Source organism: Pyrus communis, chromosome 12, assembly GCF_963583255.1.
Source record: "Pyrus communis chromosome 12, drPyrComm1.1, whole genome shotgun sequence".
Lineage (NCBI taxonomy): Eukaryota > Viridiplantae > Streptophyta > Magnoliopsida > Rosales > Rosaceae > Pyrus > Pyrus communis.
Genome location: NC_084814.1, coordinates 14,002,364 through 14,074,452, shown reverse-complemented (window position 1 = coordinate 14,074,452; position 72,089 = coordinate 14,002,364). Strand labels below are relative to the sequence as shown.

General features: G+C 38.4%; 4 protein-coding genes across 4 annotated transcripts; 1 reads left to right on the top strand and 3 right to left on the bottom strand.

Annotated features, from left to right (window-relative positions):
• Positions 1–25,225: 25,225 nt before the first annotated feature.
• On the bottom strand, positions 25,226–26,457 carry LOC137710035 (uncharacterized). Its single transcript, XM_068448997.1, has 4 exons — positions 26,308–26,457; positions 25,813–25,899; positions 25,480–25,698; positions 25,226–25,381 (listed from the first exon to the last, which is right to left on the bottom strand). Exons 1-4 carry the CDS (start codon positions 26,455–26,457, stop codon positions 25,226–25,228), a joined length of 612 nt encoding a protein of 203 aa, XP_068305098.1.
• An 838-nt stretch (positions 26,458–27,295) lies between these two features.
• On the bottom strand, positions 27,296–27,697 carry LOC137710034 (uncharacterized). The gene has a single exon (XM_068448996.1). It carries the CDS (start codon positions 27,695–27,697, stop codon positions 27,296–27,298), a length of 402 nt encoding a protein of 133 aa, XP_068305097.1.
• A 32,807-nt stretch (positions 27,698–60,504) lies between these two features.
• Positions 60,505–63,119, top strand: LOC137710779 (F-box protein PP2-A12-like). Its single transcript, XM_068449903.1, has 3 exons — positions 60,505–60,952; positions 61,325–61,443; positions 62,435–63,119. The coding sequence occupies exons 1-3, from the start codon at positions 60,626–60,628 to the stop codon at positions 62,856–62,858; spliced, it is 870 nt and encodes a 289-aa protein (XP_068306004.1). The 5' UTR covers positions 60,505–60,625; the 3' UTR covers positions 62,859–63,119.
• A 2,052-nt stretch (positions 63,120–65,171) lies between these two features.
• LOC137711422 (uncharacterized) lies at positions 65,172–69,087 on the bottom strand. The gene is made up of 4 exons (XM_068450660.1): positions 68,973–69,087; positions 67,059–67,113; positions 66,060–66,411; positions 65,172–65,971 (listed from the first exon to the last, which is right to left on the bottom strand). Exons 2-4 carry the CDS (start codon positions 67,079–67,081, stop codon positions 65,354–65,356), a joined length of 993 nt encoding a protein of 330 aa, XP_068306761.1. The 5' UTR covers positions 67,082–67,113; positions 68,973–69,087; the 3' UTR covers positions 65,172–65,353.
• Positions 69,088–72,089: the final 3,002 nt, after the last annotated feature.

Below are 72,089 nucleotides of genomic sequence, written 5' to 3'. Positions count from 1 at the left end.
CATGAGGAAGGAAAGTAGCTCATCTCTAATCCCATTTTGATTGAATCCTCACAGGCGGTGGAGCACCCAGTGCATGGGCTTAAGTCTTATGTCGAATAGTCGGGAGGAAAGAAAGGGCGGCAGATGATAATGATAAGGGGCATCATGTTCGGACGGGTGGGCAGAATGGATGCATGAAAGTTAACATGGAGTGAGGAATATCTCGAGTCTCATGTAAGACAACTAAATGCACCTCGAGGTGCTGCCGAGGAACTATGGTTGAGCACATGATAGGTAATTGAGCTAGCCTATTCGTGATGGGGTTTTCTAATGATAATAATACAAATATTAATTACTAAAATAATAATAATAATAATAATAATAATAATAATAATAATAATAATAATAATAATAATAATAATAATAATAATAATACAAACATTAATTACTAAAATAATAACAACAACAACAACAACAACAACAACAACAACAACAACAACAACAACAACATATTTGATTCTACTTATTCTTCCTTATTAGGACTTGTATTCCTTGGAGGAGAAGGATTCTTCCTTCCCTTATTATTATAAATAAAGGCATTGTGTAAGGGAAATAAAACATCCTCTATACAACCCTACAAACACATCTCTCTCTGTGCTGTCGGTCTTCTCTCCCTTGTCAGTTAAATATAGGCCACAACACGTTATTAGCACGCTCCTACTGCTGCGCTTAGGAATCTGACGTTGAAGTTTTCTGCATCAAACCAGTTCATCAATATCATCATGCAATTAGGTTATTTCAAAACAACAGTTTTTATCTCGATATTTTTGTAGTCCTGATAGCATGAACATTCATCATAATGCATGACCCTAACTTTACATTTTTTGAATATTAGATTCTACATAAATTGTGTATACATTATATCCATAATTTTTATGCCATGAATTGCATCAAATATCTGCTCATGCATTGAATTATATCTTGAATATGCATGCAATTGAATTAAATTATAATCTGAAAAACTTTAAATTAGGGTTTATCTCTAAACTCATCCTAACACCACCATGCCGCAAGCCATGGAGCCTCGAGCCGTGAGCTATGAGCCAAAAAGCCTGAATCCCTCCATTGAACCCATCACGTGACGCCTATGGCATCGTCCTTGTCCTATTGGGCTCAGACATGTGCACCACCGCCACGGCCACTAATTTGGTGTAGCCAAGGCTAACCTTGATGACCTGTAGTCATTGTTGATTACGGATCTGGCCGAGATTTCTTTGAAATCTTACTGGATTTTTCTTCTTCGAAAATTTTCGTTTCGATTCCATGGTGTTCATCGTTCATTGACGTCGAAGATACCCCCTCCGCCACACGATGATGGTTTTTCGATGCACCATCAACTCACAGACTCATCCTCGAGGACTCTTCACCAAGACATTACCGTTAGAAGTGACGGCGCCAGTCTCCTTCTCCAGTATGCACACCTAGCTAGGCTAGGGCATTTCTTTTGGTCTCGAAGCCCAGTGGGCTTCACTTTTCTCTCGGCTCGCAACCCTGTTCCTTTTTCTCTACTGGGCTCCCCTACAGCGGCCCAACGCTGCGTTTCCAGCTGTGTCATACCAGCCCAATCGGGTTTTGGTGTTCCCATGTTCGAAGCTACAGTGGATCCAGCCTGCACGGCTGTTGTGTTTTCCATGCACTTGCACTATACTAGATCTCAGCTCTTATGCTGGTGCATCAGTGTACACGATGCACACAATTGGCACCCTCTTTTAGGCCTCTACCATTTGGGCATGTGCTTGCAACCCAACTCTTTGCATATGGGCTTATTGCACTGGCTCGACCCGCCTCATATCCAGCCTAGATTTGGGGTTGGACCTCATGACACCAATTTTTCTTAGCCCACCCGTGGGCTTTGACCTATTATTTTAGGCCTCGAGTTTAAATGCCTATTTTTTTTAGGCCTTATGGGATTTATAATTTTTCACCCGCACTTTAATTTTTGGCCCAAAGTCCAAATAATTAATTCAATTATAATTCTAGACCTGAAGTTATATTTGCATATTTTCTTGTTGCATATTTCTGTATATATATTTGTGTTTGTCTGCAAGAACATATGAACTTGAAGTTCATAATTATTTCAAAACCTAAAGTTTCTAGAAACATGCCTTGTTTGAAAACCTGAAGTTTTCTATAAAAGCATCACCCATGAAAACCTGAAGTTTTATTCATGAAAATTTAAACCCATACATGTCTATTAGAACCTGAATGTTCTACTCCTACGTGAATGGATTTATTTTTCCTTCATTACACTAACCACATCTTGTCCATTTATTTTGTGATAGGAACAAGTTGAATTTGAACAAACTTGACTTCACTGCTTTATAGGTCTCTGGAAGAAACTACCTCAAGTGGGTCCAAGATGTGAAGCTCCACCTCACTGCAAAGAAATTGCGTCCCACCATTGAAGATAATTTGGACAACCCAGCTGGCAAAGCTAAGAAAGCCACTGCCGTGATCTTCATACGAAGACATATTCATAACGCACTGCAAACTGAGTACCTTGATAAGGAAGATCCACGAGCATTTTGGGTCGCTTTGGTTGAACGTTTTGATCACCAAAAGGACATCTTTTTGCCTAAAGCAAGACATGATTGGTAGCATTTGCGCTTCCAAGACTTTAAGTCTGTGAATGAATATAATTCTGAAGTTTGTTGAATCCGACCACTTCTCAAGTTATGTAACTAGACTTTGACCGAATATGATCTACTGGAGAAGACTTATTCGACCTTCTCTGTTACTACTATTGTCCTACAACCAATGCTCTAAAAGACGTTAGGCGGCTAGGTGGGGTCTAGCTGGGCGCTTAGGCGAACTAGGCAGATTTAAGTAAATTCATTATATTTCGTGTAAATAAGTGTCTGTTTATACTTAAAATATATATAATTTCATCATAAACTACAAAATAGAATGATATATGTATTATGAAGTATTAGAGCGTAATGAAAATATGGGGAACAAGCATAAAATGTGTGCTCATTTAAGTATTCAACAAGTCTCTTACAATTTATTGAAAAAAAATTAAATGCAAAATGAAAGTTATCTATTTTCTGTCTAAGTGAGTTGTAACCTAGGGGGTGCCTAGGCGGACGCCTCAGCTGATCTAGGCACCCTTTCTTAATTTTCAGACGCCTAGGCATTAATTAGGATGATGGCTAGCCGCCTAGCACCTAGGTAGGGCCTAGGCAGTGCTAGGTGGGGATTTTTAGAACAGTGCCTGTAGCAATAATATAGGGCTTAGAAGTTATCTAAGTTTTTAGATTTAATCTCTGTTTTACTTCTTGCTGAAAAGAAGAATTAACTGTTGATGAAAAATCATCAAGCTCGACCTACTGGGGCGACTGTGGTGCTTGAAGCACATTATAGCATAAACCAATGCCCAAAACGCCAACATAGGCATGGTAAGGGCGGCCAGAAGCCATCCTGTCAAGGTCAACAGAGCCAAGGCCCATCTAAAGGAGAAAACCGAGCCCAGAAGCACCTTAACCTCGCTCCCAAGGCCCCAAACTTGAAGAATAAGACCAAAGTACTTGAAACCATGGATGCAGACATGTGCTACTACTGTGGTTCAAATGACCATTAGTCTCATGTTTGCCGTGCTCCGCAGAAGGTTGTAGCTGAATATCTTTCTCGTCATAAGAAGTTTGAATTAAACTTTATGCAAGTGGATGAACTGGAGAGTACCAAGATGGAGGTTTCTGACTTTCAAGAGGTTGTTACCCCTATGGAAGATTAGAATCTTAGAGATAAACTATTTTCAGTTACATTTAGAAATAATGGGGCCAAATTCCACTATGTGGCCGAACCTCCCCTGTTTTTTGGTTTAATTTTGAACATTTTTCCTTTATGTTTGGATTATTTGTTGGTGATTTGTTTTTGGATATTAAGTTTTTAATTAATTACTACCCTTAAATACTTAAATTATTTTGAATGGATATTTGTTTTAAGAACTTTTATGCATGTAACTGATTCAAATTAATTTTTATGTCAAGGTATGACTAGTGGAAAAGTTAGTTGTCTGGTGGATAATGCAACCACGCACACCATTTTGCGTGAGCGCATCTATTTCACTAACTTCATACCTAAGAATGCACCTTTGACAACCCTCTTAGGCACATCCAACTTGTCCAATGGTAAAATCTTGTCAATGGATGAGACACTTTATTCTCCGTGTTCCAGAAGAACGTTGTTGAGTTTCAAGGACATTAGAGATAATAATTACCACGTTGAAACCTATGTAGAAAATAGAGTTGAATTTTTGTGCATAACATTCTACGAATATGCCCATAAGTGTATTATAAAGAAGATGGAGCTTATCTCAAGTGGTCTGTATACTACGACTGTACGCCCTAGAGAAAGCCACTATGTAACCGCCCCTACCTTTAGGACATCGCATGAAATTACACTTTGGCGTGATCGTTTGGGACACCCTAGACAAACAGTGATGCGCCATATCCTCAAATCATCACACAGACATCCACTAACCTGAAGTTTAGGTTCGAATCAAGGAATCGAATGTCAAACCTGCTTTATGGGAAAACTCATTATTAAGCCTTCTTATGACAAAATTCGTTTGAATCCTCCTATTTTTTTTTACAAAGGATTCAAGGGGACATTTGTCCTGCAGACCATTTACATATTTTATGGTTTCGGTTGATGCCCCTACATTTTGGTCACACATGTGCTTGTTATTCATAAGGAATGCTGCATTCTCCAAACTGTTGGCTCAGGTTATCAAGCTCAGGGCTAACCACCCTGATTATCCGATTAAATTTATTCTATTGGATAATGCTGGAGAATTCACATTTAAAACTTTTGATGACTATTGCATGTTAGTTAGGGTTGAAGTTGAACATCCAGTACCCCATGTTCACACCCAGAACTGCTTGGTAGAGGCATTCATTATGCGTTTACAAATGATTGCTTGATCGTTGATCATATGTACCAAGCTTCTGGTTGCCGCTTGGGGCCATGCAATATTGCACATGATAACATTCATCCAAGGATTCACAGATGAATGTATGTAGGAAAATCTAAGTGTAGTATTCGAAGAAATAGAGAGAGAGAGAGTGAGAGAGAGAGAGAGAGAGAGAGAGAGAGAGAAAGAGAAAGAAAGAGAAAGGAATGAAAGCTTTACTTTTAGAGAGATGAAAGTTATTACACTCTAAGTAATACTTGCTTATATAGTTTCCAAATGTAGCTTATCAGCTAAGCAATCTATGTAACTAACTTTTAACAAACTAACTAACTCTAATAGCTGATGTGGCATTCACCATATATCTTCAACATCCCCCCGCAATCTCAACTGGGATTGTCGAGTTTAAGATTGTAAAAGTGCTTGACAAAAGAAGGCCTATGAAGACCCTTTGTGAGAACATTTGCAGTTTGTTCCTCGATTGGAATGTACAAAACCTCCAAATCGCCTTACTGCACTCGCTCTCTCACAAAATGATAGTCTGTGTCAAGGTGTTTGATCCTTAACAGCCTTCAATTGAAGTAAGTACTTGTCAACAGAATCTGCACCTTTTTTTGCAGTATGAAACTTAGTCTTCAGTTGATTAACCTTGACAACAGAGATAGACGCATATCTTTCCTATAAAAATGTCCAAGCTTCTTAAGAGGTTTTACACCCAATGACATAATCTATAGCTTCATCCGAAAGTGTAACAATTAACAAGCTCAATAGGGATAAAATCTCAACTTTTTGAAGCAAATCACAGCAAGAATTCTACACACATTTCTGACTACTTAAGAAACCAACTACTCAAGTAATCTTTAAGAATTACAACAATTCCAAGAATACACTCTACTGGTTATCGGCCTTGTTCGTGTGAAAAACTCAACAGATACTCAAACAAAAAGCAATGGTTATCGGCCTTTATGCTTTAACAGAAATACTTCACCAATCATACAATCAAGAAACGGTTATTGGCCTTCAACATCATACTTCAAACATCAAGAAACAGCTATCGGCCTTCAACATTATACTTCAAACAACAATAAATGGCTATTGGCCTTCAATTTTCAATCTTTCATAGAAAATTCTTCATTGCAGCAATTACACAAACACTTAGAATGCAAAAAGAAAAGTAACACCTGCTAAACTCGAATTCTGATCTCCCAGAAGCCAGAAACTCATTAATCCACCAAAAATCTGCACAACAACCAAATCAACACAACACAGTCTTGAATCTCCAAGAAATCATCCTCATCAAAAGTTTCAGCATCGGTCCAAGCAACCATTTCATCTTCATCATCATCATCATCAATTTCATTATCTTTATCGAATGTCGTATCTTCCTTCTCCCCTCCATCAGCATCCCTTATCTTACATTCTTCCATTTCACCACCCTCATCGTTCTTCTCCAGTTCTTTAATCTTCAGCGGAAGAAATGTGCTCAACAATGGCTATTGGTATTTTCAATCATCTAACAATGGCTATTGGCCTTCAAACTTTTAGAAAAATAGCAGACATTTTTTTACTAGAACATAACATAAACAGATAGTGTGCACTATGGAATAAAAAAGAAAGAACCTAATACGAATGGAAATATGGACCTTTAAGCAGAAAAACCCTAAGAAAGTTCAACCACCATCAAACTTCAACCGATCTCAAGGAGTCGCACATCGGAATGATACCATGATAACATTCATCCAAGGATTCACAGATGAATGTATACAGGAAAATCTAAGTGTAGTATTCGAAGAAATAGAGAGAGAAAGAGAAGGGAATGAAAGCTTTATTTCTAGAGAGATGAAAGTTATTACACTCTAACCAATACTTGCTCATATAGTTTCCAAATGTAGCTTATCAGCTAAGCAATCTATGTAACTAACTTTTAACAAACTAACTAACTCTAACAGCTGATGTGGCATTCACCATATATCTTCAATAGCATGCAGCCATGTTGGTCCACCTGAGGCATGTTGCAACCCAACCATATAACGCCCTTTAGTTGGTTACCGGATAAGAACCCGACGTATCATTTCTATGCGTTTTTTGTTATGCGGCCTATGTGCCGATTTCGCCGCCCTTACGTACAAAAATAGGGCCTCAGCAAAGGATGAAAATCTATGTCGGATATGATTCTCCTTCAATTATTCATTACTTAGAAACCTTTGATAGACAATATGTTTACTGCTCATTTTGCGGATTGTCACTTTTATGAGACAATCTTTTTGTCGTTAGGGGGAGATAAGAACGTCAACATTCCTAAAGAACGAAGCGAATTATCATGGACGACTTCCACTTCATCTCATTTAGATCCCCGCATCGTTTAATCTGAAACTGAAGTGCAATGCATATTTGATCTCTAGAGCATAGCTTAGAGCATATCAGATGCTTTCACCTATCTAGCGCAAGTGACAAGATCACATATTCTAGCTACCGAATGTGCCTGCGAAGATGGATGTACCAAATATATGACGGACTTCCTTCTTGAAGGCCAGGGACGCCACTTTGGTCGATCCACGTACATTATTGGCTAGCCAATCACCTACACAGAAGCGTGGCAGACCACTTGGTTCAAGGGATTCACAACCCCGGAAGAGGAAACCTATGACACAAGCCCTTGAAGAAGCTACCGTGAATCCGATTGTTGCCTACTCATTCTATCCAATTCATGAGGAAATTCTATATTACAAAAGTGTTTTTGAATAGACGAATCCACCTCTCAAGAATCATGAGTTTTCGGTCCATTATGCTAGCTTGGATGATGTTTGGTGTATAAATTAGATGATCATCGACGATGCATTAGCATATGTAGTAGCTACTGAGATCATGTTGAGCAATGACATTAAACCATGTTCCGTTGATGATTGTCGACGGAGAATTGATTGGACAAACTAGAAAAAAACAATCCAAGTCGAACTTGATTCGCTTGCGAAGCATAAGGTGTTTAGACTTGTAGCTCCTACTTCTCCACATGTGAAGACCATTAGCTACAAGTGGGTTTTCATTCAGAAGCGTAATGTGAACTATGAAATTATGCGTTAGAAAGCTCGTCTTGCTGCGCAAGTCTTCTCACAATGCCCCGGGATTGACTATGACAAAACTTATTCACTCGTTGTGGATGTGATCACTTTTCACTACCTTATCAATTTGGTAGTTTCTGAAAAACTGAGTATGTCGTTGATGGACGTAGTAACTACGTATCTCTATGGGGATCTTGATACAAAAATTTATATGAAAGTCCCTGAAGGACTTACATTGACTAGATCAAATATTTCTAAACCCTGGAACATGCTCTCAATTCGGCTGAGACATTCATTCTACAGTTTGAAGCAATCCAGAAGAATGTGGTATAATTGTCAGAGTGAGTATTTGACTAGTCAAGGATATGTGAACAATGAACTATGCCCTTGCGTGTTCATTAAGAAGTCATATTCCGGTTTTACGATTGTTACAGTGTATATCGATGACATGAACCTCATCGAAACTTCTAAAAAGCTCGAGAGAACTGTCGTGCACATGAAGTCAAAATTTGAGATGAAAAGATCTAGGAAAGACTCGATAGTGTCACGGTCTCGAGATAGAGCACCGTTCGGATGAAAACTTAATACATCAATCAAACTACGCCCAGAAGGTGTTGCATCATTTTAATGAGGATAAAGCAAAGCCTTTGAGTACTCCTATGGTCGTTTGATCGCTAGATGCAAAACAAGATCCCTTTCATCTGAAGAATGATGATGAAGAGATTTTGGAGCTTGAATTTCCTTATCTAAGTGCAATAGGCCCTTTATTCACTCGATCTAACATCTTCTTCATTGTTAATCTTTTGGCAAGATACAATAATACACCAACAAACAGATACTGGACTGGTGTTAAAGACATATTCTGCTACCTTAAGGGTACAACGAATATAGGCTCGTTTTATCCCTACGAATCCTCAAGTGATGCCCTACCCCTTTATCTCAAGTCGATTCTTGCCTTGTTGGTCATGCCAACGCATAATACTTATTTGATCCGCACAAGGTGGGTTCTCAGACGAGTTATGTCTTTACCATTGGAGGCACCGCAATCTCTTAAAGGTCAACTAAATAGAGCTTAGTTGCCACTTCGTCTAACCATGTTGAAATTCTCGACTTACACGAAACAACTCGGGAAAGTTTTTGGTTGAGAGCAGTTATGGGCCATATTCTAAGCTCATCCGATCTTTACCCCGTCATTGACGTCCCGACAATGGTCTATGAAGACAATGCAACATGCATTGAATAACTTAAGAAATGTTACATCAAAGGAGACAATACCAAGCACATTGCGCCGAAGTTCTTCTTTTCACATCAACAGCAAGAGCATCAGAAGATTGAAGTCATGCAAATCTGTTCACAAGACAATCTAGCCAACGTTTTCACCAAATCATTATCGAATGCGACGTTTCAGAAGCTTGTTTAAGGATTGGTATGCATCAACTTTCTAAGTTGTAACATTGTTAGTTATCTCTGGAATTATGTCAAACTTAGGGAAAGTATCCTGAAGTATACTTGTTTGATCTTAATGTACTCATTTTCCCTACGATTAGGAGCATTTTTCCCACTGGATTTTTGCTTGGGGCACATGTTCCCCGCTCCTATTGGGATGTTGCTCTTCAAACGACCACTTACCTTATTAACTGTATGTTATTCAAAGTATTGGATTTTCTTACACCTTTACAAGTTCTTGCTAACTTCATGTTTCTACCATCAGTTTTGGTGCTCCCACCGCGAGTTTTTGGATGTGTTGCATTTGTTCATCTACATAAAAAGCAATAGATGAAACTTGACCCGTGTGCTCTCCGTTGTAGTTTTATGGGATATGGATTACATCAAAAAGGGTACCATTACTACCACCCTTATTTCCGTCAAATGTATACTACCATGGATGTTACTTTTTTCGAGTCTGAGATGTATTACTCTTCGGCTTCTTAGAACCTTACTCTTTAAGGGGGAAACACTGCAGGATGAGCAGGTTTGGACCAAGGCTGCTACGACTAATCTTCCACTACCACTATTAGCCGAGCCTACAGTGGTTGCGCTGCCAGCCCAGCCAACAAAAGCAGCATTGCTGCCCATGGAACCATTGGCAGGCATGGCAGTACCATCTTGACCCATGACAACAATGTTTCCACTTGCCAATCTTGAGACTTCTACTAATACTACTCCCCATTCGCCTCAAAATATAGTATCATCGGATGACCATACTCTTGAGAATATTCCTGAGGTAAGCTCTACCATCCCTATTGATGTATCCGATGTTCCGACTTATCAGTTACCTTTCAGGCACAACAGAGGAAAGCCACCCAATCGGTATTCACCGGAAACAACGAAAGACTCTAAATACCCAATTGCCAACTATATGTCATCACATAAATTATCAGAACCTGGCAAAGTATTTGTACAACAAATATCCAATGATAGCACACCTAGTTCATTGAAGGAGGCACTATCTGACGATTGATGGACCGCAATGGAGGAAGAAATAAATGCACTTCAGAATAATCAAACATGGGATTTAGTTCTACTATCCCGAGGAAAAAAGAGAGTTGGATGTCGATGGGTGTATACCATCAAGTACAAAGCTGATGGGTCCATTGAACGATACAAAGTACGATTGGTGGCAAAGGGATACACTTAGACGTATGGTGTTGATTATACAGAAACATTTTCCTTGATAGTAGAGATTAATACAGTAAGAGTATTACTTTCATTGGCAGCTAACTTGGATTGGCTATTACAGCAATTTGATGTGAAAAATGCTTTCTTACATGGTAATCTTAAATAAGAAGTGTATATGGATATTCCACTTGGTTATGCATCGGTTTCACAACCTAGAGTGGTGTGCAAGTTGAATAAAGCATTGTATGGATTGAAACAATCAACTCGGGCATGGTTTTGTAGGTTCTAAAGAGCTATGAGGAAGTATGGGTTCAGGTAGAGCAATTTCGATCATACACTTTTCTTGAAACGTCAAATAGGTAAATTGACGGCACTTATTATTTATGTGGATGATATGATTGTTACGAGTGATGATAAAGAGGAAATCTCAAGGCTAAAAGATTACCTAGCAACCAAGTTCGAGATGAAGGATCTTGGTGGATTGAAATATTTCTTGGGGATAGAAGTAGCTTAATCTAAACAGGGCATATTTTTATCTCAAAGAAAATATGTTCTAGACTTGTTAGCCGAAATAGGAATGCTTGATTGTAAACCGACTGACACTCCTATAGTCCAAAATCACCAGCTTGCCATGCACCCTAATCAAGTTCCCATTAACATCGTTATCAAAGGTTAGTTGGGAGGTTAATTTATTTATCTCACACTAGGCCTAATATTGCATATACAATAAGTGTCATTAGTCAGTTTATGCATTCTCCCAGTGATACATATATAGGTGCGGTTGAACACATCCTAGGATACCTAAAATCCTCCTCGAGTAAAGGCATCATGTTTTCCAAGAATGATCATTGCCGGATAGAAGGTTATACTGATGTAGATTGGGCAGGAAACATTACTGATCGACGGTCCACATCGGGATACTTTACATTTTTAGGGGAAATTTAGTGACTTAGCGGAGTAAGAAACAGAAAGTGGTTGCTTTATCAAGTGTAGAGGCGGAATACAGGGGCATGACAAAAGGAGTATGTGAACTATTATGGATTCGGAGGTTACTCGCTAAGCTTGAGTGTCCTTCAAAGTCGGCCTCGAATTTGTTTTGTGATAATAAAGCAACTATTGATATCTTACACAACCCAATCCAGCATGATCGTACAAAACATGTGGAAGTTGACAGACACTTCATTAAGGAGAAGTTGGATGAGAATATCATGCAATTCCTGTTCGTAAAGTCAAAGAATCAATTGGCCCTAACTAAAGCTATTGCGAGTCAAGAGTTCTATAACTCTCTCGTCAAGTTAGGCATGAATGACATTTATGCACCAACTTGAAGGGGAGTGTTAGAGAGTTGACCTTTTGTAATTAGTTTAGTTACCTGTTTGGGTCCTTGTAATCAAGATGTAATTAGGGTAGTTATTTGATGTTTCTTTCCTTGTAAATCATCCTTGTACAAGATATATTTTCCTCCTTGGTGAGAAGAATAATATCAGTGAATTAAACCCAAGATAAGCCCTAATTAGCAGGCAGCTTGTCATCATTTTCAGAACTAAGTTAAATAGCCGCAGATTTTAGTTTCTTCTTCATACACAATGTAGTCACTTTTGATTCCATTGTTGCATAGAGAAAAAAAGGATACATAATTCTTTCTAGGTAGGGGAAATCTCATTAGTATTCAATTCATTCATTCTTTTGTTGCAGATAAATCATTGGTTCGATAGTGTTAGAATAATTTGTTATGTAAGAATTACAGCAGTTGTAAAGTGATATTTGATTTCAATTCTTTGCAGTCCTTGTTGTTGTCAGTATTCAGAGTCAATTCAATTTCTGTTTATTCTTTGATTCTTTATGTGATGTTGAAATTCTTTATTGAACCAGTCAAGTAAAGTGAAGTCATATTATCTGTTTGGTTGATCATTTGTTCTGTTTTGTATTAATGGATCATTGAAAATTCCATTGTTACATATGATATATATGGCTCTTCTTCTTCTTCTTCTTCTTCTTCTTCTTCTTCTTTTCTCTCTCTCTCTACATTGTTAGTCTGTAAATTTCATTGAACAATTTCATGTGTAATAATAAAAGGCTGAGTCCGCCAGTAAGCAGCACATACTAAAGGAGTGACAATGTCACGTATACAAAGAGTATCAACGTACCAAAAAGATGCTTGAAAGCACCTTGTTTTGATGTGAAAATTTGGTAATAAGAATGGGCAAGTGGCTTAATAAATCAATTGGATTAGGTTTTCCTTGCTTAAGCATGCATGGAGCTTTCATATTTGGTCTCCTAAAATGTTTTCCTTGGTTTAAGTTTTAAGTCATCTTTAAATGTTACCTCAACATATCATTCGAGTACTTCCACCAATTGATGGATGGCAAAAAAATCACCTTTAACAGGCCAAAAAAATCACCTTCAGCAGGCTAATGGAAGTAGGTAAGTGGTGGACCATGTGAAGCCCACCTAAAAGGCTGATCAAGTAAAGTAATGCCTGGCCTTGTACCAACAGGCAAGGTTGATTTCAGCATGACGCCAACTATGTTTTTCCTTTTTATTATGTCTGGTGTGTGTGATACACTCGCATCTTAAGCGAATGGGCCGACAACTTTTGATGTTGTGGGCCTCGCTGCTTTAGCTCTAAAAGAAAGCACAACGGTTGCCTGAATTGGTGTGATGAGAGCCGTCAGACTTCTAATGACCTAAAGATTTGGGCCGTTCGAATCCCAACATTAAAAAAAAAAATCTGAAAAAGTTATTGTTGTGCCATGTGGCATTTCTGTAGCGTCAAGAAGAAAAATCAATTGATCATGATTAATCTAATCGTTAAAAATGGAAAGAAAAAAAAAAGGAGGAGAAATGGGTGTTAATGCAGGGTACTTTTAGGCTTATATAGTGATGTAGGTCGGGAAGGAAACCATGAAAAGCCCAAAGAAGTTCAAGACACCCAAGGCCCAATGGACTTAGAAAAAATGGTGCCAAGCTAAAGCTGACCGTTTATAATGCCACTCCGACTAGGATATTTGAACTTTTCGACCGCTAAGGGCACATGGCAGGTTGATAGCTTTATAGCACAAGTCTTTAGGGACAGGTCTACCATAGGACAATAAGGCCACGTGGCGAACCAAAGAAAATGAGATCCAAGATGGGATGTAAAGGTGCTCAGAGTGGCACTTAAAGGGACATGTTGAGATAATCGAGACTGAACAAGATGCTTGGCTCACACCATTCTGAAAAGGTGTGCCTTCTCGACAGAACGCCTGTCACTTTGCCATCGAATGTTTGTTTGATAGGCAAAAGGTTGTCAGTATACTAGTCTATATAGGTGGCATATTAAATGTCAAGTTGGGAAGATCCAAGGATGGGGTGTTCATTGAAGGCCTATATAAAGGGGTGAGAGCCTCCTGTATTGGGGTCAAACTACAGAGAGAGAGTTCATGTATTAGCCGAGTGCTATTTTTAGTCTTGCAATCAATAGAATTCGAGTAACATAGTAGATGTAGTCCATTTTAAAGGGTGAACCACTTAAATCTTTTTGTCTATCTCATTTTAGCCATATCACAAGCCCACCAACGGCCTTATATTTTAATTAGTTAACCTGCAAATTTTGAAAGTTAACAATTAGAAAGAAAAAAAAGGAAAAAAAAAAAAAAAGGAAAAAAGGGGAAAAAGTTTTAATTTTTTTCTATAAATATCCAACCATCTACTTCATTCACCTTTTATTTTTAATTAATTATACTTGTTGTAGTGCTATGCTTTGCTTGATATTTGAAATTAAATTATTTGAGTTCAAAAGTGAGTTTTATTTTCAAAGAACAAACTTACGAAGTTCACACTTAACAAATTCACAAAGCATAAAAAAAATTACTTACAAATAGAAATTGCTCTTGTACTTGCCTTTGCCCTTGCCCTTGACCAACGAGTAGAGTTGCATAAAGGCCATCACTTTTCAAAGAGCAATTCCAAAGCTCTTGTCCTTGCCTTGCCCTTACCCTTCTCCAACAGGTAAAATTGCTCATGTGTGTGTATATATGTATGTATGTATGTATGTATGTATTTTACTATTGGAGTCACCCGACACTTCATCAATTTTTACTTTATACAATATCATGATGTCATGATGTTAGAATAGTTAGTTCAATTCCTGTATTGAATCTTTATATCTAGTTGTATTACCTCACAGTCACATCATTATAATTAAGATCGTTCTTAAAATATTTCACTCTCACATAATTTTGTTTGTTTTCTCTCAAAAAGAAATGTCATTTCATTGTTGTCCTATATTCCTAATCAGTTTCAGTTTGCCAGCTGGCTAGTGATAATCTAACATGTACAATAATATCTCCATACTGTCGTTTTGTCATGTGAAATAGTTTCATAGTTTTCATCATCACATAATCAGCATATTACAAGTTGCTGCGTGATCTTACATACATATTCCACAATGTAGGGTTAAAATAAGTTATCTTGGATTAGTATCTAATTACAATTTGATCTGAGTCTCCTCCTTCATTGTCTATGGTGGACCATGCTATATTGATATGAAACCAAAGGCTAAAGCCAATTTTGTAGCCTACTAGGATAAGCTTGAAACGTGTTTTCCCGTGACGCAAAATGTGTCGCTTACGACCACCTGGTGGAGCAATAACAAGGAAAAGTTTATAGGAAAATTAATGAAAATGGTTTGAAAACTTTGAGTTTTAATGATAAGGACAAAATAAAGTGTAAAGTAAATAGTACCAGGATTAACTTTTTAGTGTAAAAATGTGGTTTTTTGAAAGTGAATAGTATTATGGGTTTTTCATTAAAATTCCCAAAGTTTATTCATAATAAGCTAAAATAAGCATAATTTGCCTCCTATCACCTAGTGGAACAAAAAATCTCACTTAGGTAAAGTTTTGATGCTTACATTAGTCATAGTTAATTAACTTAACTGACTTTCATTGTGAGACTAAGTTCCTCCCCTTTCTCTTTAGTGTATATATATTATTTGTTCAACAAACAAAGAAAAATCTCTCCCAGGTAAAGTTTTGATGCTTACTTTAGTCGTAGTTAATTAACTTAACTATCTCCATTTACTTCAGTCTGATACTCGTTTGTTGAGTTCAATTCCTTTTTGTGACTGGCTGTAATTTTATGGCGTGACTTTGTTATGAACGAGTTGTTCCATTCTAGATGAATTACCCTGTAGATTTTTATTGTTTGTATTTATGAATGAAACATTTGATGCTGACAACCTCCAAATGCAGAAAGGAAACCTAAATTTGAGCCACAAGGTTGTCGATTTGGAGAAATTTTTAATTGTGATGGGAACACAAGTGGTACAACACGTGTTTAAATAGCAGTGGTGAGACGTTTTATTTTTTAAGTTATTAACTTTTTAGCACATATATCCCACCATTTGTATAATATCACTTGATATACCAACCCGTGTACCGATCACACTGAAAAATCTCTTGTCAATTTGATCTTCTACATGACAGAGTGGTATGACACCTGATGAGTCAATTTCATATTGTATATTTTACCCTATTCTTAGTATGTTTTGGTAATTATTTTGAAAGAAGTTTGATACTTTAATTTATATTTTCAATATAAGACATCCGAATATAAGACATCCGACTTCCTCTGGAGGAAAATAGAACCAAATGGACGAATTTTGGAGTAATTCTAGTTGGAGGACGTTCGTGAGTTACTTAGCTTGATGGTATCAAAATATCATATTTTTCCACCAAGCGGTTATTTTCTGGCGATAAAATAAAGGAGCAATGCACTGTACTGGAATAATGACGTTTTCGGCTTGACTTGCATTCTTGGAGCCCAAGATGACCTTGGATGGTCTTTTGGCCTTCTAGAGATGTGTTCAGAACGTCTTGATCTTTAAAAAAGCTATCTTGGGCCAGATTGGGAGTAGATTTGAGGCTAAAACATGGCTGGATAGTTTCTGTGCAGTTTATCCTAACTTAATTAGGATTTTGTGTTTTAATATATTTTATTATTAGATGGCTTCCTAGTGGAAATAAGAGACTTGATTGCTAGATTTGTGCGATAGATAGAGGGGATTTTAAGGCTTTGCCATCTACAGTTTTTCTCTACGCTTTCTTTTAAGCAACTTTGGAGACAGAGAGTAATTGCTAGGGTTCTTGGAGATTTTCTATTTTAAGGTGTTTTCAATCATTTTCTTAATAATATTTTCTATGATTTTAATTATGAATAAGCGTAACTACTTCATTTTGTTAGAGTGAAGCCTTGAGCCTTAACATGAATATGTGATTTTTATTTAATTGCTTATGATCGATTGTGTGCACACTTTGAATTATTAAACACCGTGATTAAATTAAGGGGCTTTTAGATTCAGGTCCAAAAATGTAGAGTGTTTTTAGGAATGAGTCCAGTTATCTAATTATATGTTTTTATTTCTTTTATATTCATTTTATATTTTCTAAAAATATTAAAAATCAATTAAAATCTTCTAATATTATGCATTTTCCAACTCCAAAAGAATATATTTAATATCTTATAACAAAAATACTAATATACTAACATAAATTTATCTACAAAACATTCTACCCTAACTCAAGTAACAAATATATGAATGTATATAATACCTATACGTGAGATATGAAACCTAATTAAAATGTAGAAAAAACATAACATACGTACAAGTAAGACACATTAATCTGTGACAGGTTGATTATAAAAAAAGAATCTGTCATATAGGTAGATAAATATAATTAACCTGTGATATAGGTTGATTATAAAAATTAAAAATAAAATCTATAAATGGGGTTTAAAGTAGGAGGAAGAACGAGAAATAACAAAAAGATAAATAAAAAGAAATAAGCAAAGAGATAATTGGGAAGAAATTTGATTTTTATAATAAATCTTATCATTGAACAGATAACTATTGATAATTAAATAATTAAATATAACAAATTGGACTTATTTTAATAAACTAGACTATTCCTACTATTGGCTCAAAAAATTGGACTTATATCAAGTTTCCCCTTAAATTAATGCTTGATCTGTGACATCCCACATCGCCTAGGGGAGTGATCCTTAAATGTATATTCCCATCCTTACCTAGCACGAGGCCTTTTGGGAGCTCACTGGCTTCGGGTTCTGTAGGAACTCCGAAGTTAAGCGAGAAGGAGGCTAGAGCACTCCCAGGATGGGTGACCCACTGGGAAGTTGCTCGTGAGTTCCCAAAAACAAGACCGTGAGGGAATGGTAAGCCCAAAGCGGACAATATCGTGCTACGGTAGTGGAGCGGGCCCGGGAAGTGATATGCCCCGGGCCGGGATGTGACAATTGGTATCAGAGCCAATCCCTGGCCGGAATTGTGCCGACGAGGACGTCGGGCCCCTAAGGGGGTGGATTGTGACATCCCACATCGCCCAGGGGAGTGATCCTTAAATGTATATTCCCATCCTTACCTAGCACGAGGCCTTTTGGGAGCTCACTGGCTTCGAGTTCCGTAGGAACTCCGAAGTTAAGCGAGAAGGAGGCTAGAGCACTCCAAGGATGGGTGACCCACTGGGAAGTTGCTCGTGAGTTCCCAAAAACAAAACCGTGAGGGAATGGTAAGCCCAAAGCGGACAATATCGTGCTACGGTAGTGGAGCGGGCCCGGGAAGTGATCCGCCCCGGGCCGGGATGTGACATGATCACCATTAGGATCTTTAGAAAAGTAATTTGATGCAATTGTGGTCGGAAGCAGGCCTGGCAATTCTTGACACGACCCGATAACCCGACATGACACGATACGAAATTAACAGGTGTTCGGGTCGACACAATAACGAATCGGGTAACCCGATAAGCACTTGTTAAGATAACGGGTTGGTTCAGGTATACTCATAGGTAACACAATACACGATAAGCAAAATATTAATTTTATAATTTTATAACCCTAAAAAAATACTATAATAATTATATATATATTAAATATTAAAAATTCGTGACCGTTGGATTGTCTTAAATATACGTACCATTCAATTTCTTAAGTGTTATACGTACAAAATAAATAAATTTAAATCTACTTAATAAATAAATAAATAAATAAATATATATATATATATATACACACACACACATATACCATTGAACTTTTTGACGGGACAAAACTTTTCGACGATGATTATCAACGAACAATCACGATTTAACGATTATTTTAACTCCGATTTTGATGATTTTTTTATAGCTATACTCCTTGACCCTATATGAATACAATGAATGAACTCGATCTTTAATTTAAAATACTTACACTATACCACAAAATGTTATGTTATACTTAATGAAAGTATGAATAAACTCTTAAGTGTTAGTGAATCTATTGTTTTGATGGGATACGCATTCTACGAAACTAGTTTCAACGATCCAACCGTCAAACATGTTTGTGTATGCTTCGAGATTGCATACGCCAAAAATTGCAAAAAACAAACATTCATAGATCAAGTAATGGGACAAAACTTTTCAACGGTTATCGACGAAAAATCACGATTTAACGGTTATTTTAACTCTGATTTTGATGATTTTTTACAGCTACACTCCTTGACCCTATATTAATATAATCAATGAATTCGATCTTCAATTTAAAATATTTACACTAGTGGATATCACAAAATCTTATGTTTTACTTAATGAAAGTATAAATAAACTCTAAGTGTTAGTGAATCTATCGTTTTGATGGAATACGCATTCTACGAAACTCATTTCAACAATCCAACAGTCAAACTTGTTTGTATATTCTTCAAGATCACATACGCCAAAAATCACAAAAAAAAAAAAATCATTTAGAGATCAAGTAACGGGAGAAAACTTTTCAATGGTTATCAACGAAAAATCACGATTTAACGGTTATTTTAACTCTAATTTTGATGATTTTTTACAGCTATACTCCTTGACCCTATATGGATACAATGAATGAACTCGATCTTTAATTTAAAATATTTACACTATACCACAACATGTTATGTTATACTTAATAAAAGTATGAATAAATTCTCAAGTGTTAGTGAATCTATTGTTTTGATGGGATACGCATTCTACGAAACTAGTTTCAACGATCAAACCGTCAAACATGTTTTTCTATACTTCGAGATTGCATACGCCAAAACATGCAAAAAACAAACATTCATAGATCAAGTAACAGGACAAAACTTTTCAACAGTTATCAACAAAAAATCACGATTTAACGGTTATTTTAACTCTGATTTTGATGATTTTTTACAGCTACACTCCTTGACGCTATATGAATACAATGAATGAATTCTATCTCCCTATATGAATACAATGAATGAATTCTATCTTCAATTTAAAATATTTACACTAGTGGATATCACAAAATCTTATGTTATACTTAATGAAAGTATAAATAAACTCTTAAGTGTTAGTGAATCTATCATTTTGATGGGATACGTATTCTACGAAACTAATTTCAACGATCCAATGGTCAAACTTGTTTGATATTCTTCAAGATCGCATACGCCAAAGATCGCAAAAAACAAACATTCAGAGATCAAGTAACAAGACAAAACTTTTCAATGATTATCAATGAAAAATTACGATTTAACGATTATTTTAACTCTGATCTTGATGATTTTTTACAGCTACACTCCTTGAATACAATGAATGAATTCGATCTTCAATTTAAAATATTTACACTAGTGGATACCACAAAATCTTATGTCATGATGATCGATGAAAATTGAGGATTTTGTAAAAGGAATAATGTAACATCCCATATTGCCCAGGGGAATGGATCATGTAAGCCTTATATGTATATTCATATCTCTACCTAGCACGTGGCCTTTTTGGGAGCTCACTGGCTTCAGGTTCCATTGGAACTCCGAAGTTAAGCGAGTTCGGACGAGAGCATTCCTAGAATGGGTGACCCATTGGGAAGTTCTCGTGTGAGTTCCCAGAAACAAAACTGTGAAGGTGTGGTTGGGGTCCAAAGCGGACAATATCGTGCTACAGTGGAGTCGAGCCCGGGATGTGACAATTTGGTATCAGAGCCAATCCCTGGCGAATGTGTGCCGACGAGGACGTTGGGCCCTCAAGGGGGTGGATTGTAACATCCCACATCGCCCAGGGGAGTGGGTCCTATAAGCTTTATATGTATATTCCTATTTCTACCTAGCACGAGGCCTTTTGGGAGCTCTCTGGCTTCAGGTTCCATTGGAACTCCGAAGTTAAGCGAGTTCGGGCGAGAGCATTCCCATGATGGGTGATCCACTAGGAAGTTCTCATGTGAGTTCCCAAAAATAAAACCGTGAGGGCATGACTGGGGCCCAAAGTGGACAATATTGTGCTATAGTGGAGTTGAGCTCGGGATGTGATGGGGGTCCGAGCCGGGATGTGACAAATAACATGCAGGCTTTGAGTTCCATTGACAAGGTTTAAACTTTTGAGAAAGGCTTCACAACCTTGAAAACAAAAACTCTTTCATTTTGCATATCCTTGCACATTTAATATTTTGTAATAAAGTAGTAGTGTATGGATGTTTGTTTATTAGGCTCATATTTTCTAGTGTAGATGTAGTACTTAAACGACAAATGTGTTTTAATGTTTTGAAGTAATATTTATGTGGCAATGTGTGGTATGTGCAAATTTAAGAAAAAGAAATATTTTTCTTAACGGGTCATAATGGGTCGGGTCACTTTACCCGTTGGGTAAACTGACCTGACTTGTTAATGACTCATTAAGATAACGGGTGTGACACGACATGACCCGTTAAGATAACAGGTGTTACATGAAAATGACACGAACACAATAGACACGACCCGTTTGCTAAGCCTAGTAGAAAGGTTCCCTGAAATTGGCGCTGGCTTCTTGTGATTAATAATTGTAATTTCACTTAAGATAAACACCACGTCTGAAGGGTTGCATGGTTTTTCAAAGGGTTTGCATAAAGTATAATGAGTCTCTCATGTTCAGATCTGATCTAAACGTTCGGATATGTTGCATATTAGATATACATTCTATGTTGGAGGTTCCAAGTAGAATATAAATTAGGAAAACCTAACCTTCAAAGTGGCATGTGTAGATCATAAGTAATTGGTAAAAAGTTCATAGAATTGCTAGGTGATGGTGGAACATGTGGATGCAAATTTCTTCCTCTTTGATCTTGGACAAAATTGTACCTACAAAACAAATAACACCTTTGGTCAAGGCCAATAGCTTTACGCGCCCACGATGAATTGGGGAAGGGGGCTTTGGCCGAAGAACCTCCGATGCCAAAGTTAAAATTTTGAGAGAAAAGTGTTTGGGGAATTTTTGAGTGTTTAGCAAGAGTCAAGACCTAGGTTTTTAGAGGAAATGAGGTTGAATGTATGTGCATGGCTAGTCCCCCTCTTGAGAAAAGGTGGCTGGCCCTTTGGTAATTAATGGATTCATTAGGAATAAATCCATTAATTAGCCAATTAACTCAATTTATATGGAATGTTTTGAAGGTTATGAAATAATTACCTTGTGGAAAATATAGGATATAGGATGAGGATAGATGAAATAACTTTGAATTTGTTACCTATTTTGGGCACTTTTGACTTGATTGTGGGATGTTTGTCTATTGCTTGCGCGTAGGAATTCCGGTGCTCCTCAAGCATAATTTTATCCTTTTTGCCCAAAAATCCACGTGTCACCTCTTGATTATTTTTAGCTCCACAAATGCCCCCACACCTGTTGGGTTGCTCGTAGGAAAGGGCAGCAGGTGTAGAGATCTTCTTGCTTTAGGAAACGTAGGATTGTTTCCTATTTTGATATTGATTCTCTCTGTAATAGGAAATTAAATCCTTCTAGGAAAGGAAAATAAATTTCTCTCAAAGCCTATTTAAGTCCACCTTAAGTGGGTTATTAAATCAACTTTGGAGGGCGATTTATTCTACCCTACAAGAGAGAGAAAGCTTAGAGGATATTTGTTCCCCCTCTTCTAGCAATCTTCTACATCTTGCCCGTGCAAAGGATTGTCTTTCGTTGCTTTCTTCGTTTTCTCTGCGCTACACCGAGGTAAGAAAAAATTAATTTTCCTTGTCTTTTTCTTGGATAGTGCTGTCCCAGGGTAGCCGTCGGGGTGGTGCGGGACGTTAGCTGACAGGGGCCAAGAACCGGTTCGGTATGGGCCTAGAAGGTGTTGTGGCAGGGATCACTGCTTGGGTTGCTCGGCTTGGTTAGAGCCAAGGGAAACTTACATGTCATAGGCTTCTGGAATGCTGGGCATGCAGGCCTCCTGCCTGTTGGTCTGAGAGAAAAAATAAGGAAAAAACTAGTATGGGTTGAGTTCCCTTGCTGAGTACCGTGAATAGCGTTGGTTGCTTAGTTCTCTTCATTAGGAGAAATGTGGGTTATTCCCGAGAGAAAAAGTAAAAAGGACCAAGGCAGATACTTTGGCTCGTCTGATCACTATTGTGGAGGCTACTGTGAATGAAGGTGGAAAGAAGAGATCTTCCCTGTCTATTCAAGAGATGTTGGTTAAGAAAACACTGAAGACTTCTTCCGTTATGCGTGAGGGTCCACTTATTGTCGAGAGGCCTATGATTGACATGACTTCTTCCAATTGGAAGAAAAATGAGGCTGCTAGATTTGAGCCTGTGGTGCCTGCTATGTTAAGAATGGCTAATTCGGTTATTGATAGTATTGCTCAGTATAGAGGTCTTGTTATGCCCCTAGTGCCGAAGTTTGTGCCAAGACGTCTGTTGGGAGCTAAGTACAGTTCTCATTCGGAAAGACTTGCTATTATGAAGAGCGATGAGGTGGACTTTGCTGCTAAAGTGGTGTTAAGGCTCACTCCCTCTACTGTTGAGACTGATTCGCCTGTTGGGAAGAAGGAGACTGCTAGCATGGGCAGTTGTAAGAAATCCACTAAGCTTGCTTCTGAGGAAGCTGCTGAGATCTGTGTGCTCTTGAAACCATATCTGCTTGAAGATATGGACGTTTGTGCCAAGTTTGTTGATGGCATTAAAAAGGTTTGTTTGCACAAGTTCCTTTGTGAAGCATACGACCCAATATAGAAGGACTGCTCTGCTTGCTATGATGCATATATAGCAAGGATGCCAAAGAGGTGGTGAAGACTATAGCAGTTGAAGTTTATTTCTTGACCGTGGAGATCAAGAGGTTGGACTTTGAGCTTGTTGCTTTGAAAGGGTATAATATTTCTGCCCCCACTTCTCTATAGCTTGAGATCGCTCGCCAAAAGATCGTTAACTTGAAGAGTAGGCTTGATGCGATCCAAGTTAAGTATGAAAATGCAGAGAAGGATATTGGATGTTACATACCTCAGATTCAAGATCTCGAGTTTGCAATTTCTGAGCTTCGTTTTGCTGTTTAGCCTTTAGGATTTTCTTTGTTTTTCCTTGTAGCTCTTGTTTTTCTTGAACTCTTTCGGCCTTTACAAGTTGTTTATAAACATGCTTCCTTCGCTTTTCTTCATATTCGCTTCTTTTGTTCATACCCTAACCTTTAGACTTTATAGACCAGTGGCAAGCGTGCTACTTTTCTATAAGAAGCTAGGCCTAAATAGCTTATGCAGCTGTAAGTGTTGATGTAGAACTTTGCAAAGTTGTTAGCCATGGGTTGACAGCCGGATGCCTTACATACAGAAGTAGACAAGTCCGCGTAACCACTAGACTGTTAACCTTAGCTTTCTCTAATTCTGTAGGTTGTGTAGTAAGTATCATAACACTTTAGGATTTGGTGTAAGTTGTTTCGCACTTGGCAGAGGTGAAGCTTATTGACTACGTAGCATGTCGGCAGTAGATAAAGCTTCGTATATGCACGTTAACTTGTTTAACCTTTCACAAGAATGTGTGGTTATATAAGTCTAACGTGGCTTTATTGCTCGAAGGGCAAGCCTTAGGCAGTCTTCTGGAAACCATATGCTACCTTAGTGCACTTGGTAACAACTTTAGGGTTCCAGGGCAGCCGTCCATCAGATGTACTGCATAATATGCCCCCTCCGTCTCTAGGGCTTGGTTCCCCATAGATTAGGCCAAGAGACACAAATTCCTTCAGTTAGCTAAGCCTTGATAAAGACCATTGTGGCTACTTCTAGGAATCCTGGCACAAGCTATCGTGCATCTAGTTATACTAGGGCAGCGAAGCTCATCCACGTTTGGATATTCGAAGTGTAGAGTTTATCTTCTTGTCTTAGGAACTGACTTATGTGGGTGTCGGGGAATTGGTTTACCCTCTCGCACTGGAAAGCATGATTGGTCCTTTGAAGGGTGCAATTCCTGTGATGAGTCCCTAAAAAGGGCGTGGTCTTCTTTTGAAGTGCATGAGTGATCAGTTGTTGTAAGCATATAACCGAGCCAAGTTGTGATTACTTCTGAATTCCTCATTGAAAAACGAGTGAAACAAACAAGAACTTAGCTGTAAGGTAGGAACTACATAACAACTGGATAGTTCTCGGCTTGTGAAGTGGTGCTCGTCGAGCTACATGAGTCTTTGGGCTTTGATGTAGTGGCAGGTCACACATGGCACTTCCTTAAATTGTAGGCGATCCACTGCTTTTCGATCTTTTTGTCATTTAATGGTGGCGAAGATATAATTACTCTTGTCACTTCCCAAATGGGATCCATCTTTTTGGAGCCTTCTCTATAGGCAGTGATGAAGGCTTATCTTAAGACTAGATATTCGGGCTGGAACTGCCGGATCTTGGCCCTTTTGTTGTAGTTGGAGAAGAGCTGCTGCTGGTAGGCTACGATATGGGTGATGGTCCACTTGCACTTCTCCTCTGCCAGATCTAAGCTTGTGACCATCTTCTTATTGTTCTGCTCAATGCTTGGTAGTAAAGAGATGATACTTGGCTTAATGACATTAGGATGAATGATTGCTTCTGAGCCAAATGCTAAAAAGAAATGAGTCTCACCGGTTGCTCATCTTTGGTGGTGCGATATGCCCATAGACATCCGGGAAGTTTATCTGGCCATTTTCCTTTCTTGTTGGTGAGGGATTTCTTGAGGCAATCGAGGATCATCTTGTTAGATGCTTCGGCCCGCCTATTGTCTTGAGGATATCTCAGCGTGGATATGTACTGCTTGATGCCATACTTTTGGAAGAACTTTGCCATATCTTTGCCCCCGAATTGCTGGCCGTTGTCAGTGACAATGGATTGAGGAATGCCAAATCGGCATATGATGTTCCTTCATATGAAGTGCTTTATATTCGTTTGAGTCGTGGTCATCTTGGGCTTTACTTCTACCCATTTAGTGAAGTAGTCGATTGCCACGATCATCATGCCTTTGCCCCCAGTAGCAGGCGGCATAAGTCCTACCAGGTCGATTGACCACTGCATGAACAACCAAGGATTTATATGCGGGTGTAGCTTGCTGACAGACAATGCTGGTATTGGCTTGTAGCGTTGGCAGCAGTCGTATTTTTGTACTAACTCCTTAGTATCTTGGTGCATGGTAGGCCAATAGTAGCCTGCGTTAAAAGCCTTATGTGCTAAGGATTGACCTTCGGAGTAATTTCCACAAACACCTTCGTGGATTCAGCTTAGAACCTTCAAGTCACCGGAAGACGCTAGACAGCAGAGATGTGGTTCGGTGTAGGATTTTCTGATGAGAATGTTATTCCACATATAGCAGTGTGCTGCCTTGATTTGGAGCTTCCTAGACTCTAATATTTTCATGGGGAATGTGCCATTGACTGGGTAGCCTACAATGGAATCTTGCAAATTTGGAGTTGTACTAACCTGTGACACCTCAGCTGCTAGCTTCACCTCTATGCTTGGCTTGTCTAGATATTCTTCCAGGATAGAACGTTTAAGTTTGTGGTTGAAGGCAGAGCCTAGGCCAGCTAGTGCATCCACGTGAGCATTGTCTGCCGTTAAGTCTTTTACCATTCGAAAGCCTGCTGGTAGGGTCTCATACTCTATTTCGTTTGTTGGGTACTTTGAAGCCTACAGTGATCGCCTGTTCGGGTATCGAATCGTCTGGGGTGACAAGGACTACGCCTGTTCTCGAACCTTTGTAGTTTGGATGAGCCGTCGACATACAAATGCCAGAAGTCTCTATCGGGTAAAGCAGGTGCAGTAGGGCGTGGTCGACTACCTTTAGGGCGTCGTTGGGCCGCTATTGCATTGTGAATGCATGGTAGGGAGTTGTGAAGCTGCGGCCATATTACACTTAGTAAGAGATACTCAACTGCCGGTATTGGACCATTCTAGAGCTAAATTATGGAGCAAGGTTTGGCTAAGGACGTGTGACACGCAGCAGGAGGTAGTGCTTAACTGCCGGTACATGTTGCTCATATGTAGAATCTTTTGGGGCGACGAGGACAAAACTTGCTTTCGAGTGTGTCTTTCCAATGTTCATCTGCCCTTGGCGTGTCTTTTGGGCCGGGTTGTTACATTCGTCAGAAAACTTTGCATCCACCAGGGTCTAGGCCTTTATCGTCGCGCGTCTGGATTGGGTAGAATAATGCGTCATGAGGATGATTGTGTGCGTTTAAAGGTAAAACTTAAGCTTTTGGGTTGCAACAGCTATTGCCAAAGTTAGCTTTTGAATGGTGGAATAGAGGTAGTCAAGCCCTTAGCTTTTCTTGTATGATTGTAAAGCTTATTGATGCTTCAGATACTGTCAAACATATGAATAAGTTGTCCTCTACTTCTGGTTTGGATAGTAGGGAAGTGATGTCGGGTACTTCTTCAAGTCCTTGAATGTGCATTGGCGAGCCTCGTCCTAAAGTGCATGCTTCTCTACCAAAGCGAAAAAGTTTGCTAGAGTTAGATCTTCTTTCATGATCAAGTTTTTGAACAACGAGTGGTCTGTTGGAAGTCTTTTTTGGAAGGCTGCTTTAGCTATCGAGTTGTTGCATCCTACTATCCTTGCCTTCTCTGCTTTGAACCTCTTCACATAATCACGAAGCGACTCTTTTGGGTTTTTCTTGACTTTGAACAAATGGTCGGACTTCTTTTTGATCGAGCAATAGGATGAATATTCTTTGGTGAAAACCAAAGAAAGTTCGTTGAAACTCCGGATAGATTGTGGCGGCACGGTGTAGAACCAATCTTGTGCCTCACCTTGTAGAGTGGTGGCCAATATCTTGCACATGAGATCGTCATTGTTTCGATAGAGGATCATTGCTCTTCGGTAGTGTTTTAAGTGTCTCTTTGGGTCTTCATCCCTTTTGAAAGATGTGAAATATGGCATGCTGAACTAGCATGGAGGCTCTGCCTGCCCAATCTCGTCCATGAAGGGTGACTTGCTTATGTTGGTCATCTTCTGTCGTAATGCCTCGTCGGTGACCTCGTTGCGTTGGAAAATGTGCAATCGCTTGGTCAAAAGTTTCTTTACTTTTTCTTGAATTTGCCTTTGTTGGGGTAAGGAGCTCTCAGCTGCCCCTAACCGTGACTTGCTGGTCTAGGCTGCTCTTCCATGTGTTTGGCTCATCTATGCTGTGGATGCAGTGTGTGTGGTGCATTCCTAGCAAGCGAGCGAGTACTTCGCAGGCTGCCGGTTGAACTTGAGCCCAGATTGAGTGACTGCTTATCTCCGTCCGTCGTTCTGCTTACTCTAATGTAAGGGGAATGATGCTCTTTGCAGGCTTAGCAGCGAATGAACACTTCGCCTAAAAGGTTGCTCATGTTGACTATCGGAGTATGACCTCAACCATGAATGTACACTAGTCCGTGGGCTTAGTTGAGAGTGCACACTTTTCCGCGCGATAAGACGGGAGTATACGCTATCTCGATGACCCAATCGGGAGTGTACACTGCTCGAACGCTCAGTTCGTGGCTGCTTGTCGGGACGCTACTGGAGAGGTTATTTGTCTGCCCTTGTCCTACTTCGGGACACCTTGTCTAGGGCATGTTGCATCTTGGTGTGCTGTAAGAGCTGGTTCACCAAGGTTGTCTGCTGTGCGAGGGCGCTCGTCAACTCTATGACTTATAGAGACAAGAATTTTTCTCCATTTGGGTTGGAATAGCTTGGAAGGAATGCGTCTCCTTAAGCAGTGGAAGTGTGCTAGACTCCGGGCGCAAGATTTGAGTTAGGAAATGTCAAATCAGCAAAAAAATGTGGTGAAAATGCTCCCAGTTCGATCGTCAGTCCAGAAATTTGGAGCCGAGACAGTTAAACTAATCTTAGATCGATTTGGGCTGCTTAGAAGGCCAAAGGAGCAGACTGGGCCGCAGGAACAGGCTGCTCGGCGGGAGCAGGTTAGGCCACTAGAGCAAGTTGCTTAGCAGGAGCACGTTGGGCCATGGGAGTGGGCTGCTCGGCGTGTGGCGTACATGGGTGTGAGCTTCGGCTTGGCAACGCATTGGACTTGGGGTGAAATGACTTGGGCCATGGTTTTGGTGCCGTGGGCCTTAGATGGCATGGCTCGAGCCATGGTGGTGGTGCCATGGACCTCGCCGCGAATGGTGGCCATGGTGGCCACCGCGATGGATGCCATGGTGGAGCCCTGTAGCGGTGGTGCCACTCCACCTATGATCACATTTAGCCTCGTGGATCGTCGCAATCCATTTCTTGAATATTGGAATTTTCTAAATTTCTAGCCATTGTATTTCTCTTTTACGTTTTATCAAAGAATCTTTGCAAATAAAAAATTATAATAATAAGAATGTACGAAAAATATATAAATGGACAAGAAAAAAATAGAGAAAAACCTTCTATGCGAGAGTCTTCTACAAGTGTGTGTACTTCAACTCTCAATGAAATCACAAATTTGTAGATGCAAATTTCGTCCTTGACAAAATTGCACCTACAAAACAATAACACTTTTGGTCAAGGCCAAGAAGCCTCATGCGCCCACGATGAATGGGGGGGGGGGGACGCTTTGGCTGAAGAACCTCTGATGTCAAAGTTAGAATTTTGAGAGAAAAGTGTTTGGGGAATTTTTGAGTGTTTAGCAAGAGTCAAGACCTAGGTTTTTTGAGGAAATGAGGTTGAATATATAGTGCATAGCCGGTCCCCCTCTTGAGAAAAGGTGGCCGGCCCTTTGGGGTATTTTTGTGTGAAATGAGTGATTTAATTGGTAATTAATGGATTAATTAGGAATAAATCCATTAATTAGCCAATTAACTCAATTTATATGGAATGTTTTGAAACTTAAGAAATAATTACCTTGTGGAAAATATAGGATGAGGATGGATGAAATAACTTTGAATTTGTTACCTATTTTGGGCACTTTTGACTTGATTGTGAGATGTTTGTCCACTACTCACGCGTAGGAATTCCGGTACTCCTCAAGGGTAATTTTATCCTTTTTGCCCAAAAATCCACGTGTCGCCTCTTGATTATTTTTGGCTCCACAGAACCCTAGTGCTTTCTTAATTTGATTTCTCCAAAAACTTTTCCTTTTCTTTCAGCTTTAATATTGCAGATTGTTTTATTTTTATTAATTAAATTCGTTTTATTAAATTAGGTCATAAAAAGCAATTATCTCAAATTTCTATTTTACAATAATTAGTTGGAATTTGATTTGTTTCGAATTATTTAATAATCTATGTAGAGAACGACATTGCGAGATCCGTTTATACTACAATAACCTTGTCATTCTTGTAAGTATTATAGAAGTTTTTAGCCCGTTTACGTGTGTAGTAAATTCCTTATCAAGAAATTGGCGCAGTTGTCAGGAAAGAATAACTTTCTGTAGTGATGACCCCTCCTCCAGTCCTCCTCCTTCGATTTGCCGCTAATGTCGAAATCAAGACCTAATTTTTGCGGTGTCAATTTGTTCAAGTTATTGTCAATTAACTGTTCATCTTCTTTGTCTACTTCCTCTTCATCCTTGTTTGTGCAGCAGTCAATGGAAGGTTCAAGGTTATTGTCATCCTCAACAATGTTTTGGGGCTCTTCTTGTAACATCAAAGTAGAACTTATACGTACGGCTAGTCTATAGATTATTAATGTTCTAAAATTCATCCTAGGCAACTACCTAGACGTTCGACAGCAGACATTTGATGTGATTTTGGACAAATCATTACAAAAATCGGTGGATATCTAGGTGGCCGCTATGTTAATAGAAAATATAGAAAAATCGGTTGAAATAATATTACAAATCTTAATTACTAAAATAATAATATTATTTATTATAATAATAAAAATAATAATAATTACAAAAAATAATAATAATAATAATAAATAACAATAATAATAATAACTAGTATATGCCTACACATAAAGTGTGTGAAATTTTTTACTTGTTAAAATCGAAGGTGAGAGGAAGATAGTGAGAGAGAAGGTAAGGAGAGAGGTTTTTATTTTTAAATTAGAGATGATTATATTACAGGTATGTGAGGTTTAAAAAAAAAAAAAATTTTGTCTTGTGAAATTACATTACTATCCTTAACTTTTTTGTTGTGATAGAAGGTAAAGATGTCTTTTCATCCTGTTTTGGTTCACAAAAAATGTTTCATTAATGTAGTTTTAGATGATGATGATGATGATGATGATGATGATAATAATAATAATAATAATGCTTTGGAAGGTAAATTTGACATTAGATGCGCAACCTATATGAACTGTTAAGAACTTATAGGTAAGAAAATAACAGTATTACACTCTAAAATATGTTAAGTGACTTAAGTTGACGAAAAATTGAATAAAATAGTTTTGAATAAAATAGTAAAGATGAAATTAGCAATTTTAATTAATTTAGGGACTTATATTATCCAAAAAAATATTTCAAGAACCTAATTCTCACTTAAGTAACAGTTCACAAACTAAATCGACATTTCACCCTAATAATAAATAATGATGGCATGTCTATAAATTAATGGTGACATTGTCGATCAAATATTTAGAACAGATAGATAAAGTTCCAAAAACTGATCATTGAAATATGTATTTTTCTCTTAGCCAATTTTCCAAATTAATAAACAGACGTTTATTGTCATATTTAATATCACTATCCAAGGAAACCTCATAAATTGATTAATTAATTTTCAATATACTTTCTTGACATCTCTCCGACATAATTCAATTGAAAATGATAAAAATTTGGGATATTTTCTTGAAAAGAAGTTGGCAACTATGAAAAATCAAGGGACATGTCAGCATTACAGTTAACAAACTATTAAAAGGGTTATGTGCACACGATACATCCTGTATTCGATTCTTGACATCGGAGAATCGTAGGATGACCGTCAGGGGGAGGTTAAAATGCTTTTGTGAATCTTTTCAACTCCAGAAAGGTGAACTGCCATAACAAACTACCAACTGATCCTTTTTTATTTAAAAAATAATAATAATAAATAAATAAATAAAAAGAACAAACCTTTATTTCATTTTTTGGTTCAATTTCTACTGCATATGTCATGTTATTGGCAGACAGTTTCCCCAATGCAAGAAGTTGAAAACCACTAGAAGTCTTGACCTAGTTAAATATGCCAACTTTGCCAATTTAACTAAGTTTTGGCAGGTGGCCTGTGGTATTCAACCATAGACTTAAACTTTAATTAATTTTCAAACAAGTTTTCCTTTGGTCTTGAATTTAAATAGCTCTCCTACTTCTAGCTGACTAAGCTCCTATTCAAGTAGAACTCGGTTCGACTCTAAGAAGACTCATAATCATTTTTGCACATCCTATATGCTTCTCCATAAAATCACTAATAAAAACCTCTTTAAATAATTTTTTAGAAAAATTCTTATCATTTTTACAAAAGTGATTTTAACCCTACCAAAATCACTTCAAAATGGTTATAAATTAAGCCAAAAGGCCTTGCCTCTCATTTACAAGTGGTTGTAACTTGAAAGATGCTACTTCAACTTAAAGACATCAAAAGAATCTTATAATTTATACTTCAACACGTATTGGTCCTGAGTGTTGTTTTCGGTCTCAGTGTCACGAGACGACTCGAGAGTAAGAGAGAATATGCGTGCCACCGTTAGAGGCTGTCAACATATTGTGTTTGTGTTTGAGTATGTGTGAAAGTTGCACGTTAATCTAACTTCTTAACCAAACATTGTGCATCGAGTGAAACGCTGATTCAGCTAAGTTCTTTTTGGTGCCTTAAGTAAACGAGGATCTAAAATTCAGTGCAATTTCATGTATGAATGCCTAAAATGTAAGCAAAACAGAAATAGAAACATAAAGCGAGAAAATAACGTTTATAAAAGTAAGATCGAGGCCGATGGGCCAAGATACATAGCTTGAAATGTAAAATGACAGGAAATGTCGAGAAAGCGGTAAAACTTGAGCAAGATTCAAGTCATGAAGGGCAAGATAATTCTAGAGAAGTCCATTGAGATTACTGGTGTTAGATTAGACTGAATACAAAATATGTGCCTTAGAGAGGAAATCAGGGTGGTTGGAATTGCATATCAACTGAATCATACCACCATGGCCCCAGGGGGGGAGGCAATCGTGGACAATGTTTTCTTCGAAAGAAGACTTTGAGATTGTAGTTGAATAGCTAACATAGTTTTTGCTGAAGAGCAATTGGGTTTGTACTAAAAAGTAGTTAGGTTGACTAAAAAATACTCAGGGTTTTGTTTAATCGTAGAGATTGAATTTGACGAACGTTTTGAGCTTGAAGATCTTTGGTTCTATTTGTAGGCAGTGGAGAATGAGCAACTTTGATCAGATTGCTGAGCTGAAACATGGTTAGATTGGTCATTTGGCGCTAATAGTCACTGTAATTCTTGGTTGATGGCCTTTAGCTGTATCTTGAGGTGGTTCGCACGATTGCGGTAATGACCTCAGCATATCACCATCTCATTGGACTTGTGGGTTCCATATGAACGCCACGTCAGCGCACTAACAAAATAATTAACGGAATCCCAACAGAAGGTCCAAATTTATGAGCATCACAAAATTTCAGGGACAAAATTAATCGACTATGAATTTAAAAAACCAAAATAAGAAGTTACGTCAATTTTTGAGACTATTAATGATAAAATCCTCTAAGAATCTATCATGCACTTAAATTAAAATACCAAAAAAAAAAAAAAAAAAGAAAAAAAAAAGCCCCTACTCTCTAGTGGAAAGGCTGGCCTTCTCCCTTATCCATATTATGGAGGTACCAAGAGGAAACCCTAACTCAGTCTCTTGCCATGAGAATACTAAACTATAAGCGTTACACGTCGGCTAAGTTGACTCATTTCCACGTTGACATCCTCAATGTGCTTCTTACTACGAATGAGGATCCTTTCTGGATCCTCTTTGTGAGGATCCCAGAAACCTTTCAATCACATTCGTTCATCGTATATCGTGTGGTTAAAAATTATTGTAAATCTTTTTATTTAAAATTAAATATAAAAAGTACCTGACAAAAACTGGTCACACGATATACGATGAATGGATGTGATTGGAGGATTCCCGTAATCCTCACAAAGAGATTCTAGAGAGGATCCTCATTCTCTTACTACTTGTAAACATCCTGATTGGTCCACCTCATTCCCTTTATTACCTTATTCTTTTGAACGATTGGTCCACGTAGTTTTTCATTCGTTTTGAATGCAAAACCACTTCTTTCTTTTGAATGGAATACAAAAATTGTTAATGAATATTTGGGATGAGGAATTTTTCGACAAATTTTATGAGTGTGGATCATACGAGTCAACGGTATGATTTGAAGGCGGAAATGTTATATTCATATTATTCACGAAAATTAATCATATTCGTAATCGTAAATTAACTATCAGAATAATTTATAATTATTTTTACCAAATAACGAATTCTCCATCGATTAATCGTTATTCACATTCGAATCATCAAATACCTATTGAATTGGCAACATGCATCAGCTCCTTGGCTCGCAGACTCTTACAGAGAGATAATAACTTCGAGTCGTTAATGTATAAAATGAGGGAACTTGTGGAGTATAAACATTATTAAAGCATTGAATTTGAAACATCCAATGTAAGTCAAAACCTTTGAGCTCTCCCATACACACCATTGAATTTTCATTGGTTTTTCCTCATATCCGAAAAATATCCGAACTTTTATCCCAGAATCCACTCTTTTCAGACGGTTATTCATAGCTATCGAATTTAACCAGTTAAATTGTCATCCATGCATACGACTCCCAACTTGGTGTTATATAATGGATTTCTAATTGAAATAAGACTTATTTTTAGCTACAACCTCTAGAATTCAATTTTGATCTCACTTTGTCCATGTAACTCAAATATCACCACTTTGCTGCCTGAAACTCAGAATTTGTTCAACTTTGACTTGTGGATCTCTCTTCTCCTTGAAACTCAAATGTAGTCCCCTAGAACATATGTAGGACCCACCATCCAAAAAGGCTAATGCCACATGTGCCAATAAATTTTATTATATATCTCCACTATGTGTTAATATTAACCAATCATAAAATATAAAGTTAAAAAAAAAATTAAGAATTGAAATATTTTTGGGTTATTGTGCTTGTGTTGACGAGAAAAAAAAAATGAAATTGATTAGAATTGTGCATCCGAATCAAATCCACACAACGGAATTAACATAATTAAAGTAATGCGAAACGAATTTTGAATTTTATATAATAAAATGATAACTTTTGAATTTTAAGAAATAATGTGACAACTTTAAGTTACAAAAAGCCAAAAAAAAAAAAATTAAGATTCAGTTTCACAAGGCGTAGCTAAATAAGCCTCGAAAAAATAGCCACGGATTAAACCTTGAAAGAATAGCTACGGACCTTTTTATGTTTTTGTCGATAAACACTCGAGAACTTCTACGTAGACTAGTTGCCCATCTAGTTTATTTTATTTATGGGTAAACCTATCGAGTGTTTTTTTTATGTACTTGCCAATGCCATTAAGGATTACAAGCAACGCATGAAGGTTGAAGGAGAAAAGCATGTAGAGAAAAATAAAACCACTTTGCTAGACTCTGGTATTTGATCAATAACCAATGTAAATTTGAAAGCTGTTTACGCATAAGTGAGTGTAGGGCTGGGCACGGGTCGGGCCGGGCTCGATTTTGAAGGGACCGGACCGAATATGGGTGTAAAAGAAACGGCTCGGGCCGGGTTGGGGACAACAGATTTTAATATAGGAACCAGACCTAACCCGGCCCGGTTTGGGGCGGGTACACGGGTCCTTGGTGTTTTTTTTTTTTTTTTTTATTCACGAAACTACCACCTTCCTCGACATCTCCGCCTCCATCCACCGAGGCCATGCCGTCCTCTCCTTTGATGTCGAATCCCTCAAGCCCTTAGAGTCTCAATCCCAGGAATCACAACCCCTTAACTCCTCTTCCTTCGCAATGAAAAGCTAAGTCCATCACGATCATAAATCTGCAAAATCTGCATGAAATCAAAAAGGGTATAAGCAATGCAAATTGCCCATCACACACCAACCCCAAATACACCCAATTCAAATAATGCAAAATAATAAGAGGAAGATGAATTGTAAGGTTGAGCAGCACCTTCACCGTAGCCAAGCCAATAACACAGAGAAACTGGTCCATCGTCAGGCCCCAGCTGATGGTTCAAACTTGGTGGCCTTCTGATGGCTCGAGCTGTCGGAAAGACTGCAACTTTGAATTCATTCCCTGGAAATCGTACATTCGCACAGAGTAGTCGTAGTTGTCGGAAACAACTCAAGACCTAGTGTGATTGACGGCAAGGGCGAAAACGACTTTTGCATGTCCCTTGAGAACAATCTCATTTCTCACTGGAATCCGAAACCTGTTTTTGAAATTCACCTCCGAATTGAAATCGGAATCGGAATCGGAATCATCCCTATTGTGGAAGCCTAAGAACATAGGAGAATCGAGAGGTTGGTGGGAGGAGAACCGGAATCTCGCGCAGCTGATGATGGGGGTCTTCGTTGAGGAGGAGAATCGAGAGATAGGTGGTGCGATGGCTGCGGCGGTTTTGAGATTGATGTCGTCGAGGTCGAGGAGGAGAAGACGAGTGACAGAGAGTATGTGGGTGGGAGGAGACGAGATACAGACTGGGCTGGGCCAATAGACAATAGAGGGTAATAGGGAATGACCGGTCCGGCCGAGGGTTCGTTTTCTTCAATCTCTAGAACCGGCCCGCCCCGTTTTGTATTTGTAATTTTTGTACCCGCCCCGAACCACAAAGACCCACCCCAACCTGTGGGTCCACGACCCATATGCCCACCCCTACGTGAATGCTTGTCATAAGTAAATCCTTCTATTTAAACAAGAGTTGTGTGCTCATTTAATCTTTTGCAATATACAACGTAAACCTACTTCCAATTCGTCGCGTTATTTGTTTGGGGAGTGCCTTTCTTATCATTTCCGCCCAGTTTTTGAATTAGAAATGGAATATGTCCACAATAGTGGATGTATTTCAGCAATTTCCATATTTTGATCTAATATTTGATATACGTGTCTTCAAGTTATATTTGAGAGCCTAGATGCCATCTTATGGTAAAAAAAATTAATAACCACATTGGAGGTATAAATCCCAAACCCCTAAATCCAAAAGGTGTGAAATTAAAGACAAATATTGCAATTTGATTCACACTAGCCTCAAAAAAAAAAAAAAAAAAAAAAAAATCAATCATTTGACAACTAATTGAATCACATTATTATGCGTGTGCGAAATTTTTTTTTTTTTTTTGTATAACCAGCACTACCCCTCTTAAGATGTTTTAAATGTGCTTGAAAATAGAAAAAATAATATTTAATAGACAACTAATTGTATCACATTATTATTAACCCATTATGAGGTACTAGTTAAAAAAAAAAACATTGTTTATATTACAAAAATATCCTTGTATTATTTGATGCATTAATTTGGTCTGCTTTGAACTTTTTTGTTTGGGAGGCATTTTTGTTCCATTCTTTTTTATGAAGCTCGTGACCTCAAATAGGGCTTGACAGACCCCGATCGAGATCAGGGCATGCTGGCCGTCACGTGGGAGTGACGTAACCATGTGCACAGTGCGGAAGCTAATAAAATAGTAATATAAATAGTACGAATAACTAAAAACTAGCATACATAAGGTAATAAAAACAAGTGCTAGCATAAGTGAGACACAAGTTCAGAGCAATAAGCCTAAAGCAGTCCAAAAGAAAACGACGCAACAACAATACACCCGACGGTGACCCTACGCTGGTGATCGTCTGTCAGATATGCCGGAAAAGCCCTCTGGGAAACCACCAAATGTGCTAGCCAACTAGAACCTGTAGGGGCGCAAAACAAAAGCGTGAGTGGGCAAAAACAAAGCTTTTCGAAAACCATTTAACAAATAAGTTCTAACCCCTCGCCGTAAAACCTGTATACTTCCCAGAATATAGACATATATGTATATAGCAACCATGCTCAAGAATATGCCATGCCAAAATCTCAGAATAAAATGCAAGTGCTCAGGTATAGTCATATCAACATCGTATAGTCTGGCAGCCGGAGTCACCTAACGTGACCTGTACGGCTGAATCTAGAGCTCAAATCTCAATCTCACTATCTAGACCTGCACACGAGTCGGAACCACCTAAAGTGGTTTGTATGACAAGCCTGGGTGTAACATATAAACGCTCTAGTGCTACGATCAAGTGAAGGCTAGGTGAATAATCGCGGGTCACCTACGAGTCGGAACCACCTAAAGTGGTTTGTACGACAGGACTGTGCACCTAACTTGGATCCAAGCTGAGCGTGTGGTGCGGGAGGTAAACATCACGTGAAGGACTGTGCCCTACTCTGGGCGGGAACACTAACACCATGGGTGCCGGTTATGAGCTCTCTAAGCATCTTGAATCACTACTGAATGTAAACATGAATAACACTTACCTGGCACTTACCTGTGCGTCCGCAGCACCAAATATGCATATATATATATATATATATATATATATATATATATATAAAAACGACTAATAATGCAACTAACGATGCATAAACAACGATAATATAATGCACGGCATAAGACAAATAAACGTTTCAATCAATTTCTGGGAAAATATATGTATATAGGTATATACAGGAAACCAAAAGCCTACTCACTGGTATGTGGAAAGGTCGTAACCCCCTGCCTCGAGTGACCATGCTCATCCTCGGGATAGGTATCACCTATATGCGAAACAACTACAAAAACGTTAATTTTAAAGCACATAACCAACCTTTAGAAATAACTTCTCATACAATGCTCAAATGGGGTGTATGAATACACCAACGTGATCTACTCAACCTCAGGACCATCCCTATATTTTTAAAATAATTTTTCACCGCCGCACACGCCCCCACGCGCCGGCCAAGGCATGGCCACACGCAGGCACGTGCCTGGCACGCTGACGGCGTCAACTGACGCCATTAGGAATATTCCATCAGACTTAACAGATTCCGTCAACGGCGTCAGGAATATTTCGTCAGACTTGATGGAATATTCCGTCGTTTTCTCCAAATTCCGTCATCCAAATTTCATAAAATTGGTACCAAAATGAAGCTTAGAACTAGAGGAACACAATCATACCACTTTCAAGTGCTAAAATCCACAAAATCTCACCTGAAAAATCAACCCAACTCCGGCCAACCTTGAAACTAGTGATCCCGACGTCCCAAACCTTCAAACGAACCACCCTGAGCCTCCTAGGGACCTCACCAAGCTACCTACAAGCTTGAAATTCCCTAAAACGTGAGAAATCAAGTGCACATGAACAGTACCAAAATCGGACATCGTGAGTTCGACGTGAAAACGAAGGTATTCTCACCTGAAAAAGGTATGGTTGGACTCCTACAAGCTTCACGAGCAAGAATATGGTCTTCGTTTCTTCGATCTGTGGATATTTGAATGGGTTTGTGGGTGTGTCCGTACGTTTCAAAGGAAATGGGAAGGAATGGGGCTCGGGACAGGGTGCAGGAAACAGGAGGAAAGGTGGTGAAGTGTGGGAAAGTGTGTGTGGCCTACAACATGCCAAAAAAACTGAAAAACAACCATAAAACGAAAAGGAAACGCACTAGGGGTAAAACTGTCTTTTCACACGTACGTTTTAATATTTCTGGAACGGGCTGTCACAACCTACCCACCTTATTAGAATTTCGTCCCGAAATTCAAAACAACCAAACAACAACCCCTAGTGGTCAAAGAACAACCGAGGATACAAATCCCTCATTCAATCTTCTGTTTCCTACGTAGCTTCCTCCACGGAATGATTTCTCCACAAAACTTTCACCAAAATCACTATCTTGTTCCTCAGAACCTTTTCCTTCCAATCTATTATCGTCACTGGTTCCTCATCATAAGTCAAATCTGGATTAATTTCCAAAGGTTGAGGAGGTATCACGTGAGACGGATCAGCAACATAATGTCGAAGCATAGACACGTGAAAAACGTTATGTACTCTAGCCAACTCCGGAGGCAACTCCAACCTGTAAGCTACCTCACCAACTCGCTCTGTGACCATGTATGGTCCAATGTACCTGGGACTTAATTTTCCTTTCCTTCCAAACCGCACAACTCCTCTCCATGGTGAAAGCTTCAGAAATACCCAATCGCCAACCTCATACACTTTGTCCGTAGCATGCTGATTTGCTAAACTCTTCTGCCTGTCCTGGGCTGCCTTCAGGTTAGACTTAATCACCTGAACATTTTGAGTAGTCTCCTCAACGATCTCCGGGCCCACTAAGACTCTTTCTCCGACCTCTGACCAACACAACGACGTGCGACAAGATCTCCCATACAATGCCTCAAATGACGCCATGCCAATACTCGAATGAAAGCTGTTGTTGTAGGCAAATTCCATTAAATCCAACCGCTTGTGCCAAGCATCACTAAACTGTAGCATCGAAGCTCGCAACATATCCTCCAAGGTCTGAATAGTTCTCTCTAACTGTCCGTCTGTCTGAGGATGATACGCCGTACTATAAAGTAGTCTCGTACCCAAAGTTTCCTGAAAAGCCACCCAAAACTTAGATGTAAATCGTGGATCACGATCCGAGACAATACTCACAGGGACACCATGGTATTTCACAATCTTCGAGATAAACAACTCCGCTAAACGGCCCAAAGAATACTTCTCTCTCACTGGAATAAAATGTGCCGACTTAGTGAGCCGATCAACGATCACCCAAATGCCGTCAAAACCATTATGTGTACGCGGAAGCTTGTACACAAAATCCATAGTAATATTTTCCCATTTCCACTCTGGAACGGGAAGCGGCTACAACAACCCAAACGGCTTCTTCCTTTCCGCCTTAACTTGCTGACAAACAGCACACCTACTCACATACTCAGCTATCTCCCTCTTCATACCCGGCCAATAATAAAATGGTCGAATGGTATGATACATTTTAGTAGCTCCTGGATGCATGGCATAAGCCGAGATATGTGCTTCATCGAGAATTTCTTTCTTTAAATCCAAATTATTAGGCACGAACATCCTACCTTCCTGCATCAACATGTCATTCGATTCACGAACTCTGAGGTCTCTCCTCCTACCCCGATCTCGAGCTTGGATAAATTCCTGGGTTTCCCTATTCGCTACCTGAGCTTCAAGCACCCGGTCAACTAAAATTGGTCTAACTTGAAAATTAGCAAGTAAAGCTACTTCTCGATCTTCTGCCTCTAACCTCATTCCCGTAGAACATAAGTCTGCCAAAAGAGGAATACGACTAGCGTACAACGCGTTGATACGGCCCTGAAACTTCCTGCTAAGTGCGTCAGCCACTACGTTTGCACGACCAAGGTGATAATCAATCGTGCAGTCGTAATCACTGAGCAACTCCATCCACCTCCGCTGACGAAGATTAAGTTCCTTCTGAGTAAAAAGATACTGAAGACTCTTGTGATCTGTAAAGATCCTCCATTTCTCTCCATAAAGGTAGTGTCTCCATAACTTCAATGCAAAGATAATAGCGGCCAACTCTAAATCATGTGTAGGGTAATTCAACTCATGAGGTTTCAACTGTCGTGAAACATAAGCAATCACCCTACCATGCTGCATCAACACACATCCCAAACCATTCAAGGAAGCATCACTATAGACCTCGAAATCACCACTATCTTCCGGGAGTGCAAAAACAGGTGCATAAGTGAGACAATTCTTCAATTGCTGAAAACTCTGCTCGCACCTATCATCCCACTCAAATTTAACATCCTTCCTCGTTAATCTCGTCAGTGGTAAAGCAATCACAGAAAAATCCTTAACAAATTGCCGATAATACCCCGCCAAACCAAGGAAACTCCTCACCTTAGTGACGGTTCGCGGTTGCTCCCATTTCTCCACAGCTGCGACCTTCTGCGGATCCACCAAAATACCCTGAGCAGAAATGATGTGCCCCAAAAATGCAACTTGATCTAACCAAAACTGGCACTTGCTAAACTTAGCATATAATTGGTGTTCCCTCAACCTCTTCAACACCCAAGTAAGATGTCGAACATTCTCCGCTTTCGACTTAGAATATACCAGAATATCGTCGATGAAAACAATAACAAACCTATCCAAATATGGCTGGAACACCTGGTTCATTAAATCCATAAAAGCAGCTAGTGCATTCGTCAACCCAAACGGCATAATCAGAAACTCGTAATGACCGTAACGAGTCATGAACGCCGTCTTAGGAACGCCATGCCTACTAATCTTTAGCTGATAATATCCAGACCTCAAGTCAATCTTGGAGAATACACAAACACCGCGAAGCTGATCAAACAAATCATCGATAAGTGGCAACGGATAACGGTTTTTAATCGTCACCCGATTCAATTGCCTGTAATCAATACATAGCCTCAAAGTTCCGTCTTTCTTTCTCACAAACAAAACGGAAGCGCCCCAAGGTGAAGTACTAGGCTGAATGAAACCCTTATCCACTAATTCCTGCAACTGAACTTTCATTTCCCTTAACTCAGCAGGAGCCATACGATAAGGAGTCAAGGAAATAGGATTAGTACCTGGAAGCAACTCAATAGTGAACTCCACGTCTCAATCTGGTGTCTGACTACCCTCACATCCTCAACTCTACTAGGAGTAGCCTCATCCAACACCACATGAGCTAAGTATCCCTGGCAACCTTTAGACAACAACCTTTTCGCTCGTAAAGCCGAAATAACGCCATGTCTCACCCCACTCTGCTCGCCCACAAAAGTAACCACAGGTAGTCCAGGACGATGGAACGTAACTATTTTCCCGTAACAATCAATATTGGCACGATTGAAATGCAACCAATATGTGCCCAAAATCACATCAAAGTCAACAATATCTAACGGGATAATATCAGCTGGCATAACAACATCCTCCACTACCACTGGACATCCTGGGTACACACGATCTACAATACATCTCTCCCCTCTAGGCATAGCGAACTCTAAATCATACCCTAGAGGTGTGGGGCGAGGTTGCGTCACTTGAGCAAATGTATGAGAAATCACAGAATGTGTAGCACCACAATCAATTAATACTCTAGCAAAATAACCAAAGATATTTAACGTACCCATAATCAAATCCGGATTGTTCTGAGCATTCTGCAGCGAAATATTATGGATACGCCCTTGGGTCTGCTGTCGTCCACCTCGACCTCTGCTCGTCTGCCCACCACGACTCTGAGTACCACGCCCCTGACTGGGCTGACCAGACTGCCTCGAAGACCCCGCGCTACTCGTAGCAATCTCTCATGGCTGAAACTGTCATCCCTGAAACCACTGAAAATCGCTTGCTGAAGCTGGAGGATACGGCATATAGCCGCCAGAATACGAAGGATAACCAACTTGGGAATATGGGTCCTGGGGATACTGATACTGTCCCGGGGCATACGGAACAGCATCACCCTGATAGTGGTAGGCACCACCTCGACCTGTTTGTCCATAACTACCCGGACCCTGAATCTGCTGAATCGGCGCAGGTGGCGGCAAGAATGTCTGCTGCGGCTTCTGCTGCTAACTCTGGGGACAATTCGCAGCCCGATGTCCCATCTGCCCACACGTAAAGCAAGCACTGCTGCCACGCCTGCACTCACCAAAATGCCGATTATTACACCTGCGGCAGATTGGGGCTCTACCTCTACCACCGTCACCCTGTCTCTGGCCTCTAGCACCACCAGCAAACCTACCTCCACGTCCCTGACCAGTGGCACTAAAACCGCCGCTAGAAGAACTCGAACTAGAGCCACCCCTCTTGAAGTTCTGTGTCCTACGAGGTTCGAGCGACGCCTGCCCTTTACCCTTATCATCTTTCTTCTGATTACCATCCTTCTCTTCCTTCTCACTCTCGCTCGGAATGTTTTCTGAATCCTCAATCCTCAACAATATCTCGTAAAAATCCTGGTAGGTATCACAGTGGGTAGTGGTCGTCATCGAACGCCACTTCTTCTTAGTGCCTAAACGGAAACGACGAAGCATCTCCGCCGGATTACCAGCAACATCTGGATGATAGTGAGACAGATCAGTGAACCTCCGATAGTACTCATTAGCTGTCAACTTCCCCTGTCTCAACTCAGTGAATTCCTGTTTCTTTCGATGAATATACTCAGGAGGCACAAACTTTCTCCTAAACAACTCTTGGAAAACATCCCAATCAGTCCTCTCAGCTGGAGTCAAACGGCGAGATTCCTGCTCCCACCAAGCTGCAGACTCCTTACCCAAAAACCACGATGTCGTTTCAACCCACCTTTCGACAAGAAGGTTCCCCTGATTGTGCAACACACGAAAAGTCTTCTCAATATGCTCTAACCATCGCTCTGCACCCTCGTGACCCTCACTACCTTCGAACTTATCCAATTTCAAATTGTACATAGTCTCCAGAGGAGTCCTCTGGGGAGGGCGGATCGCCGACTAAATAGCTGTAGCAATAGCTTCCCCCAGCTGAGCAATATCGGGGAAACTAGGCTCAGCAGAGCGACGTGGTTCCCAACGAGGCGGCATAGTTCTGACAGAAAACACCAAAACCATTAAAATACTCACAAAAGTATAGGACTGCCAAACCTAGGCTCTGATACCAAACTGACACACCCCGATCGAGATCAAGGCATGCTGGCCGTCATGTGGGAGTGACGTAACCATGTGCACAGTGCGGAAGCTAATAAAATAGTAATATAAATAGTACAAATAACTAAAAACTAGCATACATAAGGTAATAGAAACAAGTGCTAGCGTAAGTGAGACACAAGTTCAGAGCAATAAGCCTAAAGCATTCCAAAAGAAAACGACGCAACAACAATACACCCGAAGGTGACCCTACGCTGGTGATCGTCTGTCAGATATGCCGGAAAAGCCCTCTGGGAAACCACCAAACATGCTAGCCAACTAGAACCTGGAGGGGCGCAAAACAAAAGCATGAGTGGGCAAAAACAAAGCTTTTCGAAAACCATTTAACAAATAAGTTCTAACCCCTCGCCGTAAAACCTGTATACTTCCCAGAAAATAGACATATATGTATATAGCAACCATGCTCAAGAATATGCCATGCCAAAATCTCAGAATAAAATGCAAGTGCTCAGGTATAGTTATATCAACATCGTATAGTCTGGCAGCCGGAGTCACCTAACGTGACCTGTACGGCTGAATCTAGAGCTCAAATCTCAATCTCACTATCTAGACCTGCACACGAGTCGGAACCACCTAAAGTGGTCTGTACGACAAGCCTGGGTGTAACATATAAACGCTCTAGTGCTACGATCACGTGAAGGCTGGGCGAATAATCGCGGGTCACCTACGAGTCGGAACCACCTAAAGTGGTCTGTACGACAGGACTATGCACCTAACTTGGATCCAAGCTGAGCGTGTGGTGCGGGAGGTAAACATCACGTGAAGGACTGTGCCCTACTCTGGGCGGGAGCACTAACACCGTGGGTGCAGGTTATGAGCTCTCTAAGCATCTCGAATCACTACTGAATGTAAACATGAATAACACTTACCTGGCACTTATATGTGCGTCCGCAGCACCAAATATATATATATATATATATATATATGGCGGCAAAGCCGTCCATAGAATTTAAAGTGCGGAAGTAAAACATATAAAAACAGAGTAGCATATCAAAATATTGAATTAAATGTAATGATGCAAATATATTTTGAAAATAAGTTTTATTGAAAACTTACTGCAATGCAGATTACAAACTGATGTTGCCTAATGGCAAATGAAACAAGTAAACAAGGTGGAGCTCGCAGGCATCCTGAATAATATATGTATTACAAGTATTTGGAAAATAATCTCAGAGAGATGTGGTTGAACTAAGTTCTTGAGTTAAAAACTTATATCCTTCTTCTGAAGATGAGTCCTCCTTATATAGAACGAGGAGACTGAATGAGGCTTGCCAAATAGATCCGGGAATCCCGCTGTCTTCTGAAGAAGGCTGGCAAAGCTGGCTGAATGATGAAAGGTGACTGTGTAATCACGTTGTTTCTTTTCCAAAAGTTGAATAGTGAAGATGCTTTGATTCTTTTACAAAAGTTAAATGAATAGTGACCTTTTGGTTTTTCACTATTGTGAATAGTGTCCTTTTTGTTTTTCACTATTGAAGAATAATGCCTTGTCTTTTGCGGAAGAGATGATAGCAGCTACTACTGATAATGTTGTTGGGCTGACACAATCACATGGGCAAATAATGCAGTTCAATAATCAAACGGATCATGAGCATCTTGAAGGTCCACTTGATCAACCCAATTGGCGGGAGGCTGAGACCCTGCATCAAAAACGTCAGAGTCCGAGTCGGAACCTTTCTTTTTCTGTAGCCTTGCTGCTTCAGCCATGAGCTCTTGAGCCAAGTCCAGAAGCTGGGAGGACTTATCAGAATTCTCCTTTTTCTTTAAGCTGGAGGACTTAGAAGGTTTTCCTTTGAGGGAAGATGACGGACTAATGTCTGATAGGGATTGAATCGGCTCCTGGGTTTTTAGCAACTCAGGAAATTGCTGATGAATTGGCAAAGCTTGTGAGGACGAAGTTGAAACTTTGATTGGCAGTGCCTGCGAAGATGCCTGGGGAAATTCCACTTTTACAAGATCAATAATTTTTTGGTGGTTGAATTTATCCCACCATTTTACCCATCGGGTTCTGTAAATACCACCGGTGTCCACTTCAAAGTTCCACTTGAGAATCCATGGGATCTTGTACTTGGCCATGAGCAGTGAAAAAATAGTAACTCTGTTGTCGAAACGACTTCTGTCAAAACTGGGCTGGAAGTTGTTTGTGAGTACATGACGAAGGTCATCTGGAATGATAGAAGAGCTTGGGCCATGGGAAGCCCACCAATCTGGAAACCATGCAGGAAACCTCAATCTGAAATTCTTATCAAAGGTTATGAACCATGAATGACTAAAGTCTTCTGTCTGGTGGAGAAAAATGTTGGTCCATGCTTGGATATAATCATAATAATTGTAATGATTGTTTGGGATGAGAACATGCTGAGTATGAAGGGGTTTTGTGTGATAAAGGGGAATTCCCCATTCGAGTTCGGTAAGGAATTTTCCAATATGGAGTGAATGATACAATATTTTGTTTTGGTGAGTGGTACTGTAAATTGGCATAATAGCAATGCTTTCTGTTTCTGAAAGGATAGCCTGGTAATATTTTAGGCTTTTATAGGATTCAGTTGGTAAGAAATGAAAATTTGGTGGAAGGAGTAATTTGGCAATGCGCTCTGGAGGTTGGCTTTTGTCAATGCGAAGAGGGATGCTAAAAAGCTTTTCTGAATTGGGATTTTGGACATATGGAGATGTTTTAGCATAGCTAGGTGTTTTAGGTTGTGAAGGTGTTGGAGAACGAACTGAAGAGTAGGGATCATAAGGTGTGGCTAAGGCCGTTTGGTAATTTGGTCGGATATTTCCTACTGTTGATCCTAAGGGAGTAAATCTGTTTGTAATGGCGAGGGCCGATGAAGAGTCGGGAATAGACTCTTGTTTTACTGGTGCTGAGGTTTGGGTAAGGGTGGCTGGGAGCCTTCGATGCTGAGTAGGATTAGTACCCATTCTTCCCCTGTAAAAATTCTCTGGTTAGAAAATCTGGTATGCAATTCTGGCTGTCTTTAATATATTCAATTTCAAAATCAAAAATACTTAATATGGCTTGCCAGCGTGCAAAAATTTGTTTTGATGCAATGTTTTGAACATCTTTTTGTAAAACATGTTTTGCAGATTTGCAATCAACACGAATTAAAAATTTTTGATTTTATAAATCATCTTGGAATTTGCTAATACATAATACAATTGATAAAATCTCTTTTTTAATAGTACTATAGTTGCTTTGAGCCGGATTCCAAATTCCTGAATGGAAACGAACAATTTGTTCAGGAGATTCGGAAGAAGTTTTCTGTTTGAGGATACCTCCATAACCGATATCGGATGCGTCGGTTTCGACTATTTTGATAGAGTCGGGAGTTGGAATGCCAAGGCAGGGCAAAGTCTTGACGTGATTTTTTATCTGTTTAACAATGGAAGTATGATTTTGAGACCATGATGGAGGATTCTCCTTGAGACGATCAAACAAAGGTTTACATTGTTGACGAAGATGAGGATAAAATTCTGAAACATAATTGAGAGATCCAAGGAATCTTTGAAGCTGGGTTTTATCAATAATTTGATCTGGAAATTTATCAGCAAACTGAATGACTCGATCAATTGGTTGGATGGAAGACCTGTAAATATGGTAACCTAAAAATCTAACTTTGGTTTGAAATAACTTAATCTTAGATGCCGAGACGACTAACCCATTAGACCTAATGATCCTAACAAATGCATGCAAATGCTTCCAATGCTCATCTATTGATTTTGAGAAAATTAATACATCATCAATATAAACAATCGAAAAATGGCTGTATTGATTAAAAATCTCATTCATGATATTTTGAAATTCACTTGGTGCGTTTTTCAAGCCGAAGGGCATTACATTCCACTCATAGTGTCTGAAAGGAGTTACAAAAGCAGTTTTGTACTTATCAAATTCATGAATTTGGATTTGCCAAAAACCTGATTTCATATCAAATTTAGAAAAAACAGTTGCTTGAGAAAGTCTTTTTATCAAATCTCTTTTGTTAGGAATTGGATATCGGATCCATTCTAAAACATCATTCAAGGGTTTGTAGTTAATAACTAATCGTGGAACACCGCGTTCTAATTCTGCATTTTTCTGGACATAAAAAGCAGGGCAAGACCATGGAGACTTGCTTTTACGGATAATTCTTTTTTCCAAAAGTTGATTAATTTCTGTTTTACAAAACTCTAAAACTTCTTGGTTCATTTGAATCGGTCGTGCTTTTGTGGGAATTTTTGATTCAGCAAAATCTTTAATATAAGGGAGTTTAACAATATGTTTTTTTCTGTGCCAAAAAACATTTGGAAGATCGGAACAAATTTCTTTAGTAAGCTTATCAGAAAACTGACGAATAGCATTTAACAAAGATTTGTTCGTCAACTGTTCTTCAATTCTTTTGTGAATAATTTCTTCTTGTAGAAATGCAATTTGTTGGGATTTTGCAGTAATCTGGTTGAGGGTTTTTGAAACATTATCTTTTTGAAGTTGTTTTAACTTTTTAAGATCTGTTTCCATGCAAAATTCAAAAGTAATTTTTTGGCCAAAAACCTTGGTAGAAATGCAGTTATGATGAACTTTGAAAGGATAAATTAATGCAATGAAAGGGAGTCCCAAAATGACTGGATCAGAAATATTCTTGATCAAAACAAATGGAGTTTTAAAACAAACATTTTGTTGACAAACGTGAGCTTTGGGAATTTTATAGTTTAATTTCATCGGGGATTGATTTGCAGCGCTAAGTGTTTCCGTAGACTTGTGAAAATATTTAGTAGGTATTAACCCTTCTTGAATGCAATTTAAATCTGCACCTGAATCAATTAAAGCGATGGTTTCTAAATGAAAATCTTCGATTACTATCGTAACTTTAGAATACCATTTTCGAATTCTTATTTTGTCTAAAAGACTTAAAACAAGTTCTTTTGAAGAAGAAGATTTAGCTGAGTGAGCGTCGGAATCGGAATTTGAGGAAGAATCATTTTGTTCTTGGACGAGTTCTTGCGTACGTACTCTACTGAGTTGTGAACGAATTTCGGTATTTTCGGATTTTAAAAACTTAATTTCCGATTTGATTTGATTAACTTCTTTTTGCAGATCTTTGAGGGTGATCTCCTTTTTGGGTTTATTAAAACGTTCCAAAGTGGTACTGAGAGAAATCTTTTGAGAAGAAGTTTGACTAGTGCCAGGTTCATGAGGAGAAATCAAATTTTTTAGTTTTTTCAAATAAAAAGATTTTAAATCAGGGTCATCGACTTTACTAATTAATTCCATTAAAAACTCTTCTTGTTCTTCTTGCTTATTAAGCACTGAAATTTTATTACAACAGGTGTCCGTGCACCCAAACTTAATGTTTGGCGAGGAGACGTCGCTAGAACTGCTAGAGTCGGAGACGGAAAAATCGGGATTTTTATCAGATTGACTAGAGTCGGTATTTCTAATTTCTAAAGCCTGAATAAGTTGAACTTTCTCTTCTTCAGAGATTTTTAGTTGGTTAATAACCTTTTTAACCTTGCATTATTTGCATAATGACCAAATTTACCACACTTGTAACACTTTCCCTTTTTATTTTGAAAATCCTTTTTAGACTTTCGAAAAGGTTTTTTCTTTGAAGATGGTTTTTCATAAAATTTATTTGTTTGAAAAGGTTTGTTGGAAGATCTTTTGTTTTTATAAAATCTGGATTGATGTTTAGAAAACTTGCTGGTTTGTTGGGCTTTTTTCTTTTTACTCGACGGAGCGATTGGAGGTAAACCATATTGTTCACAAAATGTTCCAAGTTCGTATTTAGCAATAGATTTATCTTTATGAACTTGTTTTGAAATCTTCATGTCGATACACATTTTCAATCATTCCTTTTGAATAACATTAACTATGTTACCATATGTAAGGGTATGATAAGGTATGACACCTTCTTCATTTACTAAAACATTTCGAATTTTGTGAGCAAAAAGATTTGGTAAACCATTGATAAATTTTTCTTTCCAAAAAGGTTGATTACTATCTTCCCGAAGCATAACTCTGGATATGAAAACTTCTTTATACCATCTGAAATCACTTAAGGTTGGACACCTTAAATTACTCAGTTGGTCGTGAATACGCGTAGTAACGTTGCTGGGTGTTCCTATAAAGTGTTCTATAATCGTATAAAGTAAAGTATTTACTCCGTCGGGTATTCCCTGTCCTATCGTTTCGTCAAAAATGGGAAATCCTTCCTCATCTTTTTTTACCGCAAAGCGTATTTCATCTCTGGACTGAGAAGTTAAGTGCTTCTCCCACCAAGAATGAAGCATTCCAGTGAAACCAGTGACGAGAAGATCAACGATTTGTGTTTGTGTAAAATTGTGATTTGAAATGTAGCTATTAGCAACCATGGACATGTGTTGAAGTTTGTTCAAAAGTTCTTGTTCGGATAAGCCATCTATGTTCCACTCATAAAGTTTGTCGGCTGAAACTGAAAATTGATTTTGAATATTTCGTTCTTCAAATTGAAGGTCAGGAGGAGTTGGCCTGGGATACCAGTTTTTTGTGAGAGAAGTAGGGTTGACCGGATGAGTACGAATACGTTTTAAATCAAGAGTTGGTTGAAGATCAATGTTGTGAAAAGCATTTTCAATATTTTGAATAGCAGAACTAGTTTCCGTGTCCTGAGAAGAATCTGGATCAGATGTGTTTTCTTCTTCGACAGAAACATCATTGTTTTGCAAAACACTAACAACTTTCTCTTTTTTGAGCTCAGTGAGCATATGATCAATTGTTTGTAAAGTAGTCATGGATTTTAAAGCAGTGGAACTTGAAGAAGTATCAGTAAAATTTACTAAAGGTTTTTCTTTTTGAGAAGATTTTGGTTAAGACAATTTGTCGATTTTGGTTTCAATTTTGTCTAACTGTTTTCCAATAGTATGAAGACTTTGGTTTGTAAAATTATTCTGTTCAATGACAGGTTTAAAACCAGAATCTTCTTTTGGAATTTTGAAAGGAGTTGCGGGAATGTTGGTATTACCGGCGGAAATCAAAATAGTTTCTTTGGGAGGATGACTAGAAGAAATCAAAGTTTTGTCTTCCTTAACCCAATTTTCTTTGGTGACAACCGTAACTTTATTTTTTGTTTCATAATGTTTTTCAATAAAATCAAAGAAAGATATTTCAAATTGGTATTGTTCTACAAAAGCTTTCCATTCGGCATATATGGCTAGCTTTTCTTCATCACAATACTTTTTTCTAAAAATATTTCTTCTGGGGATGTTTTCCTCAGAAGCGATGTCAGCTTTAAGCTTCCTCCATCGTATTTTATGTGGTTTGTTTAAAACAAGTAATTGGTGATTCACCGATGTTGTTTCAAAATCAGAAGGAGTTGGAGAAGTGGGTTCTTCTTGGTTTGAAGGATGATAAACAGGATGTGCAACTTGTGAAGAAATGTCGACAAACTTTAATTTGAGTAAATCATTGACTAAATCTTGTTGTGCAGCTTCTTGCTCTTTTAACTTTTTGTTTACTAACGATTTGATCAAATCTTGATCTCGACTCAGTCTATCGGTTTACGTGGATCCAGAAAAAGATTGTCTGCTAGGAGCAAAAGATTTGTGTGACAAAACTGATTCACAAGATTTTCTTGTTGGACGATCAAAATTGATTTTAACTGTGCCGTCAAAATATTGTTCAATGTTGTCGAGATTAACGAGGCTGTTTTGGACGGAAACCGGCTTACTTTCATTAATTAAACACCAATCTGAAGGGAGACTGATGTCTGACCACCTAATGGTTCTTGGAACTCTTATGTTTGCGCTTTCTTGGGTTGTTTGGATTAAAAGAGTGTGGTCGCGAGGACTTTTGTTTAAAGCTTGAAAATTCATGTTTGTGCCAGTGACTTTGTAATAAATTCTAAAAATAAGTGCCAAAGGTTGTGTTCCTTCCAGGACTTGGTACCCGGAGGTTTTGATATTAAGAGTAAGAGCTTTTAAAACATGTGGATCTGAAAGACTTATTGTGAGATCAGGAAAGCAATCAAAATGGATAGGTCCGTTGTAAAGACTAGATTCGATCATTCCTAGTATACTATCGTTGAAATCAGTAAATCGAGCGTCGCGTAAACATAAAAGGATGGAAGTGTTAAGACCTTTTCGTGTTAACAGTTTAACTGCGATTTGAACTAAACCAATATGAAGATAGTTATGACCATTTTTACGATGTGCTTTGATTTGTTCTGGAGAAAATAATTGACAAGTCTCATGTTCTTTGCTAAGAGTATAAGCCTTCTCAACTGTTTTGACGTGATGTTCGGATTTAAAAGAGGTCAAAGACCATTTTTTCTTGTAAATATTTTGGGTTGAAACTTTTGGAATGTTCCAGTCGGAAAAATCAATACTTTCGTCTGTTTGAAAATCCAGTTTTTGTTCTTCATTGACAATGTCAGGTATAGTTCCTAAGTTGGATCTAGAGCTAGTGCTGGCCATTGAACTAGATCTAAATAATCTACTCATTATATGCACAAAACAAGTATACTATATGCAAGACTTAAAAGATTCACCTTCCTCGTATGTCTAGACTCTTCCCCCGCTCATGCGCTCCGCTCATGCCTCTCCTGGGACTTATTGTTTGGACCACGTCTTACTGTTTGGCTGGAAGAAAGAAGAACTGAGGACCGACGATTAAGAAATGCAGATAAGATACAAGTATGTGAATAACAATGAACAGATTAAATAGATGCTAATGCAATTACCAACCACTTGGCTCTGATACCAAATGGGGCGGAACTAACAACAGCAGGCGGCAAAGCCGTCCATAGAATTTAAACAACAGCAGGCGGCAAAGCCGTCCATGGAATTTAAAGTGCGGAAGTAAAACATATAAAAACAACATATATATATATATATATATAAACGACTAATAATGCAACTAACGATGCATAAACAACGATAATATAATGCATGGCATAAGACAAATAAACGTTTCAATCAATTTTTGGGAAAATATATGTATATAGGTATATACGGGAAACCAAAAGCCCACTCACTGGTATGTGGAAAGGTCGTAACCCCCTTGCCTCGAGTGACCACGCTCGTCCTCGGGATAGGTATCACCTATATGCGAAACAACTACAAAAACGTTAATTTTAAAGCACATAACCAACCTTTAGAAATAACTTCTCATACAATGCTCAAATGGGGGTGTATGAATACACTAACGTGATCTACTCAACCTCAGGAACATCCCCATATTTTAAAAATAATTTTTCACTGACGCCGTTAGGAATATTCCGTCAGACTTAACAGATTCCGTCAACGGCGTCAAGAATATTCCATCAGACTTGACGGAATATTCCGTCGTCTTCTCCGGCGAGCCTCCGACACCGTCGCCGGCGCCGGAAAACTGGGAAAATTTTAAATTGTCCTATCTTCTTCGTTTTTCATCCAAATTTCATAAAATTGGTACCAAAATGAAGCTTAGAACTAGAGGAACACAATCATACCACTTTCAAGTACTAAAATCCACGAAATCTCACCTGAAAAATCAACCCAACTCCGGCCAACCTCGAAACTAGTGATCCCGACGTCCAAAACCTTCAAACGAACCACCCCAAGCCTCCTAGGGACCTCACCAAACTACCTACAAGCTTGAAATTCCCTAAAACGTGAGAAATCACGTGCACATGAACAGTACCAAAATTGGGCATCGTAAGTTCGACGTGAAAACGAAGGTATTCTCACCTGAAAAAGGTATGGTTGGACTCCTACAAGCCTCACGAGCAAGAATATGGTCTAGGTTTCTTCGATCTGTGGATATTTGAATGGGTTTGTGGGTGTGTCCGTACGTTTCAAAGGAAATGGGAAGGAATGGGGCTCGGGACAAGGTGCAAGAAACAGGAGGAAAGGTGGTGAAGTGTGGGAAAGTGTGTGTGGCCTACAACATGCCAACAAAACTCAAAAACAACCATAAAACGAAAAGGAAACGCACTAGGGGTAAAACTGTCTTTTCACACGTACGTTTTAATATTTCTGGAACGGGTTGTCACAGGGCTGCTGGCTTTATGTAATAGTATAAATAGTCAAACAATAAGACCATTAATTATCTAACACTTTCTGTTTTTTTGTTTTTTTGTTTGTTTGTCAAAATCAATTATCTAACACTGATGATGAAGTAAACATTTGATTAACCATGCATCAAGATGATTTTTTTATTTTTTATTTTTTAACAAACGATATTATCTACATTAAAAAAAGGGGGTTGTATTTAGCCTCATAATTGATTAGCAAAATGTGATTCGATTCAATGATAATTAAATCTAAAACCTCTCACTTACAAGTGAAGAGAAATACTATTTCACTGTAATACTAAGTGACAAGATGATCTATTATTTATGAATAAGGCATGTCATTGATAACAGAGTTGTTCGCATACCCAGAAAAAATGAAACCAATAAAACAGTGTTCAACAGAATTAAAGAGATAACTCTTTAATCCAAAAATAGTCATTTTATCTTAATTTTCCTTATTTTTACAATGATGTCCATTTCCTTAATTTGATCTAAGAATCTCCATTTTCCCTAATATTCTGATATGATTTGATTCAAATTCCAACAAAAGAAAAAAAAATATGATTCTAATTAGCCCACAATCTTATCCTCCAATATGTTAATCAAATTGAGAAAATACCTCTAATCCACAAAATTTAAGAAAATCATCTCCTATTAAGAGAAATAATTAAAATCCATTATCCAAAAAACAAAGTGAGAAACCAAAGTCAAAAATTCCAATACCAGAAGCAGTTTACTGTGTAAACCAATCATTATTCCACGGAAAGGGATCATCTCTTCTCTTGATCCTTTTTTCCTAATTTATTAAATCAGGAAATTTGTACTGTTGAAAATTGATTTAACGGTTATAAAAAAATGTCTATTTTAAAAGTTATAATAACTTTAACTGTTTAATCAATTTTTAACAGCATAAATTTTTTGATTTGATGAATTAGAAGGAATGGATTCGGAGAAGATCATTTCCCAAGTCCACAGCTATCCATCTTTTTCTAAATAAAAAAATCTCAATAAACGACAAGATCCTGGTCTCTCCATTTTATTCTCACACATCAGGCCGCTGTCCTCCCTCCTTTTCTAGGGAACCAAACAAACAGCAAAAACACAATCCTCCCACAGCTTGTATTCTTCTACGCGTCCCGTCCCCTCTAAATATCATCAAGTTTAATGTTGGTTTTGATAATACCAGAACTCAAGAACCCTAGTTAACTTTTATAAGAAGTCTCCTGAAACATAAAACTGTTCTTCTCATATATTATCAATCTGAAGATTACAGTTTTTAAAGGGAATAAAACTCAAAACAAATGACAGCAACTCTCCCACGATCTTATGCAGATTTCGTGGAGAGTATAACCTTAAACAACGGAAGCAATCCTAACAGTGGTGAACATGCTCAACCACGTCTCCTACTTACTAGGGATTGTGCATGACTTGGTCTCTGCATGGCCAGTCAGCTTTTATTTAATTTAAAATTAATTAAACTTAACTAAACAACTCTTAACACCCTCCCTTAAACTGATTTCTACTAAAAACAGTTTAGGGTTTTGGTTACCAACACAAACTCATCATCAGCTCATTTAACCTTCATGCATCCTGCTTGATTTTTCTGCCCATTGTTCCTCGAGATTTTTGAGTGAAAGCACTCCAAGTAACTTCCTCAATTTCTCGAACTGGGGCTGTTTGAGTGACTTTGTAAGTATATCCGCCAACTGGTCTCCACTCTTGCAATACTCGAGCTCAATTATACCATCATTGCACAGATTTCGCAGAAAATGAAAACGAACATCAATATGCTTACTTCTTCCATGCAGTACAGGGTTTCTGGATAACTTTATAGCAGAAACATTATCACAGAAAATGGTTGTTGAACCCTCTTGTTTTTCACCGAGTGCTTCAAGCATTCTTCTCAACCAAATAGCTTGGCATGCACTAGAAGTCGCTGCTACAAACTCTGCCTCAGTAGTGGATAAAGTTACGATTTGTTGTTTCTTTGAAGACCATGCAACTGCTCCAGAATTCAGAATAAAAGCATGTCCTGAAGTGCTCTTCCGGTCATCAATGTCCCCTGCATAGTCACTATCGGTGAATCCGACAAAATCTGAACCTCCTTGACTTTTGTAGAGTACTCCATAGTCACTTGTTCCCTTTACATATCTCAGGATCCGTCTTGCTGCATTCATATGCATCTCAGTTGGTCTTTCCATATATCTGCTAATGACACTTACTCCATACATTAAATCAGGTCGTGTGAAAGTCAAGTACATGAGACTTCCCACGAGTTGCTTGTACAAGGAACTGTCTGCTGCTGCTCCATTTACATCCTTGCTTAGCTTTAATCCAGGCTCTAATGGTGTTCCAATCTCCTTGCAATCAGCCATTTTAAACTTCTCAAGAACTTCTAGTGCATATTTCCTTTGACAAATGAATTTTCCAGCAGCCTTCTGAATCACCTCAACTCCCAGGAAATAACTCATTAATCCGAGATCAGTCATCTCAAATTCCTTCATCATAGAATTCTTAAAGTCTTCTATCATTTCAGCTTTATTGCTAGTATAAATTAAATCATCTACATACAAGCAAAGGATTAGCATATCTCCTCCAATCTCACCTTTAACATAAAGTGAATGATCATAGGGACATTTTTGAAACCCTAGCTTTCCAAGGTGAGCATCAATTCGACTATACCAGGCACGAGGCGCTTGTTTCAGTCCATAAAGCGCCTTCTTCAGTTTATACACCTTTCCTTCTTCTCCCTTCTTCTCATAACCTTGTGGCTGATCGACGTACACCTCCTCATGCAATTCTCCATGCAAGAACGCTGATTTTACATCCAATTGATAAATCAACCATGAATGTTTAGCAGCTAGTGAAATAACTAACCTTATTGAATCTTGCTTAGCCACGGGAGCAAACACTTCCTTGTAATCAATGCCGTGCTTTTGCTTGTATCCCTTTACCACCAAACGAGCCTTGTGCTTATCTACTTCTCCTTTCTCATTGATCTTTGTTCGAAACACCCATTTTACACCAATGGTCTTATGTCCCTTTGGCAAAACTGTCAACTCCCATGTGTTGTTCTTTTCAATGGATCTTAGTTCACTATCCATTGCAGCCTTCCACTTTATCTCTTTTGAAGCCTCTTCAAAAGTGATTGGATCACTATCTACAAATAGCGCAAAATGAACACTGTCATCATCTGAGCTAGTGTAGCTTGAATCATAATCCATCATCCAAGCTGGCCTCTTCCTTGAACCTTCACCCCTTAAGTTATATCTCACTTCTTCAACTTGATGTGGTACTACTTCAGTTTGAAGTGGGGTTTGGGCTGTGATGGTTTCTTCATCAGAGTCATCATCAACTTGTATCTGTTGGTTGTTCTTCATGTCTTCAGACCATCTCCATGTTGTATTCTCATCAAATACTACATCCCGACTGATAATGATCTTCTCAGTTTTAGGATTGTACAACCTATAAGCTTTAGACACATCGCTTACACCAAGAAACACACATTTTTCACCCTTGTTATCCAGTTTCTTTCTTCTCTCATCTGGAATGTGTGCATATGCTATGCACCCAAACACCTTGAAATGATCCACAGAGGGCTTTCTCCCATTCCAAGCCTCTTGGGGTGTCATATTTTTAACAGAAAACGTGGGACTTCTGTTAAGAATATGGACTGCCCAAAGAACTGCCTCAGGCCAAAATTGTTTTGGAACTTCTCCCTTTGCTAGAAGGGTTCGAACCATGTTGAGTATGGTTCTATTTTTCCTCTCCGAGACCCCATTTTGCTGCGGTGTATAAGCTGCAGTGAGCTGCCTTTTTATTCCATTTTTGTCACACAAAGCTTCAAACTCCTTCGAACAAAACTCTCCTCCACGGTCAGTGCGCAAACACTTGATTTTCTTTTCAGATTCATTCTCAACAAGAGCCTTGAAACTCTTGAATGCATCAAATGCCTCTGACTTCTCATGCAAGAAATAAACCCATGTTTTTCTACTGAAATCATCAATAAAGGAAATAAAGTACCTTTTCCCTCCATTCGAACTTGGATTAATTGGTCCACATAAGTCCGAGTGGACCAATTCCAAAATTGAGTGAGCTCTCGTTGCTTTTCCAATTGGGAATGCTTCTCTTGGCTGCTTTGCTATGACACACTCCTCACAAACCTTGGTTTGATTTGTGATTTTAGGCAAGCCTGTCACCATCTTCTTCTGGTAGAGAGTTCTTAAGCCATTAAAATGCAAATGACCAAACCTATGATGCCACAGCCATGTTTCATCATCTTCTTTGGCAACCAAGCAAGCATTCACACTCTTAAGCTTCAACGGGAACAACCTGTTTGGTGACATTTTCACCACAGCAATAGAGCCTCTCTTTGGATCATATATTTCGCATTCTCCTTTAAATATAGTGATCTTATATCCTTTATCTTGAAGCTGTCCAGCGCTTAGAAGATTTGTCTTCAAATCAGGAATGAAAAAGACATTTGAAATTGTCTCAATGAAGTCATTTTTGGTCCTGATTTGAATATCTCCTTTTCCCATCACGTTCACTGTTGACTTATCCCCAAAACTCACAGTAGTACGAAAACTTTCATCCAGGTTAACAAAGGATGCTTTACACCCGCTCATGTGATTGCTACACCCAGTATCCACATACCAAGTCTCTTGGTCAAAGTCCTCCGCCACATGAAATGCCATCAGCAGCGTTTCTTCCTCCTTTGTCTCAATAAAGTTTGACTTATCTCCCTTCTCTTTAGGAAGCTTGGTGTAACACTCATTTCTGTAGTGTCCATAGTTACCACATCTGTAACATTCTATCTGTGATTTGTCAAACTGCTCCTTGCCTTTTCCTTGACGATCATCCTCTTTCTTTGAGACATAAGATGATTTGCTATCATCTTTATTCCCAAACCGTCCACCATCTCGATTTCCACGACCTCCTCTTCCACGACCACGTCCACCTCTTCCACGTCCTCTTCCTCCTCTTGAACTTGAAGATTCAGTGAAGGTGAAAGCCTTCAAAGCTTGCTCCTGGGAGCCTCCTCGGTTGAGCTTCTGCTCATGAACCAGTAAAGAACTTTGTAGCTCATCTATTGACATATCCTCTATGTCATTTGACTCCTCAATTGAGCAGACCACGTAGTCGAACTTAGGAGCCATTGATCTCAAGATTTTCTCCACTACTTCATTATCTTCAATCTTGTGACCATGGATTCTCATCTTGTTAGCCATTGACATAGCCTTTCCAATGTACTCATTCACAGATTCCCCATTCTTCATTTGAAGAGTCTCAAAGTCTCTTCTTATAGCTTGAAGCTGTGCTCGCTTCACCTTTCTGGATCCTTGATACTTCTTCTTCATTGACTCCCATATTTGGTGGGAGGTGTCCTTCTCGAGAATAGTTTCGAGAATGGATCTGTCAATCGCCTGGAATAGGTAATTCTTTACCTTTAAATCTTTCAATTTCTGTTCATCAACCTTCTTTTGTTGTGCCGTTGTCAAAATACCTTCAGGTATCTCAAACCCCATTTCCACAAGGTCAAAGTACTCTTTAGACCTTAAGAAGTTTTCCATCAACATGCTCCAATGGTCGTAATGACCATCGAACTTGGGAATGGCTGGCTGCACAAAGCTTTCTGTTGCCTTTTCACTCGACATTGTTTCTTTCTGAGACCTCTAAAAACTGGCTCTGATACCAAATGTTGGTTTTGATAATACCAGAACTCAAGAACCCTAGTTAACTTTTATAAGAAGTCTCCTGAAACATAAAACTGTTCTTCTCATATATTATCAATCTGAAGATTACAGTTTTTAAAGGGAATAAAACTCAAAACAAATGACAGCAACTCTCCCACGATCTTATGCAGATTTCGTGGAGAGTATAACCTTAAACAACGGAAGCAATCCTAACAGTGGTGAACATGCTCAACCACGTCTCCTACTTACTAGGGATTGTGCATGACTTGGTCTCTGCATGGCCAGTCAGCTTTTATTTAATTTAAAATTAATTAAACTTAACTAAACAACTCTTAACAGTTTCATACTTTTTGCCACCATTAAATCTTCCATGTCAACTCCCACCATACCCACCTCTCTCTCTCCTCTATTCTCCTAGCTTTCTCTCTCTTTCTCTCTCTAGGATTACTGTCTTCTGTTTGACTATGGGTGCGGGTTTCTCTTCTGTATTCAAATCGGAAAACCCAGTTACAGTCGGATCTTTGCCATCGAAACCCGGTCTCGGCGATTTGCCGGAGAGCTGCGCGGCGATGATTCTGGGGTATTTGGACCCGCCGGAGATTTGCAAATTGGCGAAGCTGAATCGGGCGTTTCGCGGCGCTTCTTGGGCTGATTTCATTTGGGAATCGAAATTGCCGTCGAATTATCAAACTATTGTGGGCAAAGTGTTCGGCGATGGATTGGAAAATCTGGGTAAGAGAGATGTTTATACGAGGCTTTGTCAGCCCAACTCTTTCGATGATGGAACCAAGGTGGGTCATCTTTCGTTTTGTTTTCTGGGTTTTGTTTCTTGTTTTCTGTTTGGGTGCCGAGAAAGCGTGGGAAAATTGGGAAAGTTAGATTCTTTGAATTATGTTGTATCATTGTTGTGTGGGTTTGATTGGTTTCTCTGTTTTCTCATAAATCGAATTTCGTTTTCGGTTTTTGTTTAGCAGAAATCGTATTGAAAGATGAAAATTTATTGTTCAAAGTCTAGATATTTTCTAGTGCCAGGACTAGAAATTCAACAAGTTTGACTTTCCTTAAGAATTAGTATTTTCCATCTTTTAATTTATTAATTTGTTTCTTTGTTCCCTTGTTTTGATTTAGTGCGGTGTTTGATAAATTTTGTGTTGTGGGTGTAGACAATTTGGCTGGATAAAAGTACAGGATCAGTTTGCTTGTCGATTTCTTCTAAGGGATTAGCAATTACCGGCATTGATGATCGAAGATATTGGAATCATATTCCAACTGTAGAATCTAGGTAAGAACAATGGCATTTTTTCTTTTTTAGTCATTGGATTCTGGAGAAATGTGAAGATTTGTATGTTGCGGATTGATGGTACTTTATGGCTTTTTCCAAATATTTTTGCAATTTTAAATTATTAATGCACGATTTTGGGGTTGGAAGGTTGTGGCTGTGATTGTCCGTGGCTCGGTAATGGCTTTTGAAGTTTTTCAGGTCAAGCATGCCAAAACAAAAAAAAACATTGTGGCAATCTCGTTTTTTTCGAGATGTTTGCAATCGATCTAGTGATCAATGTTTTCTTCAATATGATTGCGATCGATCTAATGATCAATGTTAACTGTTTGGTTAAACATGATCTGTTATCTCATCATCTGCATAGAAGTATTTCCTTTCTGTTTTTGAAAGGATAGGAGGGAGGAGTCTATAAATATGTAAGTTTATTTGGTCACCGAAAATAACGAGAATGGGCTAATATCGTATTTGAGGATGATGTACCCGGTCCCTTGAGACTACGAAGTATTTGTAGTACATAGTTTCTTCTTGAAGTTGATGTTATTTAAGCTTGTCAGAAGTTATGAAGCATCTGATATTGAAATGGCTCGATTTCAGCCTACTTAGAGCTAGTGAAACTCTTCAAAAAATAAAAAGCTCCCTGTATTAAGAAAAAGTTGAGATTTTTCCGTGATTTGAACGTATTTGAATTGCTAACAGGCCATTTTATGAACTTGTTTGTACTGTTGCATTTATGGCTGCGTTCCTGCTAGTGGATTCCGTCCTACAAACTGTGTCTAAAATCAGTTACAAAATGAAACCCAAAGCATATAGAGTACGAGATTGGTGTGTATTTTTATGTTTATTCATATGATGGTTCTCATTTGAGCTTTGTGACTAATACAATGCATCTTAATGTGATCGTGTGAAATAAACCGAAGGGTTGTGTATTGCTTACCTTTGAACTACAAGTATTTGTCGAATTAATTCGTAATTTTTCTTTGCTGGAACACAGATTTTGCTCAGTTGCATATCTTCAGCAAATATGGTGGTTTGAAGTTGATGGGGAGGTTGAGTTTCCATTTCCTGTCGGGACATACAGCCTATTCTTCAGGTTGCAGCTGGGACGGTCTTCTCAGAAAAGGTTTGGTCGCCGAGTTTGCAATATTGAGCATGTCCACGGTTGGGACATAAAACCCGTGAGGTTCCAACTATGGACTTCAGAAGGTCGTTATGCCTCGTCTCAGTGCTTTTTAACGGAACCTGGAAAATGGAATTACTACCTTGTTGGGGACTTTGTTGTGGAGAACCCGAATGCATCAACGAAGCTTAAACTCTCCATGACCCAGATCGATTGCACCCATACCAAAGGCGGTCTCTGTTTAGACTCTGTACTTATATACCCTAGTGAATTTAGAGAAAGGCTAAAGCATTTTTAGTTTGCGCTTAAGCTTTTTATCGGTAGGAAGCTCTGTATCATAGCGGTAGATGGTGTCGAAAAGAAATCGAAATTAGGTAGTGAATGTGTCCTTTTGGAGTGTCCTGTGTATTTAAGCAAAGAAGGGTGTAAATTCGTTTTTGATTCGTTTAATTAGTGACAGTGGATTAAGATTTTGCAAGTCCGTCTGTCTTCATGGTTGACGGTTTCTGCTTCGTTATGGGATTTTGAGAAATTAATCATAATATTTACAGTTTGAGAATTGATTGAATATCGTGGTTCCCTTAATGCGTGTAGATTGAATTAGATTTTGAAACACAACCTATTATTTTCTTTATTATTTGCTTTCGCTAACGGTTGCAACTTTCAGCTCCACACCAATGCGCAAGAGAGACGGATGGGGGTTTGAATTAGAGTTACGGAAAATAGAATTGGGTTTATTTAGCAGGCAAGTAGAAGGCAAAGAACCGTAATCTCTCTACGACCAACAACAATGTTTGGGTTCGTCAACTCAAGGCTTGGTCACGATCTCTGGAAATATGTAGATGGTTCTCTCTCTCTTCTTACAGTCGCTTGTCCTCAGTACCTGTGTTGGTACCAACAGGATCAACTGATGATTAGTAATCTCATGAGTACGATCTCTGAATCTTTACTTCATATCACTATTGCTTGTGATACCTCCCATGCTTTATGGGATTGTCTCCAATAGGTCTCACACGCTTTTCATCTCTTCACCCATCACTTTCTTCATGGCGGCCCTCAAGTAGGGGCGATCCTAGGGATTATGGTCAGGATCCTTGGTTTTTTGCTCAAAAGTTTGCGCCCTCTTCTCCCGAGCGTCTTATTCTGCTCGAATCCTTCTTCGGTTCATTACCTCGCGAGCATCCTAACCTCCACTTCCGACGTCCAGGGGATGTTAGGGAGGGTTTGCTGGTGTCAGACCACTATCATGATGCTCGGCACATTACATACTTTGGTTAGCTTGGTAAAAAAATGCAACCAAATTGTATGCATTTCTCAGAGATGGCGCCAATCTGTTCATGCTTAAAATTAGGAGGTCAACAAAGACCCATATGATGGGCCTTTGGTGAGCTTCAATACAGACTATAAGAATTTGACATCAAGGTTTAAATGGTTTAGCCTTAAAATTGGGTTACTTCCAGTGTAGTGCTCTGTGTATGTACTGAATATAGATTACAAGATGCGCTTGATTATAGTGTAATCTTTTATTTTCTCTTATGTGTCCGATCGTCTATAAGATGTACTCGTCTCCCTTATATAGGCCTCCAATGAGCCCAAAGGTCCTAGGTTCTCAAGGACTCCCACTGCTCTAGCACTAAATGATCTTAACATGTAAGCTTAACTTGTTGATGATTCCTCCTCTATTTAGTCGACACATAGAGATGAAGTGATAGTTGCTCAGAACTAGTTGAAAGGTTTTTTGGGTCAACACGTATCGAGCGCTCCGTTCGATCTTAAGTAACTGAGGAAATGCCTACCCAAGCGCTTTGTCTAACAACCTTTATGTCTTTTTATAGGTTTTTGTTTTCACTGACGGCCAACAAGTGGCTTGGAGTTGACATCCAAGTATGTTTGTCTCTGGGGCCTCGTGCTATAAAGTTGTCAGTTTACCCACTTGCCTCAAGTGGTTAGAAAGTACTTTATGAGAAGGTGATTGACCTCCTTGTCGATAGTCAAACCAGACAGTGGAGCGATCATCTATAGTGCTCAGAGTTGCTTCCTTCAGTTCTATTAGGCCAACTTTTTAGCCAAATGCCTTTGTTGTCTTCTTCTTCTCTGAATCTTCTTTGGGCTTTTGCTGGACATTCTCTAGGCCTGTATTATTTTAGGGGCGTATAAGAACTCCGAGTTAACAACCTAATCATCATGAAGCACTACAAAATAATAGTTAACAAAAACGCTTATAGACATCGGTATTTCCTATATAATCATTCTCCAACTAGCCCAAGATCTTAACGTTCATGAAAATAAACTACTAACAAACTATAAAACTAAATCACACCCTCAACAAACTAGAATTCTTAATGTTATTAGCACTCTTTTGAATTCTAAAATTTTCTTCCCGAACACCCAACAACTTGAGTTACCATCATACTCGAACCAAGACTTCTATAACAAGAAAACCCCAACAAGTACCCAATTCGATATGGGCCCCACCAAAAGAAAATCCATTACTTGGCCATGGTTATTCGTTTTCCATTAGAGTCGGGCAATGACTTATGGTGCTTTGACTCCTATGGAAACAAAGGGTTAGAAAGTGTTACGCCTTTTGCGGTTTTAGCCTGGAAATTACTTCTCCAAAAGCACTTTGGCATTTAAGCTCCTTCGATTTCAAAATTTAGATCAATTATGGCAAAGATTACTGTCACAATCGTCACTAATAAGCAGCGCCAATAATGTTTCAGTCATACCGTTTTATACCAAATATATCATTACAATTGACTAGAAGATTAAACGCGACTGCATAATTATCCTTCAGAAGCCATGCTCTAACAGATGCGTAATGTATACCTTTTTCCTTTCCTCGGACATGGTAAAGAACACTCTCAGCAGGTCATGATTAGTGGCCAGTATATTTATCGCTCTAAAGACTTGCAATCCGGTAAGGCCTTCAATTTTGCTCAAATCACCGTCAAGTTTAGCTTGCAATTCAGCCACTTGTTTATCAGTTGAAAGAACTTTAATCAAAGCATCAATCTTAGACGTCATCGCTTGTACCGAAGCTGCCATACTCCCAAAATTCTTTGTCACCTCCTCCATTACCTTTGCTTTCACCCTGCGACCGGGATCTGAAACACTTGGGGTACTTTGTGCAGGCCTTCGTTGTTGGGTACTAAATGATACATCAAACTGTTCCATCCCTTCAGACTCTGATTCTATATTCGTATCCGCATTCAGAATCACATTTTCACCCAAATCATCGTCCCCGCCATGAGTTTGATCAATGTTTGCATCCTCTTGCCTAATGTCCTCTTCATCATCATCATCATTGCCAACATTTGTACCAGTACGACGACCTTTTTCATATATCTCCCGCAAAACAGGGTAGAATGGAAATGGCTTGCCATACAGTCCACTTGCATCCCTTCTTTTCTACAATTACAGAATATTACAGAAACTATAATCCATGGTCGACAGGAAAATATAAGGAAAAAATGAATAAGGATATCTGCAGACTTACCTTCACCCATTCATCATATACACTTCTATTGCAAACCAACATCATTTGTTTATCATCCCAACTAAATCCACCTTGAGATAACATCTCAGTTAAGGCACAATACTTTTTCTTCAATGTCTTAACTCGTGATTCAATGTGAGGAGACGCTTGTATTCCACAACCTGGCAGTTTAGCTTCCAGCATTGCCTCTATATGGGTTAAGTATCCATTTTTGAAACCATTATCAGCTCGCCACTTGGTGTTGCGATATAATTCTTGCAATGATTCAACTAATGCAGAATCTTCTTTGGTTGTCCAGAAACGTTTGTTTTGACCCCTTCCTCGTTTTCTTATAGCTGAATTAGAATTCATCCTAATAAAATAACAACATAAAAAAAAACATGTGACACAACTACAAACACAGCATAACAATAATTGCATAGCGTAAAAATGATAATTGCGTAATTTAAAATAATTAAAAAAAGGAATGACTTAGAACGGTAATGACTGTGACATGCCATGAATTCTATAGATAATTAAGCACTACGTGGCCGAGTCATAGTTCCATGCTTGCGCACAAGGACACAAAAAAAGGGAAGGAGGTGTATTACATTTCTTGTGGGAAAATAGTTCTTTCCCTTGCTTTGCTGCTTCTCTCGCTCGTGCTCAATCAAATTCCAGTATCAATAGACTTAAATATTAACTGTTTACCCTAAAAGACACGACAACGATGAATAGAGTTAAATTGTAAGTGAACTAATATTTTTTACAATAAAGATATAAGGGATATACATTGCACAGATATACATGATGCATAAAGTCTCACATGTTTCCGAAACAAAAACACTAACAATCCAAGATATACGATCAATTAGCTCTTCAACCGCTAATGGATTGCTGGATATCCTTAGTTCCCTTCGTAGTTCATGTCATATCTGGACACAACTCAGGAAAAATAAATATAAATACAAAGACAGAAGAAGATAAAGGCATGTGTCCAAAGCTGGTACAAGAAATTACCTTTCTTTTAGCAGGAAGCTCATTCCAAAACATAAATTTTGATATCCTCCTAAGTCTGTTACGCAGGACGTGTACTCAGTGAATATGCTTTTGAAAAAAGATCAACAAGTGTACATTAATTCCTAAATTCCCATGAATTTGATATGCTAATTTACTGAAAGGATTTGACAAAAAAAGACTTTTGGATTAGCAAATGAGAAACTTAGTTATCCAAAATTAGCAAATAAATCAGAACAAAAGAAAACAAAGACCAAAATTTTTTGATACACACAGAGTACAAATGGACAGAGAGAGAGAGAGAGCTCAAAAACGAATGATACACATACAGATCTCAATATGGATAAAATACCAGCTGAATTTTATAAGAAAGAATTCAGACCACAATACGATAGTTACAGCATAATGTTTTGGTTGAGATTCTCAGCATGCATTTCATTTACATATAAGTACCTGCCATAACAATTGAGAATATTAAGCCCTTTACGATAAACAAACTACCAAGAATCTTGCTCTATTTACGTATGAAGGTGCATTATACTAACTTATCAGGAAAACTTCTCAGCGTAAAAAAAACATCGCATACACAAAGATAGATGCCTCCAGTCAGCTGTCTGCTCATGGTCTAAACAAATATTGTTTTCTTCATTATAATAAAACCATATTCTTTTGTAAAAACTACCGAAAACAGACCAAAAAGAAAAAAAACATGGAAAGAAAAACAAATATTGTAGGCTAACATCTATGCTCATATGTTGATACCTCTATCTGTCTATCATAATTTCGACCATCATATATTGCCGAAGAAATAAGTAAACTGGAAAGCGGAAACAAACTAGCTCCTAATCCATCATAACCATAGATGGAGTTAGCAATTGCCCTGATGGGGCAGCTGCCCCCACTCAACTTGTAAGAAAAAGAAACAGAAAAACCTTTGTATTCATGATTATCGTGAAGAATACATTAGTTCCACATAAACCTTCATTCTCTAAACTCAATAAACCAATATTTCATCCTCATCCTACTCTCACCTAGTTAATTACATAGTTCTATGGCTGTAGTGACCCAAGATACTTATCGTTGTACAAGAATATGATCAATGAGATTAACAATTAGGCTCTGCCCTTGCTGCTGGATCAACGCTAACAGATGCTAGAACCAGCAAGGAAAGAGATTTCTATCCTATACAAATTCTCTTCCTTTTAGCTCCCGCTTTACCTCTCTAACAAATATCATCCACCCAAATCTGAATCTTTGTAACAATAACATTGTGACACATCATTATTCGATCATTTATAACAATTTTTTTTTTGGATAATAAGTTCATTTTGTTTTCAGAAGTTGGCCTCAGTAAATAAAATTTCTAGCCCCGTCCCTGCTCATATAATTTTTATATGTCGTGCTTAACATGGAAGCAGATTTGATTCTGGCAGCTTCAGAACAAAAACATAAAAACACTAAACTAACCAGTTTGCGGTTATTCATTCCATGGTAAAATATTCACATCATCTAATTCTCTTCTCATAAAAAAATTTAGGAACCCCATCAAACACAAAAAGGGTATAAAAAACAAGGTTGAATCCTAAATTCCTAATTAAATTAACAGACAAATATATACATATATATGTATGTGTGTGTGTGTGTGTGTGTTTGTTGATCACAGAGCAGAACAAACTTCATTCATTCAATACCAAAGGTTCAATCTTTTTGGAATCTTGCAACCAATCTCCATTGGCCTTCACAAAATTTTACCCACAGATTCAGCTATATCAACTATACTACGAAATTCCATAACAATATATTAAAAAAAATTAAATTATAAACTACAGTTGTACTGGAAAAAGAAAAGAAAACCCAACAAAAAAAAAAAGAACTCAAAATGTATGTTCGAATTGGTGGGTTCTCTGGATTACTTACATTTTGGGAAGAAGAAGAAGAAGAAGATTCGGGTCGTTGGCGCTCGATTTTGATTGGTGTCGCCAATCGCGCAGTGGAGGTTTTTCTTCAGTGTTGTGGACTCGGGAATGTTCCTTTCGAATATCGAAACCGCATATGTAGACATCAAACTAGAAGAAGAGCCTTTTGTTGGGCGTATTGGGTTGGTTTCGTTGGGCTAATTTTCCGTGGGAATGGCATTCGTGTCCTGTGTTAACTAGAAAGATGAAGTGTCGATTTAATCTCTGAACTATCATCTTAATGAAAATTAAGTTTCTGAATTATTTTTTTTTGGTAAAATAAGTCCCTAAACTCATTAAAAATTGCTAATTTCATTTCTAATATTATATTTAAAGCTATTTTATCCAATTTTTCGTCAACTTAAGTCACTTTTTAGAGTGTAATCCTATCATCTTCTCACCTATAAGCCCTTAACATTTCGTATAGGTTGCGAATCTAACGTCTTATTTACCTCCAAAGTTAACTTACATTATTTCTTATGAAAAACTACCAATTTACCCTCCAAAGTTAACTCCATACACTAATACTTTATGGAAAAACTACCAATCTACCTTCCAATGTGTATCACATGACAGTAACGTGTCACGCCCCGAACCAGGGTCTGAGGCGTGACAAGATGGTATCATAGCATAGGCATTAGACACCCTTGGATAAAAACTGTGGGAGAAGATTAGCATGAGCCAGATAAGTTTGAATTTAGAAGAATCTATGCGATGGGTTTTGGAAGTAAGGGTTTTGGCCTATAGTGATATGTAGAGTGTGCGAATAGGCTTAAATGTGAAGTCAATTTTTGCACATGATCTTGACAATTGAATTCATATGTGGATCTTTTGAGAAAGGAAATTAAGTTTGATCCAAAAACGAAAAGGATGAAAGTTAAGCAATGCATGCATATAACTTTAAGATGAATTTCTCAGGTGAAATGGGTTTAGGAGTAACTAAATGACGAGAGGACTTGAAAGGTGGACTTAAGTAAGAGGATTGTGGTAAGAAGTAAGAAATAAACTGAGTACGTAGTTGTAATGTTTTTGCCATTCAAATATAGATAGGACATCTATCATTTTTTATGTTTTTTTAGGTTTGGTCACTGTAATGAAAAAAAAATTGGAGAAGTCAGTGTGTACTCAACTCATTTGACTTTTAAAGGTGAAGGAAACATGAAGTTTTTCAAGTAAATTCTAGAAAATGAATTTCTTGAGAAAAATTTTAAGTTAGTTGAGGGATTAGAACCGATCTTAGAGTTAAGAATTGAATGAGACGAGAATTTGATGTGACATAGAGTTTTGTAATTTATGGTGTTGTTTTGATCCTGAGTAGTGGACATATAAGAAGGATTTTATGTGAAAGGATTTTATAATAAGCTAGTTATGTGCAATGTTGGAATGAGTATATTAGAGATTAAGATGCTACGAACACTTGGATTTTGTTACTCATATATTTTGATGTAAGAGCAAGTATGTACAAAGGAAATTTAGGCTTGAATAGGTCTATGAATTACTTGTGGGATAGATATGAAGCTAGAAGTCACGATTTGTTGATGGATTATATATGCAGTGAGTAACCACTAAACAAATTGCCAGATTTATTCCTAAAATGATACAAAGAATCAAGGTTGGTTCAATATAAGATACCGAACTGAAAACCATATCCCAATTCCTTTGAAATTTTCCGAAATCCCAATTTCAAGACTGATCCCAAACCAAATTTTAGGGAATCCCAAATTTCGGGAATCCCGAAATAGTTTTAGGATTTCGGGACGGGAATCCCAAATTTTAATCCACCTCGACCACCTCAATTTGTCCCAAAATTTTAATTTTGGGCTTTTGGGATCCTAATAGTTTAGGGCTAAATTTTAGCAGTTCAAAATTCTCATTCTACACTCCAATTGTTTAGGATCCCGAAATAGTTTTGAAGTGCTAATAACACTTTCCTTTTGGGACAAATTGGGATTAAATTTTAATTTTGGGCTTTTGATCTATTGGGCTGAAACTTGACATATTGGGCTGTTGGGCTAAAATTTAGCCTTTTATATTGAAATTATCAGCCCACTACAATCTGTTTTGAGCCACCAATACAATCTATTTTGAGCCTTTAACTTCATACATACCAATATGTGCAATCATAGATTTATAGCCTAATTGAAATAAGAAATTATGAATTGTTCTTCAAATATATTCTACTACACATGAATGCAACAAAAATAAATTAAGTAAAAAATCCAAAAGCAAAAAAATTAGTTACAAGCCAAAGTTTCAAAATAAATAAGTAACAAACCCAAAAACAAAAAAATTAGTTACAAGCCAAATTTTCAAAATAAATTAAGTCACAAACCAAAAGCAAAAACAAAAGCTTAAAGTTTATGAAGATTGTTGACCTCTTCGGCCCCTTGATCTTGTTGATGATTTTGGTTGCTCCCTTCTTGTTGGTACCCTTCCCCTTGATGTTGATGATTGAGCCCTTCCCCTTAAAATGGGTGCTTGTGGAGGTAGTGATTGATTTTGACGTTGTTGAACTTCAAAGTTGAGGTGGTCGAGGTGGATGTGACATTTCATTTCTTTGTGTTGTATGCTTCTCACCTCCCAAACTAGCCGTGCCTAAAATAATAAACCACAAATAATTTAGATTGAATTATAGAAATAGATAATAAATACCAAGAAAATAAAAATTAAATTATTTACTTACTTTTTTTGAAGTGTTCAAGTTCCTTGTAGAAATTGAATTCGTCGAGTGTAAGCTCCTTGTAGAAACAAAATTCATTTCCTCGAACCCAATCACTAGAACACACTAAAGCATCGACCGTTTTAGGTGTTAAGGAAGCTCTAAAAGGATCAACAACTCTCCCACCAAGACTAAAGGCATTCTCACTAGCAACGATGCTACTAGGAAGGGCCAATGCATCATTAGCAACTTTACTAAGAGTTGGACATGTACCCCTATTTCCTTTCCACCAATCCAAAATATTGAAACCCTTATATGTTAGGTTTTGATGTGGATCATTGAAGTACATATCCACTTCATTGGCTATCTTATTTTGTTGTGCCACCACTCTTTTTTGTTGGATCTTCCTTGTTATCCTTT

Excerpts from the sequence above, each read along its gene's own strand:
- LOC137710035 (XM_068448997.1), bottom strand. The coding sequence starts at position 26,457 with ATGGTAAAAGACTTAACGGCAGACAATGCTCACGTGGATGCACTAGCT. Across the intron at positions 25,900-26,307 it reads TAGCAGCTGAGGTGTCACAG|TGGTCAATCGACCTGGTAGG; the intron begins GTTAGTACAACT and ends TTGTTCATGCAG. Across the intron at positions 25,382-25,479 it reads CCACCAAAGATGAGCAACCG|AACAATAAGAAGATGGTCAC; the intron begins GTGAGACTCATT and ends AGCATTGAGCAG.
- LOC137710034 (XM_068448996.1), bottom strand. The coding sequence starts at position 27,697 with ATGATCCTCTATCGAAACAATGACGATCTCATGTGCAAGATATTGGCC.
- LOC137710779 (XM_068449903.1), top strand. The coding sequence starts at position 60,626 with ATGGGTGCGGGTTTCTCTTCTGTATTCAAATCGGAAAACCCAGTTACA. Across the intron at positions 60,953-61,324 it reads CTTTCGATGATGGAACCAAG|ACAATTTGGCTGGATAAAAG; the intron begins GTGGGTCATCTT and ends TTGTGGGTGTAG. Across the intron at positions 61,444-62,434 it reads ATTCCAACTGTAGAATCTAG|ATTTTGCTCAGTTGCATATC; the intron begins GTAAGAACAATG and ends GCTGGAACACAG.
- LOC137711422 (XM_068450660.1), bottom strand. The coding sequence starts at position 67,081 with ATGAGCTTCCTGCTAAAAGAAAG. Across the intron at positions 66,412-67,058 it reads AGCTTCCTGCTAAAAGAAAG|GATGAATTCTAATTCAGCTA; the intron begins GTAATTTCTTGT and ends TTATTTTATTAG. Across the intron at positions 65,972-66,059 it reads TATATGATGAATGGGTGAAG|AAAAGAAGGGATGCAAGTGG; the intron begins GTAAGTCTGCAG and ends CTGTAATTGTAG.